The sequence below is a fragment of the Salmo salar genome, chromosome 08 (assembly GCF_965601325.2).
Source record: "Salmo salar chromosome 08, fSalSal1, whole genome shotgun sequence".
Lineage (NCBI taxonomy): Eukaryota > Metazoa > Chordata > Actinopteri > Salmoniformes > Salmonidae > Salmo > Salmo salar.
The window spans coordinates 15,724,342-15,796,430 of record NC_138298.1 but is presented as its reverse complement, the minus strand read 5'-3'; the positions used below and the strand labels follow the sequence as shown (position 1 = coordinate 15,796,430).

The following is a 72,089-nucleotide window of genomic DNA, read 5'->3' as shown; positions in this document are numbered from 1 at the left end:
TAGATAACAAACAACGAGTAGCAGCAGTGTAAAAACTGTCAGCTAAAGAATGGCTCCCAGATATCCTGTGTACATCTCAAGCCACACTGCTATGATTTCTCCACATTGTGAACACTCCTATGTCTGATGAGGTTACTCTGGAAGGAGAAGCTCTTGTAACATAGTTTGCACTTGAAGGGCCTCTCTTTGGTGTGAACGGTCTGGTGGTCATTCACATAGTTTGCTTTTGCAAAGCGCTTCCCACACGTGGGGCAGGCGTATGACTTGTCATCTTCCGGCCTAATGCTCGGCCTCCCATGTTGTGTCCCAATGACACCAGAGGAGGTAGAAGCAGAAGCCACCACCGTCAGGTGGTTAGGCTTTGAGCTCCCTCCTTGACCTCTAGCCATTGTTTGGGTGCTGTTTGGATTGTGTGTTGTGTTATAGGCTAGGTGCTTCTTGTGGTGAACGCCCATCCTGACCCTGTCTGTATTGGTGGGGTAACTATGAGGTAACTGAAGAAAGCTAGACCTAGGCCTTCTATGAACCCAGTCACCAGGCATTAGACGAGATCCTGAAGGAGAAGACAGACTTCCTGTTAGACTACCACCTGGGGGGTCTCCCACCACTCTCTGTGAAGGCTGAAGCCCAGGGTGACCTGCTCTGTTCATCATAGATACTGTGGTGTTTATATCATAGGAACAGGAGGGTCTATCTCTATCAGGCCCTGCTTCATCCCTGCACTGAGACTGTGAAGAGAAGGGTCTGGGCTGCAGACTGGATCCCTGACTGGAGCCTCTGTCTCTCTGATGACCACCAGGACTGAGGTTGCTCAGTCCACCTGTCCACTGGTTGTCTTCTGTGTGGTGGTTGTGGTGGAGTCTCTGTACCTCGTGGTTCAGTCCTGGTTCCGACTCGGGAAGGAAGAGCGACAGCTTCTGATCCAGAGTTCTGTTCCAAGGTTTGTGATCAGCCACTTCAGAGGTCCAGTCTCTCCTGCAAGCAACACCAGATATCAGCAGGTCTTCATGGACTGCAGACTGTAAACACAAATTCAACAGAAAAGCTTAAAGGTTTATACAAGAAATTATCTGCTGTAAACACAGAAACATGACATGATATTATAAAATGTGAACCACAGTTAAGCCCATGTCTAACACAAGTACCTAACAATATGCAGCCATTGGAGTTTATTATAAAAAATGGCCATGTGTGTTGATTCAAGAATGAAGTATAATGTTTTGGTTTGACTGAGATAAGGGAAACTCGGTCTCTGATTTTTATCTTTTTTGTCAGTCAGGACAGAGTCGATTTTGTATTTAATTTCAACATGGTTTCAAATGGTCATACACTTACTTACATAAGGGACTAGGGGAGAGTGGGATAAGTTGAGACAAAGGGTTAGTTGACCCACACCTTGTGTCTAGGAAACCATACACAAAATATTTAGGAAGAGGTCATCATTTCATGGTCCATGCTATCTGATATCCTTTGGAAGTCCAAACTCTGACGTTACCCCATTGAAATTGAAATGTAAGGTTAGGGTTTAGGGTAGGGAAGTCCCAAGGATTCCGGATAGCACTAACCATTATTTCATGGAGTTTGAGAAGGAAGAAACCACATGGAAAAAGTGGTAAGCAAGTTCTTAATTCTTTTTTTTCTCTCCACAAAATCAAATTAATTTATTGTTGTAGGTTACATGAAGCTTGTATCTAAATAAAAGTAGATAATTTTAATATTGTTTTATACATTAGTTGGGGTCTCTATAAGCTTCAATATGAGGTCCTAAACATAGCATGAAAGTGCATCCTTGGAGCTGTTTGGGCTAATATCGTCAAAATGTTTGCCTTGGGGTAAGTTGAGCCAATGGCCACCATACCCCATACAAATAATGATAACATTTCATCAGTTTTATGCATAGTATTTTTGAAGTGTGTCATGTATATGAACTCAAGATGGATTTTTATTGTTACAGAGCAGACATCATCATGCCCTGTTTATACAAATGTAAAACAAGCAGGGGTCTAGCCCCTTGAGGTTCTTGAGAGCTGCCAAGGACAAGAGATGAAAAAAATAGACTGAATGACACTGAAGAGGTACAATGACATAAAAAGAAAAACATGGACCTGTGTGAAAGAGGCTGTGATAAAGTAGCAGAGGCACCAATGTCTTATCTGATGACATGGGAGTCTGAGCTTGCTAAACATATCAAGAAACTTGCGGACCAGTTTCATGGGCTTTGTAGGCTCAAATGCAGAGAACTTGCCTACAAACTGGCACATCGAAACAACATCCCTGTCCCAGACAACTGGTTAGGAAATGGAAGGGTAAGTGACATTGAACAGAAAGATCTACTGCATACATTTAAGATATACAATATACCAACCACATTCCATTAATTAAACTTTGACGACCAGCACCATCACCCACTGTCACAGGAAACCGTCACCCACTTACCCCAAGGCTGCTCAACTTACCACATACCCGGGGTAAGTTGTGCCAAGAGACCACTTTCTTTTTTGGACAAGCTATGTTTTCAGAACTGTAATATTTACATGAATTCTGATTATTTCCAGGGATACACAACATCCTGAAATATATGTAGATATCTTTGTTAGAAAGAATACTATAATTCCCTTGACGTAGTAATGCTGAATGTAAGAAATGGCTCAGCATACCCCACTCTCCCCTACTTTTATTGCACAAAACAATACCTGTGACAAGTAGAATAACTTCTCACTATGGTAACACTTGACCTTTTCTGTAAATCTGGTACCCTCACTCTGATAAAATTAATGTTAGAATACTTTGGAAAAGGTTCGACATTACACACATCTTCACTACTTCATGTCAAGTAAACACAAATTAATGCACTATCATTTCCTCATTATAAAACACCAGCATCAACCAACAGGTTAGGGTTGTCACTTTTCATCAGTGAAGCATTTTTAAAGACACACCAACCATCACCATCTACTCTGCCTCATCATAATATACAACCAAAACCAACATAGTTAACTACAAACAAACTAGTACTACATGGTAAGATGTGGACTGTGGTGTGAGGGGATGACACAGGCTCGCCTCGTAGGAGACTGTTGCTGATTACTGCCCAGGTGTGGTGGCCTCCAGGCACTTATTGCTGCCGATACATCACCCAGATGGAGGCTACACATTCAGTGGTGGATGTTCCAGCCTACCTACAGAGGAGGAGGAGCTGTGAAGTGTAGAGACAGAGGTGCTTGATGAAAAGCTCCAGGCTTGTCTGACTGATGTGTCTCCCTCCCTGGCTGTACCATCGATGCCACCTCCAATCAAGCTACTCCTTTACTGAACTGCATCATCATCTAGCTGTGGAAGACCCTCTCCCATGAACTGCCAGCTCCCTTGTTTTTTTTTAAGTGAGAGATTCTGTATGAAAAGCTATATTTAAAATAAATACATTTATTATTATTACTATTACTACTATTCATGGGCCGTGTGCATTTTCTTCTGGTCTATCCTGAGGTAGCTCCTCTCTGAGAAACTCTTCCGCGCAGTGTGTACATGCGAACGGCCTTTGAGGTGTGGGGAGGTGTGGACTTTCATGTGTATTTTCAGATGGTGCTGGGGGGAGAACCTCTTCTCACACTGAGGGCAGATGTAGGATTTCTTCCGTGTGGACTCTCTGGGGCCTCTTCAGGTTGGGCAACTGGGAGAAACTGGCCCGGTATAAAGATGGCAGCCAAACTATTTATCCCGTGTGCATCCTCTGGTGGAGCTCCACTTGTTTGGGGAAACTAGAAGGTTTTCCCACAGAATGAACACAGGAAGCGCTTCTCTTTGCCACCGGATCTACTGATAGCCTTACTAGTACTGTCATTTGTCAATGGGCTTGTGTAGCCATTTAGTGTTGAGGCATTGGCATTGTCTGAGGTCTGGTTTAACATTAGGAGAGTGTGAGGAGGACGAAGGCCAAGGTGTCTGTGTAGTCGCAGGGTCCATGTTCCAGTTGATAGATCCTATAGAAGGCAGGCTGAAGGCAGCACCTGTTAGAGGGTTAACCTGAGGTGCCATCAGTCTCTCGGAATCACAACTATAGGAGCAGGACAGAGCATTGCTAGCCGCGTCTGTGTCTGTTCTCTTCCGCTGCATACCAAAACCTCCCCGTCCCCACAGACAAAGTCTATACCTTGCCCTGGTCTCAGCCAGTCTGTTGTCATGGAGACTAAGTTTGGTTATTGTTTTGGGTTCGACAGTCTGTTTCTGGTTGTGGTTAAGAGTGTTGTTCCCCAGCCCAGAGTTGAGGTCGCTGTCCCATCCACTGACCTCCACTATGTCGCCTCTGGTGCTGGCCTGCTCAGTGATGTCGTCCCCCAGGCCCTTGGCTGCACCCGTCTGGGAATCCAAGATGGCCACCCAGTCTCCTCTGTTAGATTCCACCCTATCACCTACAGAAAGAGGTAAAAAAATAGACTTTACAAACATGGCAGAGAAAACTCTGCGTGAAGTTTTTTTTTAAATTACCAGGTCAAATTCATACATTGTGTGTTTTTGTATGTAAACACAAGTTTGTTGATTTCATTTTATGAATGAAGAATAAATAGCCAGGTGCATCACTATTCCAACTGAAGATCTATTACTGTATGTAGGCTATATGTATTTATTCCTTACCTTGCTCCCCCATCTTTACTCCACTCAGCAGATCAATGCTCTTTGGTCCGTCTTCTATTGTCTCCTCTTTGACCAGCAGCAGATCAGGCTTCCCATCCTCCATGTCTACTGGCTGTAAGAGATACAGAGTGAGAGGATGTTGGATCAAGAAATCTGATATGATCATCCTGCAATTGAGCATCTTCTGATTGAGCAATGAGGGATTGCTATGAGTATAGTCTCGCATTGCCATACCTTCGAAATCACATCGTTGTCACGCCTCCCTTGAAGGTCTGGAGAATTTGATATTGCAAAATTGGTTTGAATGGGCCACTGGCTCCCAGGGGCAAGATTCTGATTGGATGTTACAGTTCAAGAACCCTCCCCCATAGCCCCGTAGAAGGGTTCTGCGTGTCACTGTTTTCTGTCCGGGTAGGACACATTTTGTAGAGAGTTGTTGCGTATGCTGGTTTCAAGTGCTACTTTTCAAGTTATGAAGTGTGGCCGACAATCTTGCGATTTATATTTATTGAAATTTAAAGTGGATTACGCTGGTAAAGTCGAACGTCACAACACATTCTAAACCGGGTAGGACACATTTTGTAGAGAGTTGTTGCGTATGCTGGTTTCAAGTGCTACTTTTCAAGTTATGAAGTGTGGCCGACAATCTTGCGATTTATATTTATTGAAATTGAAAGTGGATTACGCTGGTAAAGTCAAACGTCACAACACATTCTAAACCGCTCTGGTGACGTACATACTTTTTGCCCAGTCTCCATTCATCCACATGGCTACTGGCTGTGCTTTGCTACCACCGGACATATCTTGAAGATTGCCCATTATTTCGTTTTTGTAAGGACCCAAAAAACAGAGGCAGTGTTAGCTATTCACGTAAGTAAATACATTTTGAAAATGTAAAAAAACAACAACGATGTATTACAGTACTAGTAGTAGGCTACTTTGTAAGCTAACTCAACTAACTTTACACCAGTCGTCACCAACCTTTTCTGAGTCAAGATCACTTTGTCTAAATGCAAGCCTAGATCTACCGCAACATTAACCAATTAAGTTCTGTAGCAATGAGATTTGTGCGATAGGCCCGATACATTATCACTGCATATTGGCTATGCTTGAATTGCCCTGCCAATGTTGTTCTTCTCAGACCATTTTAGGTATATGATCACACTTGTAATAGATCATTTGTTGTATTACTTGTGAGGCACAGCTGAGTGAGCATAATAATTAGCTTCAGCCTCCTGAGGTTGAAGAGGCGCTGTTGCGCTCCAGCTGTCAGTAAAGGGAGAGTGTAGACTGGACAGGGCAGGTCATTTTGTGGGAGGACATTATGAAACGATTCTCCAGTTCCAGTCCCTAGAGGAAAACTATGAGGACAGAGAGATAATAGCTACATAATATTCAGTGATGTCTAATTTGGAGTCTAATGAAGCCTGTGTCTTTGAGATGTTTTCTGTCCTACGATATGGAAAGCTGTGAAAGCCTGTTTGCAGATAAAAAGAGAGGTCCCAAGAGACTAATGGCGCATTTCCATATCAGAGTTTTCTGTTTCCATCTACGCGGGGAAGCACCCGTGTCTCACCGGACCATGGTTCTGGCGGACCTGCTCTCACTTTGGGCCCAAGGCAAGCCACTGGTACTTTTCAACTAACTGTGAACTTTAACACCTTCTCATAAAACAACTGTGTATATTACCAGGATTTTTCCATTCAACATGTGCTAACATAGGTAGGCCTACCTACAGTGCATTCGGAAAGTATTCAGACCCCTTGACTTTTTCCACATTTTGTTACGTTACAGCCTTATTCATTTTGTCCTCATCAATCTACACACAATACCTCCTAATGACAAAGCAAAAACAGGTTTTGCAAAGTTATTCAACATAAAAAACAGAAATACCTTATTTATTTTGAAACTTTGCTATGAGACTCAAAATTGAGCTCAGGTACATCCTGTTTCCATTGATCATCCTTGAGATGTTTCTACAACTTGATTGGAGTCCACCTGTGGTAAATTCAATTGATTGGACATGGTTTGGATTGGCACACACCTGTCTATATAAGGTCCCACAGTTGACAATGCATGTCAGAGCAAAAACTAAGCCATGAGGTCGAAGGAAATGTCTGTAGAGCTTTCCACACGTGGATTGTGCAACATTTGCCCATTATTCTTTTAAAAATTCTTCATGCTCTGCCATAGGTTTTCAATTAGATTTAAGTAAACTGTAACTCGGCCACTCAGGAACCTCCACTGTCTTCTTTGTAAGCAACTCCAGTGTAGAGTAGATTTTGCCTTGTGTTTTAGGTTATTGGCCTGCTGAAAGGCAAATTCATCTCCCGGTATCTGGTGGAAAGCAGACTGATCCAGGTTTTCCTTTAGGACTTTGCCTGTGCTTAGCTCTATGCCGTTTCATTTTTATCCTAAAAAACTCCCTAGTCCTTAACGATTACAAGCATACCCATAACATGATGCAGCCAACACTATGCTTGAAAATATGGTGATACTCAGTCATTTGTTGTATTGAATTTGCCACAAACATAAGACTTTGTATTCAACACAGCGCAAACAGGATGCATGTTTTGAGAATATTCTGTACAGGCTTCCTTCTTTTCACTCTGACAATTAGGTTAGTATTGTGGACTAACTACAATCTTCTTGATTGTAATGGAATTATATGATTAAAGGTTTGACTAAATGATTTCACTCAGAAACCATATAACCTGTTGAAATGTATTCGAAATTATAAAGGCTATGGCTGTGGGTGAGTAGACTGTTTAAAACTAAGACACTGTTACCACTTCAAAATGAGCAGGGCAGAGTTGATAAGACGACCTTGGGAAAGGAACAGGAGAAGATGACTCCCTAGGTTAGGGAGAGAAACAACGGGCTGGAAACTGCTTAGTTGGCAGAAGACAGGTGGCAAGGTTTGATAAGGAATATATGTGTACTGTGGAAAAATACAGCCGCCTAAAGCGGGGTGGAGTTCTCTACTGGGGTGTGTGTGTGTGTGTGTGTGTGTGTGTTTTAATATAAAAGGCTTTGTACATTGTAAGGATTTCAGAACTCTCATAAATAAATGTTTTGACCATTGTGGGCTGGTTCTCCATGTGCGTCATTTAACCAGAATCTTACACACTCTGGGGGGGGGGGGGGAGTTTTCTCCTATCACAGCCATTAAACTCTGTAACCGTTTTAAAGTCCCCGTTGGCCTCATGCTGAAATCCCTGAGCAGTTTCCTTCGTTTCCGGCAACTGAGTTAGGAAGGACACCTGTATCTTTGTATTAACTGTGTATATTGATACACCACCCAGAGTGTAATTAATAACTTCACCATGCTCAAAGGGATATTCAATGTCTTCTTTTTTTACCAATAGTACCCTTTGTGAGGTCTTTGTGGTTGAATCTGTGTTTGAAATTCACTGCTCGACTGAGGGACCTTACAAATAATTGTATGTGTGGGATACAAAAACCATGCAACTTATTATGTGACTTTTTAAGCTTTTTTTTGGTTACTCATTAATTTATTTAGGCTTTCCAAAAAAGGGACTTATTGACTCAATACATTTCAGCTTTTCATTTTGTATTAATTTGTAAAAATTACGGAATACATCATTCCACTTTGACATTATGGGTTATTGTGTAGGCCAGTGACAACAAATCTCAATTTAATAAATGTTAAATTCGGGCTGTAACAACATTTGGAAAAAGTCAAGGGGTATGAATACTTTCTGAAGACAGTGTAGTTATGAAAATACCCTCAAATAAAAGGTAACATTCTGTACTGTCACCTCACATGAAACAGTTGACCTCAAATCCAAAATTCTGGGAATAGAGCCAAATTAAAAGTTTTAACTTCACTGTCCAAATAAATACTAGGGGAGTGTAGATCAGTATAAATACAGACAACTTTGAGTGTGTGACTTGTGTGGCTGAGTACGTAAATGATTGAGTGGCAATGTTTGCTACAGCCATGAGGGAATCATAACAATATCTAGGTTTCCATCCAATTAGCAACAGATTTTCATGCAAATAATCTAACATCTGCATAAAAACAATGTGCACATTTTCCCACGAGATGTTTCCATCAATACGACTTGTTGCGGATGAAAGGCTCTGCGTGATCACGTTGTGCACATACAAATAATTTTAGAAGTTATGTTTTCATGTACCGAATAAAAATCTACTGATTTGTCACAAAAACTGTTGTGTTAAATCGCAACTGTGCCTACTCTGGTCTTGGCACGTGCACCCTAGCCAACAGCTCGCAGATACAGTGCGGGAAGGCTGTGCGGGTAGTCTAGGCTACATGATTAAATTATTATGGATAAGAGCTAGAATATTGTCAAGCATCGATCATCAAGTCACCAGAATCAGACCCTCGATATTTATTGGAAAAAAGCATCAAGATCACCGTGCACTTTAACCACCCTGTGAAGTTCATAAATTATTTCATCTGTAGCCTAATAAACTGCATGTTTTCCCGAGTCGTAGTTGGAGGACCACACACCATCATAGCGGGACTCCAAATTTACTTCGATATGATGGTTATTATATCAATAGTTGCGCATAAAGGCGTTTCCACTGCCATTTCTCGCATAATACATTTTACAAACACAAAAAGATCCTTCCTTGTCGAAAGAACACATTACAGTCTAAGACACTGCATCTCAGTGCAAGATGCGTCAAGAGGCATTACTACCAGGCTGCATCACATCTGGCCGTGATTGGGAGTCCCATAGGGCGGCGCACAATTGGCCCAGCGCCGTCGTGGCCGGGGTAGGCCGTCATTGTAAATAATAATTTGTTCTTAACTGACTTGCCTAGTTAAACAAAGGTTAAATAACAACAACAAAAAAGATCTGTCGGCATTTATTAAACAATTCTACCAAAACGTCCTGTTACCATCACAGCTGTCGTGATTTTGTTTTATACGTTATGACTTTATCGCACATAAACTGTGGATGGGAACGTGGTTAGTAATACACATAACAAATGTAGGAGATGAAAGTTGATAGAGGAAACAAGATTTGATTATGGGCAACTCCTACCTACTAGTCGGGGCCGGCTCCAGGCATAAGTGACTTGCGGAAAAAGTTACTCCGTCAGGCTCTCAACTTACTGTTGAGGGTTGGAATAGTAGAATACAGAAGAAGGGACATGTTAAACATTTGGTTGGCATCAGCAGTTTTTCTCTTGTTTTGTCAGGCACTGACAGTCATTCAATAAGCCATGTCCGCTAACAATTTTTAGAGTTTTAGTCAGTGGTGGAAAAAGTACCCAATTTTCATACTTGTGTAAAAGTAAAGATACTTTAAAAGAACATGACTCAGAAACAGTTATTCTAGTGTCAATTGACTACAAAGTGTAAATAGGATAATTTTGTTCATTAAGTCAGTCTTGTCTAAAACGGAGTTTGGAACATAAATAAAAGTGTAAACAAAGTCGGCGTTACTTCAAGACAACTTGTCACACCTTTTTTTTACTTGAGAAATACTGCACCAAACACCTTAGTTAGATGTAAAATTGTGTAACTGAAACATCTTCGGGAAAAATTTCAAAATAAATGACAAGATTTCTTGAGTTATCTTAGATTCATTCTGAAGATTTTGAAGAAGTGAAATAGGCTTCCGCATCTACAGTGTCTAATGGGGGACAAACACCATTAATCAAACGCGGAATCGGTCAGGAAACGCCTCCAAGACTGAAATCTAGTTTTTCTAATGAGCAGCATAAAAGCACACGTGCCAATCGGAGTGTTCAGTGGCTCTTTAAACATGTAAAGTGCGTTGTACCGCATTGCAGCTCTCTTGGGCCTCTACTCTTTTCTATTTTTACTAATGACCTGTCACTGGCATTAAACAAAGCCTGTGTCTATGTACAGTGCATTCGGAAAGTATTCAGACCCTTTCACTTTTTCCACATTTTGTTACGTTACAGCCTTATTCTAAAATTGATTAAATAAACAATTTCCTCATCAATCTACACACAATACCCCATAATGACAAAGTGAAAACACCTTTTTTTGATTTTTTTCAAATATATTAAACATAAAAAACAGATACCTTATTTACATAAGTATGCACACCCTTTGCTCTGAGACTCGAAATTGAGCTCAGGAGCATCCTGCTTCCATTGATCAAATCAAATTTTATTGGTCACATACACACGGTTAGCAGATGTTAATGCGAGTGTAGCGAAATGCTTGTGCTTTTAGTTCCGACCATGCAGTAATATCTAACAAGTAATCTAACAATTTCACAACAACTACCTTAGTGTAAAGGAATTAATAAGAATATGTACATATAAATATATGGATGAGCGATGACCGAACGGCATAGGCAAGATGCAGTAGATGGTATAGAGTACAGTATATACATATGAGATGAGTAATGTAGGGTATGTAAACATTATATAAAGTGGCATTGTTTAAAGTGACTAGTGATACATTTATTACATCCAATTTGTTATTATTAAGTGGCTAGAGATTTGAGTCAGTATGTTGGCAGCAGCCACTCAATGTTAGTGATGGCTGTTTAACAGTCTGATGGCCTTGAGATAGAAGCTGTTTTTCAGTCTCTCGGTTCCAGCTTTGATGCAGCTGTACTGACCTCGCCTTCTGGATGATAGCGGGGTGAACAGGCAGTGGCTCAGGTGGTTGTTGTCCTTGATGATCTTTTTGGCCTTCCTGTGACATTGGGTGGTGTAGGTGTCCTGGAGGGCTGGTAGTTTTCCCCCGGTGATGCATTGTACAGACCTCACTACCCTCTGGAGAGCCGTACGTTTGTGGGCGGAGCAGTTGCCGTACCAGGTGGTGATACAGCCCGACGGGATGCTCTCGATTGTGCATCTAACAGTTTGTGAGTGTTTTTGGTGACAAGCCAAATTTCTTAAGCCTCCTGAGGTTGAAGAGGCGCTGTTGTGCCTTCTTCACCACGCTGTCTGTGTGGGTGGACCATTTCAGTTTGTCCATAATGTGTACGCCAAGGAACTTAAAACTTTCCACCTTCTCCACTACTGTACCGTCGATGTGGATAGGGGGCTGCTCCCTCTGCTGTTTCCTGAAGTCCACGATCATCTCCTTTGTTTTGTTGACATTGAGTGTGAGGTTATTTTCCTGACACCACACTCCAAGGGCCCTCACCTCCTCCCTGTAGGCCGTCTCGTCATTGTTGGTAATCAAGCCTACCACTGTAGTGTCGTCTGCAAACTTGATGATTGAGTTGGAGGCGTGCATTGCCACGCAGTCATGGGTGAACAGGGAGTACAGGAGAGGGCTGAGAACGCACCCTTGTGGGGCCCCAGTGTTGAGGATCAGCAGGGTGGAGATGTTGTTTCTTACCCTCACCACCTGGGGGCATCCCGTCAGAAAGTCCAGGACCCAGTTGCACAGGGCGGGGTCGAGACCCAGGGTCTCGAGCTTAATGATGCGTTTGGAGGGTACTATGGTGTTAAATGCTGAGCTGTAGTCAATGAACAGCATTATTACATAGGTATTCCTCTTGTTCAGATGGGCTAGGGCAGTGTGATTGCGTTGTCTGTGGAACTATTTGGGCGGTAAGCAAATTGGAGTGGGTCTAGGGTGTCAGGTAGGGTGGAGGTGATATGATCCTTGACTAGTCTCTCAAAGCACTTCATGATGACGGAAGTGAGTGCTACGGGGCGATAGTCGTTTAGCTCAGTTACCTTAGCTTTCTTGGGAACAGGAACAATGGTGGCCCTCTTGAAGCATGTGGGAACAGCAGACTGGGATAGGGATTGATTGAATATGTCCGTAAACACACCAGCCAGCTGGTCTGCGCATGCTCAGAGGACACGGCTAGGGATGCAGTCTGAGCTGGCAGCCTTGCGAGGGTTAACACGTTAGTCTTCCCTGTGGCTCAGTTGGTAGAGCATGGTGTTTGCAACACCAGCATGGTGGGTGCAACGCCAGGGTTGTGGGTTTGATTCCCACAGGGGGCCAGTACAAAAAAAAAAAATGTGTGAAATGAAATGTATGAAGTCGCTCTGGATAAGAGCGTCTGCTAAATGATTAAAATGTAAATGTAAATGTTTTACTCATGTTGGCTGCGGTGAAGGAGAGCCCGCAGGTTTTGGTTAGCGGGCCATGTCGGTGGTGCTATATTGCCCTCAAAGCAAGCAAAGAACTTCTTTAGTTTGTCTGGGAGCAAGACATCGGGGTCCGCGACGGGGCTGGTTTTCTTTTTGTAGTCTGTGATTGACTGTAGATCCTGCCACATACCTCTCGTGGCTGAGCCGTTGAATTGCAACTCTACTTTGTCTCTATACTGACGCTTAGCTTGTTTGATTGCCTTGCGGAGGGAATAGCTACACTGTTTGTTCGGTCATGTTTCCGGTCGCCTTGCCCTGAGTGTGGTTCACAATTTCAGTTTTGCGAGAATGCTGCCATCAATCCACGGTTTCTGGTTGGGGAAGGTTTTAAAAGTCGCCATGGGTCCAACATCACCGATGTACTTGCTAATAAACTCGCTCACCGAATCAGCGTATACATCAATGTTGTTGTTCGACGCTATCCGGAACATATCCCAGTCCACATGATCGAAGCAATCTTGAACAGTGGAATCAGATTGGTCGGACCAGCGTTGAACGGACCTGAGCATGGGCGTTTCTGTCTATAGGCTGGGAGCAACAAAATGGAGTCGTGGTCAGATTTGCCAAAAGGAGGGCGAGGGAGGGCTTTGTATGCGTCGTGGAAGTTAGAGTAACAATGATCCAGGATTTTGCCAGCCCGGGTCGCGCATTCGATATGCTGATAAAATTTAGGGAGCCTTGTTTTCAGATTAGCCTTTTAAAAATCCCCAGCTACAATAAATGCAGCCTCGGATATGTGGTTTCCAGTTTACATAGAGTCCAATTAAGTCCTTTTAGGGCCGTCGAGGTGTCTGCTTGGGGGGGATATACACGACTGTGATTATAATCGAAGAGTATTCTCTTGGTAGATAATGCGGTCGGCATTTGATTGTAAGGAATTCTAGATCAGGTGAACAAAAGGACTTGAGTTCCTGTATGTTGTTATGATCACACCACGACTCGTTAATCATAAGGCATACACCCCCGCCCTTCTTCTTACCAGAGAGATGTTTGTTTCTGTCAGCGCGATGCGTGAAGAAACCAGGTGGCTGTACCGACTCTGATAACGTATCCCGAGTGAACCATGTTTCCGTGAAGCAGAGAATGTTGCAATCTCTGATGTCTCTCTGGAAGGCAACCCTTGCTCGGATTTTGTCTACCTTGTTGTCAAGAGACTGGACATTGGCAAGTAGTATACTCGGGAGTGGTGGGCGATGTGCCCGTCTACGGAGCCTGACCAGAAGACCGCTCCATCTGCCCCTTCTGCGGAGCCGTTGTTTTGGGTCGCCTGCTGGGATCCGATCCATTGTCCTGGGTGGTGGACCAAACAGAGGATCCGCTTCAGGAAAGTCGTATTCCTGGTCATAATGTTGGTAAGTTGACGTTGCTCTTATATCCAATAGTTCCTCCCGGCTGTATGTAATAAGACTTAAGATTTCCTGGGGTAACAGTGTAAGAAATAATACATAAAAAAACAAAATACTGCATAGTTTCCTAAGAACACGAAGCGAGGCGGCCATCTCTGTCAGCGCCGAATGTTGATTCATCCTTGATGTTTCTACAACTTGATTGGAGTCCACCTGTGGTAAATTCAATTGATTGGACATGATTTGGAAAAGCACACACCTGTCTATATAAGGTCTGACAGTTGACAGTGCATGTCAGAGCAAAAACCAAGCCATGAGGTCGAAAGAATTGTCCGTAGAGCTCTGAGACAGGATTGTGTTGAGGAACAGATTTGGGGAAGGGTTCCAAAAAATGAAGGACATTGAAGAACCCCAAGAACACCGTGGACTCAATCATTCTTAAATGGAAGAAGTTTGGAACCACCAAGACTCTTCCTAGAGCTGGCCACCTGGCCATACTGAGCAATCGGGGAAGAAGGGACTTGGTCAGGGAGGTGACCAAGAACCCGATGGTCACTCTGACAGAGCTCCAGAGTTCCTCTGCAGCACTCCACCAATCATTTCTGCAGCACTCCACCAATCAGGCCTTTATGGTAGAGTGGCCAGACAGAAGCCATTCTTCAGTAAAAGGCACATGACAGCCCGCTTGGAGTTTGCCAAAAGCCACCTTGTATTTTTGTATTTTATTTATCTAACCAGAAAAATATTGTAAACTGTCATGGTCAAAACATATTAATTGAGTGGTTGTAAAGATGGAGAGAGATCTGTCCATGATAAAGATAATGCTCTGCTTTTTTTGACACCACACTCCACAAAGAAAGCTCTAGTTTTATCTTATCTTGATTATTGCCCAGTCAGGTGCTGCAAAGGACACAGAAAAACTGCAGCTGGCCCAGAACAGAGCGGCACGTCTTGCCCTTCACTGTAATCAGAGGGCTAATATCAATACTATACACACCAGTCTCTCTTGGCTAAAAGTGACTGCATCACTTTTTTTCATAAGAAACAATGTGTTGAAAATTCAAAAGTCTTTGCATTGTCCACTCACACATAGCTCTGACACACACACTTAGCCTACCCAACATGCCACTAGGGGTCCTTTCAGTCCTAAATCCAGAACAAATTAAAGAAACATACAGTATTATATACAGCCATGATTGCATGGATCTCTCTTTCATCTCAAATTGCTCAAGTGAACAGCAAACCTGTTTAAAAAAAAAAGATTAATGAACATCTCATGGCACAGCGCCTCTCCCCTATTTGACGTAGATATTTTGTGTGTATGTACTCATATGTAGTCTGTGTGACGTTTTAAATGTATGTAGTTCTGTCCATGAGCTGTTGTTCTCTATTAATGTTCTGTATTGTGTCATGTTTTGTGTGGACCCCAGGAAAAGAACCTGATGCTTTTGCAAAAGCTAATGGGGATCCTAATAAAATACCAATACCAATAAAACTCAAGCCACACTGCTACGATTTCTCCCCATTGTGGACAATCCTGTGTCTGATAAGGATACTCAAGAAGGAGAAGCTCTTGTAAGATACACTATATATACAAAGGTATGTGGACACCCCTTCAAATTAGTGGATTCGGCTTTTTCAGCCACACCCGTTGCTGACAGGTGTATAACTTCGAGCACACATCCATGCAATCTCCATTGTGGAAGGACCACCAGTGGGCAGGCTGGTCCCACAGATAGTAGCCCAGTCCGGCATGTGAGTCAAGGTGATCAGAGGCAATTAAGCACAGCTGACGGTATGAATGACCTATTCTCTTCCCCCTACAAGAGAGAGGAGGGAACCGGCAGTGGAGGAGAAAAAAAGTGACTGCATCACTTTTTTTCATAAGAAACAATGTGTTGAAAATTCAAAAGTCTTTGCATTGTCCACTCACACATAGCTCTGACACACACACTTAGCCTACCCAACATGCCACTAGGGGTCCTTTCAGTCCTAAATCCAGAACAAATTAAAGAAACATACAGTATTATATACAGCCATGATTGCATGGATCTCTCTTTCATCTCAAATTGCTCAAGTGAACAGCAAACCTGTTTAAAAAAAAAAGATTAATGAACATCTCATGGCACAGCGCCTCTCCCCTATTTGACGTAGATATTTTGTGTGTATGTACTCATATGTAGTCTGTGTGACGTTTTAAATGTATGTAGTTCTGTCCATGAGCTGTTGTTCTCTATTAATGTTCTGTATTGTGTCATGTTTTGTGTGGACCCCAGGAAAAGAACCTGATGCTTTTGCAAAAGCTAATGGGGATCCTAATAAAATACCAATACCAATAAAACTCAAGCCACACTGCTACGATTTCTCCCCATTGTGGACAATCCTGTGTCTGATAAGGATACTCAAGAAGGAGAAGCTCTTGTAAGATACACTATATATACAAAGGTATGTGGACACCCCTTCAAATTAGTGGATTCGGCTTTTTCAGCCACACCCGTTGCTGACAGGTGTATAACTTCGAGCACACATCCATGCAATCTCCATTGTGGAAGGACCACCAGTGGGCAGGCTGGTCCCACAGATAGTAGCCCAGTCCGGCATGTGAGTCAAGGTGATCAGAGGCAATTAAGCACAGCTGACGGTATGAATGACCTATTCTCTTCCCCCTACAAGAGAGAGGAGGGAACCGGCAGTGGAGGAGAAAAAAAGTGATTGCTTCTCCAAAGGAGAGGATTTACCGGACAGGAGGGAGAAGAAGAGGACAAACTACCTCTTGGGATTGGCAACCATGGATCCGCACCACCACCCGAAGGAGGAAAGTGAGGAAAACGAAAATCTACCTGTCGACACAGTGGAACCATTCAAGAAAGTTGAATAATGCTCTACTACAACAGTTGATCACGGCACAGCAGACAACCATAGAACTCATGCAACAACAGCTGAGCCGGCAAGAATAACCGAGAGTGAAGCCGAGAGTGGCTGCTCACGACATCTTACCTCGCCTCTCAAATGAGGATGATATTGAGGCTTTCATCATGATGTTCGAAAGGACGGCCACCTTGGAAGAGTGGCCCCCCACAGAATGGGCGAGCGCGTTAGCCCCTCTTTTGACTGGGACAGCCCAGGAAGCCTACTATGACCTGGACCCCCGCGAAGCTGCTGACTATGAGCGACTAACAACCGAGATTCTGTCCCGGTACCAGCTGACCGCCCGAGATAGAGCTGTAAAGTTCCATCAATGGACCTATATGGCCGACCAACCCGTGCGTGCCCAGATCTTCGCACTCATATGACTAACGAAACAGTAGCTGGAACCCGGAAAGGGAGTAGGACATGTCGTAGAGACTCTCGTAGTGGACAAGATTTTGAGGGAATTACCCATGGACTTAAAAGGGTCGTGGGGCGAACAAACCTGTTGTCAGCCGACAACATAGCCCAGGCCATGGAAACTAAAGGTCGACCGATTATGATTTTTCAATACCGATACCGATTATTGGAGGACCAAAATAAGCCGATACCGATTTAATCGGCCGGTTTTTATTTTATTTATTTGTAATAATGACAATTACAACAATACTGAATGAACACCTATTTTAACTTAATATAATACATCAATAAAATCAATTTAGCCTCAAATAAATAATGAAACATGTTCAATTTGGTTTAAATAATGCAAAAACAAAGTTTTGGAGAAGAAAGTAAAAGTGCATTATGTGCCATGTAAGAAAGCTAATGTTTAAGTTCCTTGCTCAGAACATGAGAACATATGAAAGCTGGTGGTTCCTTTTAACACGAGTCTTCAATATTCCCAGGTAAGAAGTTTTAGGTTGTAGTTATTATAGGAATTATAAGACTATTTCTCTCTATATGATTTGTATTTCATATACCTTTGACTATTGGATGTTCTTATAGGCACTTTAGTATTGCCAGTGTAACAGTATAGCTTCCGTCCCTCTCCTCGCTCCTACCTGGGCTCAAACCAGGAACACATCGACAAAAGCCACCCTTGAAGCAGCGTTACCCATGCAGAGTAAGGGAAACAACTACTCCAAGTCTCAGAGCGAGTGACGTTTGAAACGCTACTAGCGCGCACCCCGGTAACTAGCTAGCTATTTCACATCGGTTACACCAACCTCATCTTGGTAGTTGACAGGCTTGAAGTCATAAACAGCGCAATGCATTGCGAAGAGCTGCTGGCAAAACGCAGTAAAGTGCTGTTTTGAATTAATGCTTACGATCCTGCTGCTGCCTACCATCGCTCAGTCAGACTGCTCTATGAAATCATAGACTTAATTATAACATAATAACACACAGAACCACGAGCCTTAGGTCATTAATACGGTCAAATCCGGAAACTATCACGTTCATTCTTTCAGTGAAATACGGAACCGTTCCGTATTTTATCTAACGGGTGGCATCCATAAGTCTAAATATTCCTGTTACATTGAACAACCTTCAATGTTATGTCATAATTACGTAAAATTCTGGAAAATTAGTTCGCAACGAGCCAGGCAGCCCAAACTGCTGCATATACCCTGACTCTGTTGCAGAGGTGACACATTTTCCCTAGTTAAAAGAAATTCATGTTAGCAGGCAATATTAACTAAATATGCAGGTTTAAAAATATATACTTGTGTATTGATTTTAAGAAAGACATTGATGTTTATGGTTAGGTACAAGTTGGAGCAACCTTTTTCGCGAATGCGCACCGCATCGATTATATGTAACGCAGGACAGGCTAGATAAACTAGTAATATCATCAACCATGTGTAGTTAACTAGTGATTATGATTGATTGATTGTTTTTTATAAGATAAGTTAAATGCTAGCTAGCAACTTACCTTGGCTTCTTACTGCATTCGCGTAACAGGCAGGCTCCTCGTGGAGTGCAATGTAAAGCAGGTGGTTAGAGTGTTAGACTAGTTAACCGTAAGGTTGCAAGATTGAATCTCCAAGCTGACAAGGTAAAAATCTGTCGTTCTGCCCCTGAACAAGGCAGTTAACCCACTGTTCCTAGGCCGTGACTTTCCTAGTTAAAAAATATTTTTATTTTTATTTATTTTTTATCGGCAAATCGGTGGCCAAAAATACCGATTACTGATTGTTATGAAAACTTGAAATCGGCCCTAATTAATCGGCCATTCCGATTAATCGGTCGACCTCTAGTGGAAACGTAGCGATCTACATGGGAGTTGTTAAAAGGGCGGAAGGATGTTGAGAAGTGTGGTGTCCAGATACAGGAAAAACTGGGACATGCTTCTGCCCCACTTAATATTTGCCCTGCGAGAAGTACCCCAGGCATCCACAGGGTTTTCCACATTCTAATTGCTGTACGGCAGACCATGTCGATTGATCCTCGACTTAGCCAAGGAGACCTGGGAGGCCCAACCCTGCCCATTCCGGTCGACGATAGAACATGTTACCCCTGATGCGGGACCGCCTGTCGGCAGTCTGGCCCATGGTAAACGAGCATATGGAGAAGGCGCAACAGACTCAAGGCTGGGCCTACAATAAGTCAGCGGCACCCAGGGAGTTCACCGTGGGAGAGAACGTTAAGGATACTCGTGCCCACGGCCAAACACTGCTTGCTGACACAGTGGAGGGGGCCCTACGAGGTAACGGAAAGGGTCTCACTGGTCAATTACCGCTGTCGTGTCTTTGGCATCATTAAAACTGAAGACTCATTTATCAAATAACACTCTGTAATTATTATTACGTTATTAAACTGATTAATCGTGTAACTGTAATTAACTAGGAAGTCGGGGCACCAAGGAAAATATTCAGATTACAAAGTTATAATTTTCCTAATATAACTTTCTGATATTTTAATATCTGATCAATTAGTCTTCTGATTAATGACGTATTCTTTACCTCACGTCAGTCTCAAGCCAAACGTCGTAAATTGTTGGTTATCTGCACAAACCCAGTCTTCACTATGAGTCATCCATACATCAATTGTTTTAAAATCATTTATTTACTAACTAAGTAATTCACAAATGCATAACAAACAGTAGATATGGTTACACGGAAATGATAGGAGAATGTGCCCTAGTGGGCTAAACCAGCATGGCGGCTTGTTAGACAAAAGGGTAGTGGGCGGTCAACTGAGAAGGCACTACAGAGTTGATAATTATAACAATTGAAATGCTAATCCTTTGCACATGAACACTCACTCATTTGGGAACAATTCCAATCAATATATATATTTACGCTCAGTGTGTCGTCGGGATCTCTGTTGAAAAGTTTGTTTCTGTTGGAGAGTCTGTCCGCCCTCGCTCTCTCTGTCGTGGTTAGAATGGGTAGTTCAGAGTGACATTCATTAATGTCGTTATAGGACAGATGTTTCGGCGGTTGTCGGTCTTCGCGTTCAATGATACCAAATTCCTAGCTGCAGACTAGTAATTAATATCAGAGACTTGTTCTTATTCTGTCGGTATCGATAGTCTAAGAGTTTAACCACGTGGTATGGTTAAAAGTTCAGTAAGAGGAATGCATGGTCAAACCTTGGCCCTCTCGTTATCGAGGTAAGCTGGTCTCCAACCTTTAGCCATCTCGTAATTGAGGTAAGCTCGGTCTCCAACCTTTAGCCATCTCGTAATTGAGGTAAGCTCGGTCTGGTGATAGAAAATCTAGGTGGGGGTTTTATTCGGAAGAGCAGAAAAGGGCCTGTCCCATGACGCCAGACCATAACTGTGCTCATGGGCGGTCCTCTGATTTAATTAGACTCCAAAGGGAATTGGAGTTTCCTTCATTAAACAGTCCAAAATCACATTACACAATTTCACAAACAGTTCCATCCTTATTCATTCATTTTATACAACCATTTAGATGTAAGTCTCATAGCTGAGGCTATTGTATAAACATGATTATGGTAATGTGCCGTATTGTCTCTCATGAGTTTCACAAAATTGTACCAAACGGACCAGTTCATAGCTGGATTCTTCACCTATCTTTTATACCTTCTCCAGAACCTGAATATTGTTCGGTTGTCAAGTTCTGTGAGGTAGAAGAAATTCCTTTGTGTGGTCTATGAAAACTTACTCTTTCTCTATACTGTGGCCATGAGGAGAGAATCTCCTCATAGGAATTTACGACCTCTTCTTACAGAGCCTGGTGTCAGGAGTATAGAGGTCGGGGGATGGTGCATAGAAAAGGGCTGGTGCAGAGGGAGGGGGTCAACTGTGCTCGCTGTACCCAAAGAGGGCAACGTCATGACACCGCATCAAGCAACCTGACAGGAGGAAGAAGGTCCAACTCTATCATATCAACCTGCTGAAGAAGTACCATGGAAGAGAGGAGGGTGTGGCTTTGATGGCAGTGGAGGACAAGGAAAAAGAGGAGGCCCCGCTACAGGTGCGCCATGGCCAAATTCTCCTGCTGGAGCAGTCGAGATGGCTAGACAAGCTGATTATGCAATTTGGCAGGGTATTCTCTCCCTTCCCAGGACAAACAGATGTCCTGTTTCACCATATCCACACCGAATCCGGCAAGAAGGTGCATATCTGGCCTTACAGGATTCCTGAGGCACGCCGAGTCATCGCTAAGAACGAGGTAAGGGAGATACTGAGGATGAGGGTGATCGAGCCATCTACGAGCGAGTGGTCCAGTCCCATAGTTCTTGTCCCCAAACCCGATGGTAGTATGAGGCTCTGCAATGACATTAGGGGCGTAAACTCCATCTCTACGATTGACGCGTGTCCCATGCCTCGCGTGGATGAACTCTTAGAGCGCTTGGGAAAGGCCAAGTTCATCACCACCCTGGATCTGACGAAGGGATATTGGCAAGTGCCGGTGGCTCCGGAGGACCGCCCAAAGACTGCCTTCGCCACACTGGAGGGGCTTTTTCAGTATGTGAGCATGTCCTTTGGACTGCATGTGGCTGCGGCGACTTTCCAACGCCTCATGGACGCCATTCTACGGCCCCATCAAGAGTACTCAGCGGCGTACATAGACGATGTGGTCATCCACAGTGAGGACTGGGATAACCACCCCCTGCGACTGCGGTGCTTGTGAGCCTGGAGGCTACAGGACTGACAGCCAATCCAAAAAAATGCTGCCTGGGTCTGTCCGAAGCGGAATAACTGGGATACAGCGTGGGGAACGGAAAAATACGCCCACAGGCAGAAAATACCAGGGCAATTCGGGACTGGCCTCGGCCCCAGACGAAGTGGGACGTCCGAGCCTTCTTGGGGATAACGGGATATTATCGCAGTTTCATCCCAGGATATGTAACCATTGCCATCCCCCCTCATAAACCTCATTAAGGAAAACCTGCCAAACTGTGTAGCGTGGAAGGATGAGACGGAAGACGCCTTCCAGTTGCTAAAAGATAGCCTGTGCTCTGATCCCGTCCTGGAGGCTCCTGACTTCTCCCAAGAGTTCACTGTGCAGATAGACGCCTAAGATACGGGGCTCGGGACGTCCTAGCTCAGGGTGAAGGCAAAGCAGAGAGGCCTATTCTCTTCATAGGTAGAAAGCTCCGTGATCGGGAATGGAGATATGCTACTGTAGAGAAAGAGGCCCTAGCCATTAAGTGGGTCCTCGAGTATCTCCGGCACTACCTACTCGGGCGTAGGTTCACCCTCGTTACTGACCATGCTCCCCTCACGTGGATGGCCGGTAAGAGAAACAATAACAACAGAACAGCCAAATGGTTTCTTGCATTACAGCCATTCTCTTTCCATGTCATCCACAGGGCCTGATCAAGGAACGGGAATGCGGACGCGTTGTCCCGATGCAACCAAGACGGCGCGTCTGGCTAGAGCCATCCTGTCCGGTCCTGAGGGGAGAGGTATGTGGAAGGACCACCAGGGGACAGACTGGTCCCACGGATAGTAGCCCAGCCCGGCATGTGAGTCAAGGTGATCAGAGGCAATTAAGCACAGCTGACGGTACTAATGACCTATTCTCTTCCCGATATAAGAGAGAGAAGGGAACTGGCAGTGGGGGAGACTGGAGAAAAAATGTGAGGACCTACCGGACGGGAGGGAGAAGAAGAGGACGCACGACCTCTTGGGAATGGCAACCACGGATCCGCACCACCACCCGAAGGGAGCTCTCCACGAACGGATAGTTAAGGCGGTGACACACCCGTAATTATGTTATAGTTAAAAGTTGTGTTCCTTGTTCCTGTAAAGAAGAAGATTTCTGTTTTCCTTGTGAGATCATCCTTGATTGTGTGGGATTGTTTGATAAGAAAGAAAGACATCAATAGAGAACTTTGTTCAATGTAAGAAAACCTGCTCCCAACTTGTTTATTCCACCTTTCCGCATTAGAGCAGCTTCAAAGTACTTGGTCTGCTCACACCATAAACAAACATTGGTAGTGGAATGACCTTACTGAAGAGCTCAGTGACTTTCAATGTTGCACCGTCACAGGATGCCACCTTCCCAACAAGTATGTTTGTCAAATTTCTGCCATGCTATAGCTGCCCCGGTCAACTGTAAATGCTGTTATTTTGAAGTGGAAAAGTCTAGTAGGAACAATGGCTCAGCCGCGAAGTGGTAGGCCGCACAAGTTCACAGAACTGGACCGCTGAAGCGCGTAGCGTGTAAAAATCGTCGATAGCAACACTCACTACCCAGTTCCAAGCTGCCTCTGGAAGCACAAGAGCTGTTCGTCGGGAGCTTCATGAAATGGGTTTCTATGGCCGAGCAGCCGCACACAAGCCTAAGATCACCATGCGCAATGCCAAAGTCGGCTGGAATGGTGTAAAGCTGCCCGCCATTGGACTCTGGAGCAGAGGAAATGCATTCTCTGGAGTGATGAATCACGCTTCACAATCTGGCAGTCCAACTTCACCATCTGGCAGTCCGACCGACAAATCTGGGTTTGGCAGATGCCACGAGAGAACTACTTGCCCGAATACATAGTGCCAACTGTAAAGTTAGGTGGAGGAGGAATAATGGTCTGGAGCTGTTTTTCATGGTTCCCTTCACTTAGTTCCAGTGAAGGGAAATCTTAACGCTACAGCATGCAATGACATTCTAGACGATTCTGTGCGTCCAAGTTTGTGGCAACAGTTTGGGGAAGGCCCTTTCCTGTTTCAGCATGACAACGTCCCTGTGCACAAAGCGAGGTCCATAAACAAATGGTTTGTTGAGAACGGTGTGGAAGAACTTGACTGGCCTGCACAGAGCCCTGACCTCAACCCTATCTTACACCTTTGGGAGGAATTGGAACGCCGACTGCGAGCCAGGCATAATTGCCCAACATCACTAATTATTTTGTGGTTGAATGGAAGGAAGTCCCTGCAGCAATGTTCCAACATGTAGTGGAAAGCCTTCCCAGAAGAGTGGAGGCTGTTAGAGCAGCAAAGGGGACACCAATATTAATGCCCATGATTTTGGAATGAGATGTTCGACCAGCAGGTGTCCACATACTTTTGGTCATGTCAGCTAAAGAATGGTTCTCAGATATCCCCTGCATAAAACTCAAGCCACACTGCTACGATTTCTCTCCTTTGTGGACACTCCTATGTCTGGTAAGGTTAGTCAGGAAGGAGAAGCTCTTGTGACATAGTTTGCACTTGAAGGGCCTCTCCTTGGTGTGAACGGTCTGGTGCTTCTTCACATAGTTCGCCTCAGTAAAGCGCTTCCCACACGTGGGGCAGGCGTACGGCTTGTCTGCGTCTGTCCTAATGCTCAGCCTCCCACGTTGTGACCCAATGACACCAGAGGAGGTAGAAGCAGGAGCCACTGCCCTCAGGTGGTTAGTCTTTGAGCTCCCTCCTTGACCTCTTGTCGTTGTTTGGGTGTTGTTGGGATTGTGTGCTGTGTTATAAGCAAGGTACATCTCGTGGTGAACGCCCATCCTTACCCTGTCTGTATTGGTGGGGTAACCATGAGGTAACTGAGGAAGGCTAGACCCAGGTCCAGGACTTCTATGAACCCAGTCACCAGGCATTAGGCGAGACCCTGAAGAAGACAGACCTCCTGAAAGACAACCACCAGGGGGGTCGCCCACCACTCTCTGTGAAGGCTGAAGCCCAGGGTGACCTGCTTTGTTCATCATGGATACTGTGGTGTTTGTATCATAGGAACAGGAGGGTCTGTCTCTATCAGCCCCAGGTCCTGCTCCTTCCCTGCACTGAGACTGTGAAGAGAAGGGTCTGGGCTGCAGACTGGATCCCTGATTGGAGCCTCTGTCTCTCTGATGACCACCAGGACTGAGGGTGTTCAGTCCCCCTGTCCACTGGTTGTGTTCTGTGTAGTGGTGGAGTCTCTGTCCCTCACGGTTTGGTCCTGGTTCCAACTCGGGAAGGAAGAGTGATGGCTCCTGATCCAGGGTTCTGATCCGGGGCCAGGGTTTGTGTCCAGCCGCCTCAGAGGTCCAGTCTCTCCCGCCAGCAACACCTGATATCTGCAGGTCTTCATGGACTGCAGACTGTAAACACAAATTGTACAGAAGAGCATATAAAGGTTTATATAAGAAGCAATTTGCTGTACACACGTGCTCAGCTCAAATGTCATGTTTAGTAACAAAGGCCAGAACAAATGGATGCGTTTCTTTTGTCACTATGAACATTTGAGCTGAGCACACACATTTGTCTTTCTATGATTGTAAAACATTAACCATTAGAACAAGCTCCCCAAGGAGCGAAAAGATGCAGAAACGAATCTACGGACATTTGATTTCGAATGTACTACAGTCCATCAACATGAAATGATCAATGCTAGAAGTTGTGTGCAAATGGACAGTGTTTCCTCCGACACATTGGTGCGGCTGGCTTCCGGGTTAAGTGAGCAGTGTGTCAAGAAGCAGTTCGGCTTGGCAGGGTCGTGTTTCTGTGGACGCATGGCTCTCGACCTTCGCCTCTCCCGAGTCTGTAGGAGAGTTGCAGCGATGGGACAAGACTATCTACCAATTGGATATCACAAAATTGGGGAGAATAAGCAGTAAATGAAAAACAAAAATATGTGCACAAATATCTCAGCGACCTAGCAGCCAGTCTGGAATTCAGCCAGCTCCAAATAAAATACCTGATCAAAGACAACCTACAGCTCAAAGGTAATGTCAAAACATTCACAACTATTGTTAATTCATTATTGAAGTGACAAAATGCTAAAATAAATATTATTTCTCTAGAGTTTAAGACTTGGGGGTTATTATTGTTCTAAGATGGTCATACTGTGGATTATTTAACTATTTGATTTTGAATTTGTAGGTCTAAAAATAGATACACAGTACTAGTCAAAAGTTTGGACACGCCTACTCATTCAAAGGTTTTTATTTACATTTTTTACTATTTTCTACATTGTAAAATAATAGTGAAGACATCAAAACTATGAAATAACACATATGGAATCATGTAGTAACCAAAAAAGTGTTAAACTAATCAAAATATATTTTTGATTCTTCAAAGTAGCCACCCTTTGCCTTGATGACAGCTTTACAGACTCTTGGCATTCTCTCAACCAGCTTAACCTGGAATGCTTTTCATATACTGAGCACTTGTTGGCTGCTTTTCTTTCACTCTGAGGTCCAACTCATCCAATACCATCTCAATTGGGTTGAGGTCGGGTGATTATGGAGGCTAGGTAATCTGATGCAGCACTCCATCACTCTACTTCTTGGTCAAATAGCCCTTACACAACCTGGAGGTGTGTTGGATCATTATCCTGTTGAAAAACAAAAGATAGTCCCACGAAGTGCAAACCAGATGGGATGGTGTGTCGCTGCAGAATGCTGTGGTAGCCATGCTGGTTAAGTTTGCCTTGAATTCTAAACAAATCACACACAGTGTCACCAGCAAAGCACCCCCACACCATCACACCTTCACCGCTTCACGGTGGGAACCACACATGCGGAGATCATCCGTTCACCTACTCTGCATCTCACAAAGACACGGCGGTTGGAACCAAAAATCTCGAATTTGGACTCATCAGACCAAAGGACAGATTTCCACCGGTCTAATTTCCATTGATCGTGTTTCTTGGCCCAAGCAAGTCTCTTCTTCTTATTGGTGTCCTTTAGTAGTGGTTTCTTTGCAGCAATTTGACCATGAAGGCCTGATTCATGCAGTCTCCTCTGAACAGTTGATGTTGAGATGTTACTTGAACTCTGTGAAGCATTTATTTGGGCTGCAATTTCTGAGGCTGGTAACTCTAATGAACTTGTCCTCTGCAGCAGAGATAACTCTGGGTCTTCCATTCCTGTGGCGGTCCTCATGAACCAGTTTCATCATAGAGCTTGATGGTTTTTGCGACTGTACTTGGAAGAAACTTTCAAAGTTCTCAATTCTCCAGATTGACTGACCTTCATGTCCTAAAGTAATGATGGAATGTCGTTTCTCTTTGCTTATTTGAGCTGTTCTTGCCATAATATGGACGTGGTCTTTTACCAAATAGGGCTATCTTCTGTATACCACCCCTAACTTGTCACAACACAACTGATTGGCTCAAACGCATGAAAAAGGAAATTAATTCCACAAATTAACTTTTAACAAGGCACACCTGTTAATTGAAATGCATTCCAGGTGACTACCTCATGAAGCTGGTTGAGAGAATGCCAAGAGTGTGCAAAGCTGTCATCAACTAAAAGGGTGGCAACTTTGAAGAATCTCAAATATAAAATATATTTTGATTTGTTTAACACTTTTTTTCATTACTACATGATTCCATATGTGTTATTGCATAGTTTTGATGTCTTCACTATTATTCCACAATGTAGAAAATAGTCAAAATAAAGAAAAACCCTTGAATGAGTAGGTGTGTCAACTTTTGACTGGTACTGTATATATTTGATCAAATATAGACTTTGGCCTTTAGTACCAAATCCCATGAAAACGCATTGAATAACACATTTCTAAATGGAAAAAATAAATAAAAAGGAATAAGGTTTTGAAGTGTCTGTCCTATATCTAGGAGATATAAGAAAGCTCAGGAAATATTTGTGCTTTTCTTTTACACATATTTAACCCCTTTTTTGTGGTAGACACAAAACTACCTCCATACTTCCGTTCATTTTTTTAAACTGGTACCGGTTACATTCAGACGAGTCCCGTGACATTTGTGGGGATCGTAGAGCAAAACGAATCGTTTTCGTAATAGTCTCACCTTTCCATATTCGTTTTGTAGGCCAAACCGTTCAGACGCTACAGCCGTTTTCATGAGAAGATGAATTTTCGGGATGTCTCATGGTCTGACAAACACCACTGTAGCTTGGCCACTTTCCACCACAGATGCGGATTTGATGGATTGAGACGCAGCCTATGCCAAAAAACATATCTCTAGCTTAAACTGAAAGATTTTGATGGGATTTTTTTAAAGTGCTCCTTATATTGACGCACTGGTGTATCAATAGACTCTAGGGGGATTTATTAGACCTACAGTCCCATTCAATGAGAGAGAACCTGGTTTTCACAGGTCTTTCTTAGAATAATAATGGAAATTCTTAGGAAAATACGTTATACAAACAAAACTATATATCCTAGCAGAAGAGGTATTGAAAATTGCCCAATCATGGCCAAATTCGGTCATTGGAGAAAAAGAAAAAGTACCAGTTAAATCCAAGGGTAGACTATTAAGTACAAACTTTGGGCTTAATGACCAGTTTCCTAAAGAAAGAAATAACAGGTGGAAAATATCCTACCCAATGCTTAAATATGCACTATGAAGCACTGGTTGCTAAAATTCTAATAGTTTGCCTCATTTCAGTTTATGTGACAAAACAAGAAATCAGTGTAGAGAATCATTGTACTATCTAAACCAATGTGAAATACTTATTTTCAATTACCCAAAATATTGTATTTTCAACTGTTTGAAGCTGTTGCACAAAACCGAAAGTAAAAGATGCAAAAACTAAACTTAAGACATTTGCACATAGAGCAGATCTACCGCTTCTTAGACTTGCTTTCAATGAGAATGACAGATCTATAATGCACATTTCTTTATGAATTTGATTGGGTCGCCCAAAATGTTACATATTGCAGCTTTAAGGAAGATAGACTTGGCTCGGTGCTTATATTGTTGCTGACAAGCTCTATATTAACGGCAAGCTATACCGAGATGAAAAGGATACACCTTGGCTTTCTATGTGAATTTGGTCAGGTCACCCAAAAAGATACATATTGCAGCTTAACAGAAATACAAATAGCATCCTGTGAGGGGTTGATCGCTGACGATGAACTAGTAATGGCAATTAACTCATTCCAAACGGGTAAATCTCCTGGCTTTGACGGTATACCAATTGAGGTGTACAGGGTATTGTTACAGAAAACTAAGAACCTTTACTCACCTGCTTACATTTTTCATTTGAACAGGGGGAATGATCAACATCCCAGGAGAGGGACTGATTACATTACTATTGAAGCAGGAAGCAAATTGCCATTATATAAGCCCTGTGCACCTCAAACTGAAGACCCCTCACTTTGTGCTGTGACACCCATATTGTATCAATGTTTAGCACTTAGAATGAAGAAAGTAATAAGAGAAGTGAGCAATCTGGCTTTATTTAGGGTTGCTACATAGGTGACAATATTGGTTATTTTTTGTAAACTATTGAACATTGTGAAATAGAAGAAAAGGCAGGTGCAGATTTTGAGGAGGCTTTTGATTGTCGTTTATTCAATGATTTAGAGTCTTATATCAGAAACCGGTGAGTAAAGTAGTGAATATTGGGTGTTTATTTATTTAGAGGGGTCCGACAAGGGGATCCAGTTTTGCCTTATTTATTCTTATTGGCTATCGAGATGCTGGCCATCCCAATCAGGAACAATTCCAATATATACTGTCATGGGTGTCGTAGGGTTTAGACCAAGACGCAACGGGAAAATGTATACTCATCTTCTTTTATTAATGGACAAAGAAGGAAAACCAAAATAAACACGTATACAAAAAAAACACGACGACAAAGAACAGGCCGGTAAGGCACAAAGCTATACACAGCAACAATCTCCCACAAAATCCCATGACAAAACACATATCTATTTATAGGACCTTCAATCAGAGGCAACGATAGACAGCTGCCTCCAACTGAAGGCCCCAACACCAATTAACTAAACATAGAAATACAAACGACTAGACTGAACATAGAACTAAACTAACATAGAACAATAACCAAAACCCTGGACTAATAAATCAAATACCCCTCTACATAAACAACCACCCCGAACCATATAAACCAAATACCCCCTCTACATGAACACATACACAAACACACCCTGAACCACATAAAACAAATACCCCCTGCCACGTCCTGACCAAACTACAATAACAAATAACCCCTATTACTGGTGACAGTACCCCCCCCCCCCCCAAAGGTGCAGACCCCGGATGCACCTCACACAAATAACCAAAAATAACCCCCAAAAACAAAATAAATCCCAAAACTACATGGGAGGGAAGGGAGGGTGGCCACCATCACCGACGGTGCTCCTGCAACACCCCCCCTTTCCCCAATACTCCCCCCTCAGGAGGTGGCTCAAGAGCTGGACGCAGACCCCGCTCCACCCCTGGCTCACTCCACTCACATAACGTCTCTACAGCGATGTCCCTCTCCGTCGACCCCGGACTGTAGGGCGACTCTGGGAGCTCCGGGCTGTGGGACGACTCTGGGAGCTCCGGGCTGTGGGACGACTCTGGGAGCTCCGGGCTGTGGGACGACTCTGGGAGCTCCGGGCTGTGGGACGACTCTGGGAGCTCCGGGCTGTGGGACGACTCTGGGAGCTCCGGGCTGTGGGACGACTCTGGGAGCTCCGGGCTGTGGGACGACTCTGGGAGCTCCGGGCTGTGGGACGACTCTGGGAGCTCCGGGCTGTGGGACGACTCTGGGAGCTCCGGGCTGTGGGACGACTCTGGGAGCTCCGGGCTGTGGGCCGCCTCTCCTGGTTCCGGACAGTGGGCCGCCTCTCCTGGTTCCGGACAGTGGGCCGTCTCTCTTGGTTCCGGACACTCTGGACGAGGCACTGTTGCCGGACACTCTGGACGAGGCACTGTCGTCGGAAGCTCGGGACTGGGCTGACGCACTGAAAGCCTGATGCGTGGGGCTGGTAGTGGAGGTACCAGACTGGGGACACGCACCTCAGGGTCAGCACGAGAAGCAGAAACTGGATACACCGGGACATGGGTAAGCACTGGAGGTCTGGAGCGCACCTCTTGCACAACCTGTCCTGGCTGGATGGAAATAGCAGCCCTGCACAAGCGGAGTGCTGGTACAGGGCGAACTGGGCTGTGCAGAGGCCTGATGTTTGCCGTGCGTAGAGCAGGCGTAGGGTAGCCTGGGCCTAGGAGGCGCACTGGTGGCCAGATGCGCTGTGCAGGCATCCTCCTTCCAGGCTGGATGCCTACTCTAGCACGGCACTTGCGAGGGGCTGGGATCGCTCGCACCGGACTGTGCGTGCGCACAGCGAGATTGTGCGCACTACCGCATACTCCGGCGCTCTCCACTCCAAATGCTTCCCATAATAAGCACGGGGAGCTGGCTTAGGGCTCACCCTTGGCCCAGCCAAACTACTCGTGTGCCCCCCCCAAAAAAATTATTGGGGGTGCCTCTTGTGCTTCCCCATCGGCGCGCACAAAGCTTCATACCGGCGCCGCTCCGCCTTGGCTGCCTCTATCTCCTCCGGTGGGCGACGATATTCCCCAGCCTGGTGCCAAGGTCCAGCCGCGTCCAGAATTTCCTCCCATGTCCATGATTCCACTGGGCTCTGTTGATGCTCCCTCCTCCGCTGCTTGGTCCGTGTTTGGTGGGAGATTCTGTCACGGGTGTCGTAGGGTTTAGACCAAGACGCAGCGGGAAAATGTATACTCATCTTCTTTTATTAACGGACAAAGAAGGAAAACCAAAATAAACATGTATACAAAAAAAACACGACGACAAAGAACAGGCCGGTAAGGCACAAAGCTATACACAGCAACAATCTCCCACAAAATCCCATGACAAAACGCATACCTATTTATAGGACCTTCAATCAGAGGCAACGATAGACAGCTGCCTCCAACTGAAGGCCCCAACACCAATTAACTAAACATAGAAATACAAACGACTAGACTGAACATAGAACTAAACTAACATAGAACAATAACCAAAACCCTGGACTAATAAATAAAATACCCCTCTACATAAACAACCACCCCGAACCATATAAACCAAATACCCCCTCTACATGAACACATACACAAACACACCCTGAACCACATAAAACAAATACCCCCTGCCACGTCCTGACCAAACTACATTAACAAATAACCCCTATTACTGGTCAGGACGTGACATATACTGAACAAAAATATAAACACAACATGTAAAGTGTTGGACCCATGTTGAGCTGAAATAAAAGATCACAGAAATGTTCCATACACAAGAAAATATTATTTCTCTCTAGTGAGTATTTCTCCTTTGCCAAGATAATCCATCCACATGACAGGTGTGGCATATCAAGAAGCTGATTAAACAGCATGATCATTACACAGGTGCACCTTGTGCTGGGGGCAATAAAAGGCCACTCTAAAATGTGTAGTTTTGTCACATTACAATGCCACAGGTTTCTCAAGTTTTGAAGGAGTGTGCAATTGGCATGCTGAAAGCAGGAATGTCCACCAGAGCTGTTTCCAGAGAATCTAATGTTCATTTCTCTACCATAAGCCACCTCCAATGTCTGTTTAGAAAATTTGACAGTACAGGATCTCCACATCTGTCTTCTTTACCTGCGGGATCACCTGAGACCAGCCACCCAGACAGCTGATGAAACTGAGGAGTATTTCTGTCTGTAATAAAGCCCTTTTGTGGGGAAAAACTCATTCTGATTGGCTGCGCCTGGCTCCCCAGTAGGTGGGCCTATGCCCACCCATGGCTGTGCCCCTGCCCAGTCATGTGAAATTCATAGATTAGGGCCTAATGAATTTATTTCAATTGACTGATGTCCTTATATGAACTGTAACTAAGTAAAATCATTAAGTTGTTGCGTTTATTTTTGTTCAGTATAGTAGGTCTGTGCATCAGTGGTATTACAACCTAAATGTCCTTATGCAGATGATACAGCATTTGCCTTTCAGCCTCAACAATCATCACTAGATGCTCTTATTGAAGATTTGAATGACTTTTGTAATTTATCAAGTCTGAAACCAAATTATGAAAAATACACCTTTTTGAGAGTGGGTTCCTTAAAAGAAAGTCCAACTATCTTTTGCCCTGTTGTGTACCAATGAAGTGGAGCAATGGCCCTGTGGACATGCTTGGCATCCACATTCCAAAAGAATGAAGGATCTTGTAAAGGAGAACTTAGATGTGAAACTAGCCAAGATTGACAAAATACTATTGCTGTGGAAAGGTAAAGCTTTGTCTTTATATGGCAGAGTGACCTTGAAAAACACCTTCATTGCCTCTGTTTATCTACAGTGCCTTCAGAAAGTATTCACACCCCTTTACAGCCTGAATTTTGTGTCACTGGACTACACACATTGCCCTATAATGTCAAAGTGGAATTATGTTTTTAGAAATGTTTACAAATTAATAAAAAATAAAATCCTGAAATGCCTTGAGTCAATACAGTGGCAAGAAATAGTATGTGAACCCTTTGGAATTACCTGGATTTCTGCATAAATTGGTTATCAAATTTGATCTGATCTTCATCTAAGTCACAACATCAAACAAATATAGTGTGCTTAAACTAATAACACACAAATTATTGTATTTTTCTTGTCTATATTGAATACATCATTTAAACATTCACAGTGTAGGTTGGAAAAAGTATGTGAATAGGCTAATGACTTCTCCAAAAGCTAATTTAAGTCAGGAGTCAGCTAACCTGGAGTCCAATCAGTGAGATGAGATTGGAGATGTTGGTTAGAGCTGCCTTGCCCTATAAAATAATCTATACACCCAGTCACTACAAAGATACAGGTGTTCTTCCTAACTCAGTTGCCGGAGAAGAAGGAAACTGCTCAGGATGTTTCAGGATAAAAAAATAAATGTTTGTAGCTAATCACAGGCAAAATCCTAGGGGAAAACCTGGTTCAGTCTGCTTTTCACCAGACACTGGGAGATTACTTCACCTTTCAGCAGGACAATAACCTAAAACACAAGGCCAAATATACACTGGAGTTGCTTATCAAAGAAGATAGTGAATGTTCAGTGTGCAATAATAGTGTTTAACATACTTTTTGAATGACTACCTCATCTCTGTACCCCACACATACAATTATATGTAAGGTCCCTCAGTTGAGCTGTAAATTTCAAACTAACACTGATTTAACCACAAAGACCACGGAGGTTTTACAATACCTCGCAAAGATGGGCACCTATTTGTAGATGGGTAAAAAAAAAAAAAAAAGCAGACATTGAATATCCCTTTGGACATGGTGAAGTTATTAATTCAACTTTGGATGGTGTATCAATACACCCAGTCACTACAAAGACACAGGCATCCTTCCTAACTCAGTTGCCGGAGAGGAAGGAAACCGCTCCATGAGGCCAATGGTGGCCAATTTCACCATGAGGCAAATAGTGACATTAAAACAATTACAAAGTTTAATGGCTGTGATAGGAGAAAACTGAGGATGGATCAACAACATTGTAGTTTCTCCACAATACTAACCTAAATGCCAGAGTGAAAAGAATGAAGCCTGTACAGAATAAATATATTCCAAAACATGCAGCCTGTTTGCAATAAGGCACTAAAGTAAAACAGCAAAACATGTGGCAAAGAAATTAACTTTATATACTGAATACTAAGTGTTATGTTTGAGGCAAATCCAACACAACACATCACTGAGTACCAGTCTTCATATTTTAAAACATGGTGGTGGCTGCATCATGTTATGGGTATGCTGGTCATCGGCAAGGGATTTGTTTGGGGGGATAAAAAGAAACGGAATAAAGCTAAGCACAGGAAAATCCTAGAGGAAAACCTGGTTCAGTCTGCATTCCAACACACTGGGAGACAAATTTAGCTTTCAGCAGGACAATAACCTAAAACACAGGGCCAATACACACTGGAGTTGCTTACCAAGATGACATTGAATGTTCCTGGGTGGCCTAGTTACAGTTTTGACTTAAATCAGCTTGAAAATATATAGCAAGACTTCATAATGGCTGTCTAGCTATGATCAACAACCAACTTGAATAATTTTTTTAAACAATGTGCAAATATTGTACAATTTAGGTGTGCAAAACTCTTAAAGACTTATCCAGAAAGACTAACAGCTGTAATCGCTGCCTAAGGTGATTCTAACATGTATTGCCTTGTGGGTGTGAATATTTATGTAAATTATATATTTCTGTATTTAATTTTCAATAAATTTGCTAACATTTCTAAAAACACTTTGCATTAAGTCAAGAGATATTCATATTTTATGAAGGCACTGTATACCCATTCTTTAAATAATCAATAAAAGCTTTCTTGCATTTTAAATATTATCCCCAGGAGAATTCAGAGCCATTATCCCCAGGAAAATTCAGAGGCAGATCATATGGTTGAATTCAAATATACTGATAAATTAAAAAATTGGGAATGTGTTTCTGGAAAATATATATTTTTTAAATTATATCATTGATAGTAATGGGAATTTTACACTGTGCACAATTGTATGGGAAAATATTTACTATCAGGTACTGGCAGCAATTCCAACAGAATGGAAGAAAAAGTTAAGGGAAAGAAAAGAGAAACTATTTGTAGATCTCATATTAAATCTCACAGATGGTTAACTAGAGATACTATCAATAAAGACAAGTACCATTTTCATTTGGGAAAACTAGACTAAAAATTAGATGCCTTCCCACACAATTTCAACTCTTACTGGGGGAAGCATTTATAGAACATTAGACTCCACAATCTGAATGTTTCAGTTGAAGATATTGTAAATATTTTTGGCTACTAATAAGATGACCAAGTCAGTCAGCACAGAGTCAATTTTGAATATATTTTCAACAAAATGGTCATACACTCACATAACATGAAGTACAGTACAGTACTTTTATTGCACAAAACGATACGTGACAAGTAGAATAACTTTTCTAACTATGGTAACATTACATTTTCTGTAAATCTAGTACCCTCACTTTGATAAAATTAATTTGAGAAAACTTTGGAAAAGGTTCAACATTACCTTTCACATATTTTCAATACTTTATACCAGTGAGGAGTTTTTACAGACACCTTCACACCAACCATCACCATATCATCTACTCTGCCTCATCATACTCATTCTTTCCTTGGTTCACTTCATCCAGTTCACTACTACATCCAAAACCAACAGAATTAATTACAAACTAACTAGTACTACATTACATGTCACTACACACTATACATGGGCCGTGTGCATTTTCTGCTGGTGTATCCTTAGGTAGCTCCTCTCTGAGAACCTCTTCCCACAATGCGTACAGGCAAACGGCCTCTCTCCCGTGTGGACTTTCAGGTGCATCTTCAGCTGGTGCTGGTGGGAGAACCTCTTCTCACACTGGGGGCAGCTGTAGGGTTTCTCACCTGTGTGGACCCTCTGGTGTCTCTTTAGGTGACCAGCCTGGGCGAAGCGCATTTGACAATGGGTACAGCTGTAGGGTTTCTCCCCCGTGTGCATCCTCTGATGGATCTCCACCTGTTTGGGGAAACTGAAGGCTTTCCCACAGAACAAACACGGGAAGCGCTTCTCTTTGCCACCGGATCTGCACACAGAGTTACTACTACTGTCATTTGTCAATGGGCTTGTGTAGCCATTTGGTGTTGAGGCACTGGCATTGTCTGAAGTCTGGTTTAACATTAGGAGAGTGTGAGGAGGATGAAGGCCAGGGAGTGTCTGTGTTGTTGCAGGGTCCATGGTCCAGTTTATAGATCCTATAGAAGGCAGGCTGAAGGAAGCACCTGTTAGGGGGTTAACCTGAGGCGCCCCCAATGTCTCTGAATCACAACTATAGGAGCAGGATGGAGCATCGCTAGACCAGTCTGTGTCTGTTGTTCTCTCCCCTCGCATACGGACACCACCCTGTCCCCGCATACCAAATCTACGCCTTGCCCTGGTCTCAGCCAGTCTGTTGTCATGGAGACTAAGTTTGGTTGTTTTGTGTTCGACTGTCTGTTTCTGGTTGTGGTTAACAGTGTTGTTCCCCAGCCCAGAGTTGAGGACGCTGTCCCATCCACTGACCTCCACTATGTCGCGTCTGGTCCTGGCCTTCTCAGTGATGTTGTCCCCTGGGCCCTTGGTTGCACCCGTCTGGTTCTGGGAATCCAAGATGGCCACCCAGTCTCCCCTGTTAGCCTCCAGCCAACCACCTGCAAGAAGAGGTTAGAATATAGACTTATTTAGAGTTTTTTTTTGTCAGTTACCAGGTCAAGTTCATACATTTATGCAAACATATGTTGTATTGATTTAATTTTATGAATGAAAAAAAAATAATAGCCAGGTGCATCACTATTCCAATGGAATATCTATTACTATATGTATGCTGTATGTACACTGAGTATACAAAACATGCTCTTTCCTTGACATAGAGATGACATAGACTTTCCTTGACATAGAGGAGACAGGAAAAAGGAAGGATTTTTAAGCCTTGAGACAATTGAGCCATGGTTTGTGTATGTATGTGTGCCATTTAGATGGTGAATGGGCAAGACAAAAGATTTAAGTGCCTTTGAACGGGGTATGGTAGTAGGTGCCAGGCATAGGGCTGTTGAGGTGACTGTATTACCACCACACCGGCGGTCACAAGTCATGAAGGCAGTCAAATTCGACGTGACCGTTTAGTCATAGTAATTAGGCTTCTCCAAGCTCTGATGCTGCTGCTGGTCATTAGTGACCTACCAAACTTGCTAACTGCCTGGAACTCAGCACTCTATTGTCCTTCTAATCACTCTGACAATGCAAATGTATTCGAAAATCTAATCAAACACTTAATAAGAGCCCATGAGCTCATGTTGTGCAACATTTCAATAGGCTATGCAATTGCGTGATGGCCTCTTAAAAAGAGGAGGAACCCATCAGCTTTCTATAGGCTAGGCCACTATATTTATTTCTCAACTTTCCTAATATTAAGCACATTGCTTATATTTACAACAGGAGTATGGCCTACCTGGCTGGCATGAAAATAAATCACGGGGAAAAACGTCCTCCATTTGCTACTTAGATGACATGTATTTTTTCCCGCTGACCCTGTTTCGAAACAGGTGCATGATAATGGTCCATTCTAAATCAATGCAAATTTCACACATATATTATTTAGTATATGTAAAGACAAGATTAAATCAGGAATAGTCTGATGGGTGACAATATTAGCCTGTCACTTGTGAATGATATATTATCACTTGTGAATGATGCCCAGCATAAGAACTACTTTTTTTTGCAACTTTTTCAAAATCATAGTCGCACACCTCATGTGGCCTAGCCCATGGGCCTATATGTTTTAATAAGGTTTGTATCACAACTAAAGTGGCCAAATAACTTCTTAAAATTAAGCACATTAATCCGCTTTATAAGGGGTGTACAGCCTAACTGGCATATACAAGCAGCGTGTGAGTTTCAAGTTTGGGTTAGATAATTTTCACCATAAAAATGCAGCTTTATAATAACAGTATTACATGCATAATTGCATTTGCGGTCACTTATGATAATGGTGTTTTCCGCTAATGGAACATTTGCGCTTATAGCCTACTACCATGTGCGCATTGCTGCGCTTATAATGTGAAAAAATAGCCTAACATTTTAAGCTAAACGTTCTGATTTGTTGCGTCAGCCACATTGCGTAAAAAAGGTTTTTTGATGCTAGTGGTTGTATTAATTTGGGATCTATCGCATCCCACAACTGTCCCAGACTATGTTTGGAATATTTATTTCTCGCACAGAATAGGTCGACTTTTGTACTATGGAGGATAGTAGATTGACAAAGGCTAGTGCTTTTGCTGTTCGTTAGGCCTACTCATCTTGTTGGCTGACGAAAAGTCAATGTGGACAGTTCTTCAAATATGTTCAATATGCACCTCGGATTTGGATAAGGACACGCGCAGTTGCGTCCCCGATGTGTCTATCTTCACTTGTAGCCTGTGAGAAAGACCCTATCATGTGAAGGAGCACGCAGCACTCAGGGAGAAGGGCACAATGGCCACTGGCCGCAAAGGCATGTATTTTTTTAGGATGCATTACAGCCACAGAAAGGGGTTACCGCAGTAAAATTCTAGGCATTATCAAGTGCTTGTCAAATTGTGAATGAGTGACTGATATAGTGTGTACAGCCAGCGCAAAAAACTAAGCAGAGCTCATGCCTTTCAAACTTTTTTCAAATAATCATTAGAGTCGCATCATAAAGCCTTACAATGTATTAAACATCTAAATATATAGCCCAACGTTTGTAGAACAAATAAAGTTACATTAATAACTATAAATTAAGCATATAGGAGAACCTATTTCTTTGTTAACCGCTCAACACAGAATAGCCGCATGTGCGCACTCCCTCAAAAATATACTTTCTATTTTATTCAGCTATGTTCAATTGTATTCTTCATACTATAAAATAATGCCATGTAATTCTAAGCAAATCTTGTCTGCTAAATGAACTAGTGTAGCCCACAGCCATTTAGCATAGCCAGATCAGCACTTAACATAAGGACATGCTGTTCTGTTCTTCTGAAATAGACTACATTTTCTTCATATCATGTTTCTTTAGACCTGTCTAAAATAAATAATGGATTTATAGTGAAGGTGTAGGCTATATTAAATGGATTTATTATACTTTTTAAAATTCAGATGTTCCAAAGGTCAACATCAGTGACTTGTAGGCAATGTGCCGTAGCCAGGAGATGCTAAATATGTTTATGTTAATTAACGGTCAATTACCGTGAGACAGACAGTTATTTGCTTGGCAATCACCAGCTGACAAAATTTCGCGACCACCACAGCCTTAGCCAGGCACACCGGTTTGTGTCAAGAACTGCAACGCTGCTAGGTTTTTCACGCTCAACAGTTTCCCGTGTATATCAAGAATGGTCCACCACACAAAGGACATCCAACCAACTTGACACAACTGTGAGAAGCATTGGAGTCAACATGGGCCAGCATCTCTGTGGAATGCTTTCGATACCTTGTAGAGTCCATGCCCCGACGAATTGAGGCTGTTCTTTGTGGGGAGGGTGCAACTCAATATTAGGAGGTGTTCTTAATGTTTGGTACACTCAGTGTATTTCTCCCTTACCTTGCTCCCCCATCTTTTCTCCACTCAGCAGATCAATGCTCTCTAGTCTGTCTTCTAAGGTCTCCTCTTTGACTAGCAGCAGATCAGGCTTCCCATCCTCCATGTCTACTGACTGTCAGAGATACAGAGTGAGAGGATGTTGGATCAAGAAATCTGATTGGGCAATGAGGGACTGCTATTAATACTATGCAAACGTGTTAGTTGATATGATTACTTGACAGTCTTTAATGGTTTGATAATTTAAAGGCATGGTACCACAATTAAGACACAATTAATTAATCAAGACCTGGGCCCGTATCCACAAAGAGTCTGAGTAAGAGTGCTGATCTAGGATCTTTCCATATAATCTTATTCATTATGATCTAAAATGCTAAACTGATCCTAGATCAACACTCCTACTCTGAGAGGCTTTGTGGATACAGGCCCTGACCTAATACCATTCAGACAGTAGTTTACAGTGGGTTTACCTCAGTGAGACTGTGTTTGGTCCTGTGCTGCTCAGCTGGTTCCTCTGTGGGTTCAGGAGGAGGTGTAGTCTGGTTGTCCTCCATGACCATGGTCCCCTCAGGGTTCCCCAGACCCTCCTCACACCCCTCATCCTTCACCAGCAGCACCTCTGGACCCTCCTCCTAGAAGAGAGGTGATACAGACATACACTCCCTCAGGTACATACACACACAAGATAATAAACACACTCAACATGGAGGGGCCAAACTTGCAAACATAAGCAAGCATTTAAAGTTAAACAGGTTATCACGCACAAAATGCACATAAGCCAATTAAAATGTTTGTTTTACTTGCAAGTGACAGAAAGCTAAATTGTAACTGGTCCCATCAGATAACACAGATAACACACATTAGCCCTTTGCTAACCTCACCAGGTGGCAGTGATTACATCTTGGCACAACTTCTGCAGCCAATTAAAGTCGTAGATGTAGTTGGACGTGTTCATGGAAGCATCCTTAACGCACGTCAGTCCAAAAGCACGTTCTGATCAGCAAAGCAACAAGGCTATCGTGTGTATTTCATTGACTGGTCAAATTGCTCTCTGTCTAAAGTGCCTAGTCCATGTAATTATCGCAGATTGTGGCAAGGGTTCGAATCTCACGAGTACCCCCACCCCCGCACACAAACAAACTGCTATTGCCAAATAATCATATTGCATAGGCTATATTACATGGATGTGTACAACTAAACATAGGCCGACGTTTTATATGCATTTTTATAATCTGCTTTGTCATGCGTATTATTTCACTCGAGGAAGATGATCCAAAGTGTACAGTAGAAATAGTTTGCACTCTCGTTCTCGTCCTACAGGTGGCAGTGTTGCAGCTTGAATCAACAGTCTTAATGGGACATTTCAAAATGTTTTTTTTAATTTTATTTAACCAGGCAAGTTAGTTAAGAACAAATTCTTATTTACAATGACAGCATAGGAACAGTGGGTTAGCTGCCTTGTTCAGGGACAGAACTACAGATTTGTACCTTGTCAGCTCGGGGATTCGATCTAGCAACTCTAACCACGAGGCTACCTGCCGCCCGCTTCTACTTCATATTCATCTCCAGCAGCACCCCAACATCAACAAATGTCAAAATGGCGCTTTTCTATGTTTTGTAGTAAAAAAAGATAGAGGAAGATAAGTGTTTCCATTGACATCGTCAACCAATTAGTTAACAATTAGTAGGCAATGCCTATTTATAATTTGTTAATAATCACGCGATGCACACCGATGATGTCATTGGAAACACTTATCTTCCTCTATCTTTTTTACTACAAAACACAGAAATGCACAATTTTCACATTATGTTGATGTTGGGGTGGTGAATATGAAGGTGAACATTTTTTAAATGTCCCTTTAATGTAGGAAGAGTATATTTTTATGTAGGCTACACTTACAGTACCAGTCAAAAGTTTGGACACACCTACTCATTCCAGGGTTTTTCTTTATTTTTACTATTTTCTACATTGTAGAATAATAGTGAAGACATCAAAACTATGAAATAACACATATGGAATCATGTAGTATCCAAACAAGTGTTAAACAAATCAAAATATATTTGATATTCTTCAAAGTAGCCACCCTTTGCCTTGATGACAGCTTTGCACATTCTTGGCATTCTCTCAACTGAAAATGTTAGAAATGTCACTTTAATGTTGGAAGATACTTGGCTGTCATCAGTATATTTTATGTAGGCTACACTACAATGTTTTATAGTTTATGCATTATTATAGTATTCCACTTCGTCACGTGTGCTTTGAATCAAGTATCAAGGACTGACATTGAACAGTTTATTCCTCAACAAAAAAGCTTGATGTGAGGTTACAAGTCAACTTCTTTAGCAGCCACCTAGAAGTGATGAGGATGGCAATAGCCTTCATGACTGCTATTTGACAAATCCATAAGGCTCTTGCTTTTTTTTTACGATAAACTTTCTTGTAAGGACCTCTTAACTTTTTTCATAAAAGCACATGGATGTGTGTGAAACAGATAAACCAAAAATGTGGATTTTGTCATAATATGGAAAACGTGAAAATGTTGTCAAACGTTAACAAGTCTAAGATGTCTAGCAAGTCTAATAAGCAGTAGATCTGTTCTATGTGCGCTATTTCTATGCTTCCGTTCTTAAGTTTAGTTTTTGGGTGTCTTACTTTCGGTTTTGTACACCAGCTTCAAACAGCTGAAAATACAATATTTTTCGGTTATGAAAAATATATTTCACAGTGGTTTAGATGGTACAATGACTCTCTACACTATACTTGCTTGTTTTGTCACAAACTGAAATTAGGTAAACTATTAGAATTTTAGCAACCAGGAAATGGCAGAGCGATTTCTGCATAGTGCATATTTAAGAAATGCCATTGGATGGTGGGTAGAAAAATCTAAGACCTTTGATAGGCTGAAGCAGAAGTTGTGCCAGGATGTAATCGGTGCCACCTGGTGAGGTCAGCATACTGTAGGGCTAACTTCTACCATGTTATCTGATGGGACCAGTAACAATTTTGCGTTCGGTCACATGGAAGTAAATCAACTACTTTAATTGGTGCTGAAACGTTACTGGGAATTTATATATACTGCTCAAAAAAATTAAGGGAACACTAAAATAACACATCCTAGATCTGAATGAATGAAATAATCTTATTAAATACTTTTTTCTTTACATAGTTGAATGTGCTGACAACAAAATCACACTAAAATAATCAATGGAAATCCAATTTATCAACCCATGGAGGTCTGGATTTGGAGTCACACTCAAAATTAAAGTGGAAAACCACACTACAGGCTGTTCCAACTTTGATGTAATGCCCTTAAAACAAGTCAAAATTAGGCTTAGTGTGTGTGGCCTCCACGTGCCTGTATGACCTCCCTATAACGCCTGGGCATGCTCCTGATGAGGTGGCGGATGGTCTCCTGAGGGATCTCCTCCCAGACCTGGACTAAAGTATCCGCCAACTCCTGGACAGTCTGTGGGGCAACGTGGCGTTGGTGGATGGAGCGAGACATGATGTCCCAGATGTGCTCAATTGGATTCAGGTCTGGGGAACGGGCGGGCCAGTCCATAGCATCAATGCCTTCCTCTTGCAGGAACTGCTGACACACTCCAGCCACATGAGGTCTAGCATTGTCTTGCATTAGGAGGAACCCAGGGCCAACCGCACCAGCATATGGTCTCACAAGGGGTCTGAGGATCTCATCTCGGTACCTAATGGCAGTCAGGCTACCTCTGGAGAGCACATGGAGGGCTATGCGGCCCCCCAAAGAAATGCCACCCCACACCATGACTGACCCACCGCCAAACCGGTCATGCTGGAGGATGTTGCAGGCAGCAGAACGTTCTCCACGGCGTCTCCAGACTCTGTCACGTCTGTCACATGTGCTCAGTGTGAACCTGCTTCATCTGTGAAGAGCACAGGGCGCCAGTGGCGAATTTGCCAATCTTGGTGTTCTCTGGCAAATGCCAAACGTCCTGCACGGTGTTGGGCTGTAAGCACAACCCCCACCTGTGGACGTCGGGCCCACATACCACCCTCATGGAGTCTGTTTCTGACCTTTTGAGCAGACACATGCACATTTGTGGCCTGCTGGAGGTCATTTTGCAGGGCTCTGGCAGTGCTCCTCCTGCTCCTCCTTGCACAAAGGCGGAGGTAGCGGTCCTGCTGCTGGGTTGTTGCCCTCCTAATCAGCAGACAAATGTGACTAAACTATGACGTGTACAGTAGGTGTTTGTTAGTGTGTGGGTATGTGTAGGTATATTTAGTGTAGTGTATATTGGTTATAAAGTGCTGTCGGGTGTATGCAGAATAGGGTGAGATCAGATGTGATGTACACTGAGTATACCAAAGTATACCAAACATTAGGAACACCTTCCTAATATTTAGTTACACCCCCCCCCCCTCCCTCTTTTGTGCCATCAGAACAACTTCAATTCGTCGGGGCATGGACTCTGCAAGGTGTTGAAAGCGTTCCACAGGGATGCTGGCCCATGTTGACTCCAATGCTTCCCAGAGTTGTGTCAAGTTAACTGGATGTCCTTTGGGTGATGGACCTTTCTTGATACACACAGGAAACTGTTGAGCGTGAAAAACCCAGCACCGTTGCAGTTCTTGACACAAACCGGTGCACCTGGCACCTACTACCATACCCTGTTCAAAGTCACTTAAATATTGTCTTTCCCCTTCACCCTCAATGGCACACAAACACAATCCATGTCTGAATTGTCTCAAGGCGTAAAAGTCCTTTACCTTGTCTCCTCCTCTTCATCTACACTGATTGAAGTGGATTTAACAAGTGACATCAATAAGGGATCATAGCTTTCACCTGGTCAGTCTATGTCATGGAAAGAGCAGGTGTTATTCATGTTTTGTATACTCAGTGTATATTAAAAGGGAGTCTCAATGAAAGTCAGAATAAAAAGTCCCATTTTGTGTTTATTAAACATAAACAAGGGTTAAATACACCATATGAAAACCAGACATACACGTCTAAACTAAAACTGCATTCACTTTCTTACTAAAAAAGTGTCTTGGGAAAAAATGTATTGTTGAATGGAAGTAATGAAATAGACATTTGTAAACATTACAGTACAAACACTATGTAAAAGACTTTTCAGGCTTATATATGCCTTACATATCATGTCTGGATGCAATATTCTACCCAGGAATATTCAACACTGAAATCTGTGACTCGTTATTCCAAATGCATCTGTGGATCTTTTCAGCTGACATTTTTTTTATGCAGGGTTTGATATAAACATCAGAAGCTATCGAGTGGAATGGTTACTTTCTATGTTATAGAGTGGAATGTTTTTTCTGCTGGTGTAGCCTAAGGTAGCTTCTCTCTGAGAACCTCTTCCCACAGTGTATACAGGCAAATGGTCTTTCTCCCGTGTGGACCTTCAAGTGCATCTTCAGTTGACCAGCCTGTGCGAAGCGCATGTGACACTGTGAACAGCTGTAAGATTTCTCCCCTGTGTGGATCCTCTGGTGCCTCTTCAGGGTGTCCTGGCGAGAGAACCTCTTCTCACACTGGGTACAGCTGAATGGTTTCTCTCCTGTGTGGACCCTCTGGTGCCTCTCCACCTTCTGGGAGCTGCTGAATCCTTTGTTACAGAACATGCAGAGGAACCGTTTCTCTTTATTATTGCCTGATGTGGCTCCCCCTCCCTGAGCCTGGGCTCTAGTCCTGTCGTTTGAGTTCAATACCTGATCGAAAAGGACACAGCCGTGTGAATCGGAAGGTGCCATCAACGTGGACACTGGGTCGCGATCCTTGAACACGTGTAAAGGGGAGTGGGTGGCGACATTTGTATTTGTCTCCAAGCTTTCCCTGTAATCTAAGAAATCTCTGCCCTGTGAGTGTCCATCTCCAAGGTGACTATCTGCATTCCACGTGGGAGGAACGTCGCCCTCCACTTTTACAGTCCCCTCATCTGCCAATATAACCTCCTCTTTCTTATCTAGGCACCCTTCAGAGTATACACTACTACTGCGCCGGTTCCAGTCCTCTCTAGACTGATCAGTCTGTGTCTCTAAACCCAAGGATATGTTGCCAGGGTCCATCTCTGTAGCGTAAGAACAAGACGGATCATCACCACCAGTGTCTAACGCGTCACCATCACCATCCCCACGGGAATTAACCGTCCTCTGGCTCTGGTGAAATACTGGTAAATACTCAGACGCAGGAGAAAGAGGACTGCCCAGTCTACCCAGCCCCAGTCTCTCTGGGTCTGATCTGTTGTCAGATCCTGTGTGTAAGAGCCTGTGTGTTACAGTTAAAGTCTTGGTGTCTGTCTCTGACTTGAGGACGGCGTTCGGTGTTCCACTGACCTCCGTGATGCTGCGTCGGGTCCTGGGCTGTGCTGGGGTGGTGGGGTCCTCCGTGGCTACAGAGGGCGCTCCAGACCGAATGTCTCTGATGTTCCGTGGGTCCTCCTCACCTTCAGACCTCTCCAGTTTGACCCCAGGACCTGCAGCCTCTGCATCTGTAGACTGACACGAGAAAATAACAATGTCGTAAGGAAGTCTCACATGTTCCCCTATGGCAGATAACTTCTTTTTTTTCTTTCCTTTATTTAACTGAGGAAATGAGGACGTTACATGTAAGCAAGTGAATAGCTGAGGGGAGATTTTCTGAAATAAATGGGACACATTTGATTTACAAAGTAAGTCATTGTTTTTAAAGCAACACTATTACACTAACCTCTATCATGATAATGTGCTGGGTTGAGGTTCCACTCCCCTCATCAACAGTGATTGGTTGGTCATCTCTCCATGTATTGTGTTCCGCTGGCTTCACAAAGCTTCTGTGGCCTCCAGTGAGATGTCCTTCACCTGAGAGAGTGATTGGGGGAAATGAGGTCGTTAGGTTAGCGACTGTCAATGCTATATTGTACACTTTGACACTGTCTACAATTGGTAAGGATGTAAGGTAACACTTCTCATAACTTCTTGAAAAACGATTTATTGAATATGGATTATGTTCCATGCATCTAATTGTTTAACTTAGTAAATAATATTAAATGCAGTAAATCAATAATCTGGTTAGAATATGATAGTGTCTCTCACAAGATAGCTAAGTAATCGGGGGATTTATTGCATAAGATCCAAAAACTGATCAAGACCCAATTCTGGGTAATATCTGAACACATGTGCAGAGGGGAACGGTTCGACATGCACTGAACTATGTATGAACGGCAACAGGTAGCACAGCCTCTGCCTTCTGCAAAATGTACCTCTTGCCATTCCTCTGTATCGGTCGAGGATCTTGACACTACTGGGACGACTGGCGAGGACGCGCTCTCGTATTGTCCTCTCTGCGCGCTCCCGTGCCACCTTCAGTTCCAGTAGTTTCCTCCGCAATGCCCTGTTTTCTTTCTGGCTTTGAGTTATTTCCACACGAAACACTGCATAGTCGTCGTCTACCAGTTTACAGATCTCTGCCACGGCTGCATTCGCTAGCACCTCCATGATGGAGGCTATTTGAGTGTGAAAAACCATACAGTTAGCCATTTTTGCTAACGTTAGCAGTTAGCTAGCTAGCGTTTCCTAGATAACAGCTATCAACCAAGTCCTGTCTCCAACGTGAATTAAACACGACATGGGGTATGATGCTATACAGTTAAAGTAGTCATATTTTGAGTTCCAGTATGTCAATACACGTCTAAATAAAAACGATAACGTCGAAATTAATTTGTAATAACTGTTCACTTCCGTTTACTTCTTCGTGTGAGTTTCCGGCAGACTAGACGTTGTTTTGCGTATTTCCGCCTTTCACAGGGGTTCCACTAGTTACCACAGCCACAAAGTCAAAATTGTCTATATCGTAAAAGTTCATGTAAATAAGAACATATTTTTTGGTCTGAATTTAAGGTTAGGTTTAAAATCAGATTCTAAGAAGACAATTTGTAGAAATAGGCGAGGTTTTGACTTTGTTACTGTGGTAAATAGTGACGACCATTTTACACGTCGGAAGAGTCCTGGGTAACTGCATACATGGAGTGTGTCTATAAGTGTGCGTGTCAACATACAGTATGTATAGGGATAAGGTGACTAGGCATCAGGATAAATGATAAACAGAGTAGAAGGAGCATTATTTTATTTAACTTTTACTTTAACAGGGAAGAAATATTGTGCCTTGTATAATATAATATACACATTATACACACAATTATTATATATATATATCACACATTTAAATACAAAACCACAGGCATGGGAAGCACAAATAAAACATCATAAATCACCCTAAAAAACAGTTACATTCCTCCACAAAATCCCCAATCAATACTTCAAATGGCCCGAATGGCACCAGAACATCAGATTAAATGTGTTTTGAATTTTGTTCCAGCAATACGGTGCATTAAAACTAAAAGCAGATTTACCTAGCTCTGAGGAGACCCTAGTAACCTCAAGAGTTAACCAATCCTGTGAATGGGTTAGGAAACTCAGGTGCCTATAATTCAACAACAAAGTTAGATAAAACTGACATTTATGTGGGGCCTTGTAAACAAAAAGGGAGTAATGTAGAAATCTACGGGTCTTTAGCTAAGAACAGCAAACTTTTGATACAGGATGCAGTGATGAGTATCAAAACTATAACCTGTAACAAAATGAAGGGCGCTATGGTAGATTACATCCAAGGGTATAAGAGTCGTAACAGCTGCACTTTGATAAATAATATCACATTAATCAAGAACAGATTCAAAGGTTGACTGAATAACCCGCTTCCTACTGCTTAGAGAAAGGCACGATTTGTTTCTGGACTTTTTCCACATTTTGTTACATTACAGCCTTATTCTAAAATTGTTTTTCCCCCTTCATAAATCTACACAATACCCCATAATGCAAAGCAAAAACAGGTTATTCAGACCCTTTACTCAGTACGTTGTTGAAGCACCATTGGCAGTGATTACAGACTCGAGTCTTCTTAGGTATGACGCTACAAGCTTGGCACGTTTGGGGAGTTTCTCCCATTCTTCTCTGCAGATCCTCTCAAGCTCTATCAGGTTGGATGGGGAGCATTGCTGCCCAGCTAATTTCAGGTCTCTCCAGAGATGTTCGATCAGGTTCAAGTCTGGGCTCTAGCTGGGCCACTCAAGGATATTCAGGGACTTGTCCCAAAGCCACTCCTGCGTTGTTTTGGCTGTGTGCTTCGGGTCGTTGTCCTGTTGGAAGGTGAACCTTCGCCCTAGTCTGAGGTTCTGAGCGCTTTGGAGCAGGGTTTGATCAAGGATCTCTCTGTACTTTGCTCCGTTCATCTTTCCCTCAATCCTGACTAGTCTCCCAGTCCAGGCCCCTGAAAAAGATCCCCACAGCATGATGCTGCCACCACCATGCTTCACCGTAAGGATGGTGGCAGGTTTCCTCCAGACGTGACTCTTGGTATTCAGGATAAAGAGTTCAATCTTGGTTTCATCAGAGCAGAGAATCTTGTTTCTCATGGTCTGAGAGTCCTTTAGGTGCCATTTGGCAAACTCCAAGTGGGCTGTCATGTGCCTTTTACTGAGGTGTGGCTTCCATCTGGCCACTCTACCATAAAGGCCTGATTGGTGGAGTGCTGCAGAGATGGTTGTCCTTCTGGAAGGTTCTCCCATCTCCACAGAGGAACTCTGGAGCTGTGTTCGCGTGACCATTGGGTTCTTGGTCACCTCCCTGACCAAGGCCCTTCGCCGCCGATTGCTCAGTTTGGCCAGGTGGCCAGCTCTAGGAAAAGTATTGGTGGTTATTTTGTAAATGACATCGCCAAAGTCAAGGATTGGCAGAATAGTCAGTTTTACGAGGGTATGTTTGGCAGCATGAGTTGAAGGAGGCTTTGTTGCGAAATAGGAAGCCAATTCTAGATTTAATTTTGGATTGGAGATGCTTGATATGAATCTGGACGGAGAGTTTACAGTCTAGCCAGACACCTAGGTATTTGTAGTTGTCCACATATTCTAAGTCAGAACCGTCCAGAGTAGTGATGCTAGGCGGGCAGGCAGGTGCGGGCAGCGATCGGTTGAAGAGCATGCATTTAGTTTTACTAGCGTTTAAGAGCAGTTGGAGGCCACGGAAGGAGTGTTGTATGGCATTGAAGCTCGTTTGGAGGTTTGTTAACACAGTGTCCAAAGAAGGGCCAGAAGTATACAGAATCGTATCGTCTGCGTAGAGGTGGATCAGAGAATCACCAGCAGCAAGAGCGACATCATTGATGTATACAGAGAAAAGAGTCGCCCCGAGAATTGAACCCTGTGGCACCCCCATAGAGACTGCCAGAGGTCCGGACAGTCCCTCTGATTTGAAACACTGAACTCTATCTGAGAAGTAGTTGGTGAACCAAGCGAGGCAGTCATTTGAGAAACCAAGGCTGTTAAGTCTGCCGATAAGAATAATGTGATTGACAGAGTCAAAAGCCTTGGCCAGGTCGATGAAGTATTGTCTTAGTATTGTCTTTTATCGATGGCGGTTATGATATTGTTTAGGACTTTGAGCGTGGCTGAGGTGCACCCATGACCAGCTCGGAAACCACATTGCATAGTGGAGAAGGTATGGTGGGATTCGAAATGGTCGGTGATCTGTTTGTTAACTTGGCTTTTGAAGACTTTAGAAAGGCAGGGTAGGATAGATATAGGTCTGTAACAGTTTGGGTCTTGAGTGTCTCCCCCTTTGAAGAGGGGGATGACCGCGGCAGCTTTCCAATCTTTATGGATCTCAGATGATACGAAAGAGAGGCTAGTAATAGAGGTTGCAACAATTGCGGTGGATAATTTTAGAAAGAGAGGGTCCAGATTTTACAGCCCTTTCAGAACATTAGCTATCTGGATTTGGGTGAAGGAGAAATGGGGGAGGCTTGGGCAAGTTGCTGTGGGGGGTGCAGAGCTGTTGACCGAGGTGGGGTGGCCAGGTGGAAAGCATGGCCAGCCATAGAAAAATGCTTATTGAAATTCTAAATTTATCAGTGGTGACAGTGTTTCGTGTGGCTCAGTTGGTAGAGCATGGTGTTTGCAACGCCAGGGTTGTGGGTTCAATTCCCACGGGGGACCAGTACCGAGAAAAAATGTATGAAATGTATGCATTCACTACTGTAAGTCGCTCTGGATAAGAGTGTCTGCTAAATGACTAAAATGTAAATGTAAAATGTTTCCTAGCCTCAGTGCAGTGGGCAGCTGGGAGGAGGTGCTCTTATTCTCCATGGACTTTACAGTGTCCCAGAACTTTTTGGAGTTTGTGCTACAGGATGCAAATTTCTGTTTGAAAAAGCTAGCCTTTGCTTTCCTAACTGCCTGTGTATATTGGTTCCTAACTTCCCTGAAAAGATGCATATCGAGGGGGCTATTCGATGCTAATGCAGTAGGCCACAGGATGTTTTTGTGCTGGTCAAGGGCAGTCAAGTCTGGAGTGAACCAAGGGCTATATCTGTTCTTAGTTCAACATTTTTTGAATGGCATGCTTATTTAAGATGGTGAGGAAAGCACTTTTAAAGAATAACTAGGCATCCTTTACTGACGGAATGAGGTCAATATCCTTCCAGGATACCCGGGCCAGGTCGATTGGAAAGGTCTGGTCGCTGAAGTGTTTTAGGGAGCGTTTGACAGTGATGAGGGGTGGCCGTTTGACCGCGGACCCATTACGGACGCAGGCAATGAGGCAGTGATTGCTGAGATCCTGGTTGAAGACAGCATAGATGTATTTAGAGGGCAGGTTGGTCAGGATAATCTATGAGGGTGCCCATGTTTACGGATTTAGGGTTGTACCTGGTAGGTTCCTTGATAATTTGTGTGAGATTGAGGGCATCTATCTTAGATTGTAGGATGGCCGGTATGTTAAGAATATCCCAGTTTAGGTCACCTAACAGCTAGACAAGGAAGCTTGAAATGAGGTGATAATTATTAAGATCACTATTATCCCGACCTTTATGGAGTGGCAGCACAAGAGCTGATTTCTATACTATTTGAATATTTCCTGATAACAGTGTTAAATAAAACATGTGGGTTATTGAGCCAACAATGATGGGCGCTGCACACTTATGCAGACCAGGATCCAATTGGTCAGCCTCTGTGGATTTATTGTTGTCTATTGCTTCCAAAGCATCCAGGACTTACTGTAAATAGCCTAAAAGAAAAGCTTTGACTGTCATTTTTCTGATCATTCAGCAAGTATCGCCTATCAGCATCCAGTCCAATATCATTGTGAATAGGCTTCAAAGTTATTTTCAAGAGATAGCCCACTAAAATAAAATGGTGATTAAATGCATCAATGATGGAATTTTTTTCCCATAATGAGGCCAGTGTCTGAATTATTTTGTTCTGGCAGAGAGAAGGAAGTAGAATCTTTCAGGGATTTGACAGTTTTCCAGAATTTAGCCAGGTTCCCATTACAATCCAAATGAGCGTTTACATAATAATCAGATTTAGCCTTTTTGATTTGTCTTACACAATGATTCCTCATTCCTCAAATGATGATTGTATGTGATTGTGTGTGCGTGTGTGTAGAGTCAGCCCATACGGAAAAATAATATATTCAAATATATTAAAATTAAATAAAAATATATGTAAATATATTTGGAAAATGTATTTATCAAATATATACATAAAGAAAATATATCTACATATACAGTTCATTCAGAAAGTATTCACACCCCTTGTTCCACATTTTGTTGTTACAAAAAGGTATAAAAATGGATTTAATTGTAATTTTTTGTCAACGATCTACACAAAATACTTTAATGTCAAGGTGGAAGAAAAATGGGTAACACTTAGTTTAAGGGGTCCTTATTACAGTGTAGTTACATATTACAGTGTAATTACATATGTAACTCCACTGTAACAAGTATTGTAATTAATTGTTATATTTTATAGTTACACTGTAATAACAACATTTAACTGGTGGTAATTGCAGTCTGTAATTACAGGGGTGTAACAATGAATGCTTGTTACCATGGTTGTTACAAATGTAACGTTTCTGATAGCATCCTAATGCACCATACACCAGGCTGCAAAATCCATGTGTTATCCAATTGAAAACCGACCACCTCATTGCCACAACTCTGATGCCCAGGCCCAATGGCAAAAACAGGTTCACAAATGGTTCACATGAAAAAAAATATTTAAATTGTTAAATCATTTAATGGTGCTTTTGACAGTGGGTCCATTATTTTAACCATCAATTAAACATTTTTAGACACATTAATAAAAAGTGATGGTTAAAATTGTGAGAGTCATATGTGCTTGTAAAATTCTAAGCCTATTTAGCTTGGTTGAATAATTGTTTATAAATGCACTTAAAATGGTCATAAGACAAACTCTTATTCCATCATGCAACCTTGCAAGGTTTTCACTGTTGAAGAATATTCTCACTTTTGGATGGGATGCATTGATGCAATTATTTAAACCCAGGAATAAGGCATCATATCAAGATCTGCCCATCTGCACAACACGCTTGAAATAACGCCAACATTGAACTTGCCCACATGTGTTGACACTGACATCATGTAACAATGCGCAAAGAATGGGGTCGAAAAGAAGGTAAGTGTGCAAAATCCAGACCTGAAAAATTGCTGCGAAAGAAACAAAAGTGTGGTAGATCAAAAATGTCAACACAGGAGATAGAAAGTACGTTTTCTATGCAATTTGTTTAGTTTTTTTGGATACATGAATTCAGCTGGACGATTTAGCATAGGTAGTTAGCTGGAATTTGCTCGCCAGCTAGCCTAGTGCTGTTAGCTAGCTAACTGTAGCTAACTAGATAGAAAACGTTTCCTGGAGTTTTTGTTGGGCCTACCAACTAGGCTAGCTAGTTAGCATCTACATCTAGACTTTCTGTTCAATCTCTTGAGTTTTTGGGGATTAGCTAGCACGTTAGCTAGCTAGTTTTCTAACCTTGACTAAAGCTGGCAAATATGCTATGATCGCTGCTAGCTAACGTTACCTGGGCTCGATAGTCTTCCCTGAACCTTTATCTCTGTAACGGCCGTCGTTAAAGGTAGACCAAGGCGCAGCGTGTTGAGTGCTCATATTTGTATTTATTATACTGACACACTATAAACAAAACAAGAAAACGACAGCCAGCAGTTCTGTCAGGTTAACATGAACTTAACAGAAAATAACCACCCACAAAACACAATGAGAAAACCCCTACATAAATATGGCCTCTAATCAGAGGCAATGAGAGTCAGCTGCCTCCAATTAGAGGCCAACCCCAAACAGTGCCAACATAGAAACAGAAAAACTAGATATTTAAACATAGAAATAGAATAACATAGATCAACCCCCCCCCCCCCCCCAAAAAAAACACCCCCTGCCACGCTCTGACCAAACTATCATAACAAAATGACCCCTTACTGGTCAGGACGTGACAGTACTCTTCCCCCCCCCCCCAAAGGTGCAGACACTGAAATGCACCTCAAACAAAAAAAAAACACAAAAACAGCCACAAACCTAAAGGGAGGGAAGGGAGGGTGGCCACCGTCAACGACGGTTCTTGTGCTACACCCCCCCTTCCCAATCCTCCCCCCTACGGAGGTGGCTCAGGAGCGGGATGCAGACCCCACTCCACCACTGGCTCACCCCACTTTGGTGGCGCCTCTAGAGCGGGGTCCCTCGCCGCCGACCCCGGACTGGGGACCCTCGCCGGGAGCTCCGGACTGGAGGGCGACTCTGGCGGCGCCGGACTAGCGGGCGGCTCTGGCGTTGCCGGACTGGCGGGTGGCTCTGGCGGCACCGGACATGCGGGAGGCTCTGGCGGCGGCGGACTGGCGGGCGGCTCTGGCGGCTCTGGCGGTTCCGGACAGGCGGGCGGCTCTGGCGGCTCCAGACAGGCGGGTGGCTCTGGCGGCTCCGGACTGGCGGGCGGCTCTGGCGGCTCCGGACTGGCGGGACTTTCAGTTGGCCTGGCTCTGGGCGCAGGCACAGGACTCACCAGGCTGGGGAGACATGCAGGAGGCCTGGCTCTAGGCGCAGGCACAGGACTCACCAGGCTGGGGAGACATGCAGGAGGCCTGGCTCTGGGAGCAGGCACAGGATAGACCGGGTCTTGAAGACACACTGGAGGTCTGGAGCGCACGGCCTGCACAACCCCTCCTGGCTGAGTTGTTAAAGTAGCCCGGCACGGGCGGAGTGCTGGCACAGGGCGGACTGGGCTGTGCTGAGGACTGATGGCTGCCATGCGTAGAGCAGGCGCAGGGTAGCCTGGGCCTAGGAGACGCACTGGTGGCCAGATGTGCTGAGCAGGCATACTCCTTCCTGGCTGGATGCCCACTCTAGCACGGCACTTGCGGGGGGCTGGTATCGACTGCACCAGATTGTGCGTGCGGATGGGCGAGACCGTGCGCAATTCCGCATAGCACGGTGCTCTCCACGCCAAATGCTCCCCATAATAAGCACGAGGAGTTGGCTCAGGTCTATTGCCTGACTTACCCCAACTTCCCGTGTGCCCCCCCCCAAAAAAATTCTGGGGCTGCCTCTCAGGCTCCCGTAGATGACCTGCCTGTTCCTCCCAGTATCGCCGTTCCGCTTTAGCTGCCTCGATCTCCCACTGCGGACGGCGATACTCCCCAAGCGTTGTCCAGGGTCTTGCCCCATCCAGGATCATCTCCCAAATCCAGGAGTCCATCACCCTCTGTTCCCCCATACCACGCTGCTTGGTCTTCTTGTGGTGGGTGGTTCTGTAACAGGCGTCATTGTGAAGAGACCAAGGCGCAGCGTGTTGAGTGCTCATATTTGTATTTATTATACTGACACACTATAAACAAAACAAGAAAACGACAGCCAGCAGTTCTGTCAGGTTAACATGAACTTAACAGAAAATAACCACCCACAAAACACAATGAGAAAACCCCTACATAAATATGGTCTCTAATCAGAGGCAATGAGAGTCAGCTGCCTCCAATTAGAGACCAACCCCAAACAATGCCAACATAGAAACAGAAAAAGTAGATATTTAAACATAGAAATAGAATAACATAGATCAACCCAAAAACCCCAAAACACACAAAACAAACAGCCCCTGCCACGCCCTGACCAAACTATCATAACAAAATGACCCCTTACTGGTCAGGACGTGACAATCTCACAGTATCTGTTACCCAAGAGTATTATGTGAGTAGGCCTATATATTTGTTTAATCTAATAATTAATTATTAATCTAACAATAAAATCCTTCTTATTTTGTGAGAAATGTAATGTCTTTTTACATATTGCAAAAAGGTTTACTAAAGTAGAAGCTCATCTTTTGTTTGTAGGTATTTTCACTTGATAATGAGTAATAAGTAATTAATTAATAAGGCACTAAAGTAATACTGCAAGAAATGTGGCAAAGAAAATAACTTTTTGGCCTGAATACAAAACATAATGTTTGGGGCAAATCCAACATAATACATCACAGATTACCACTCTTCATATTTTCAAGCATGGTAGTGGCTGCATCATGTTATGGGTATACTTGTCATCGGCAAGGACTAGGGAGTTTTTTTTAGGATAAAAATAAAGGTAATAGAGCTAGGCACAGGCAAAATCCTAGAGGAAAACATGGTTTGGTCTGCTTTCCAACAGACATTGGGAATTCACCTTTCAGCAGGACAACTACCTAAATCACAAGGCCACATATACACTGGAGTTGCTTACCAAGATGACATTGAATGTTCCTGAGTGGCCTAGTTACAGTTTTAACTTAAATCGGCTTGAAAATCTATGGCAAGACTTAAAAAGGATCAATGACAACAAACTTGAGCTTGAATAATAAAAAAAGAATTATGGACAAATATTGTACAATCCAGGTGTGCAAAGCTCTTAAAGCCAAGCAAGTTCTTGTTGAGAAGCTAAATGTAATTATGTGTGTGCAATAAGTGTGACATACTAACTCTTCCACCTTTCCTGTCACAGGATGAGATTATAGTTGTGTATAGTAATGTCAATGTTGGAGAAAGCTGGTGATAACAATGTAAATAATACCACTACCTTTTTGTACTTTATACCATCGATGACTCCTCTGTTGCTGCTCTATACCTCCTATCTGATTATGTTTAGCTAACACCCTGTTACTTTCACTATAATCTGTTTACCTCTCACAAGAACACATTACAGGCTTCAAATCAAATCAAACCAAATTGTATTTGTCACAGGCGCCAAATACAACAGGTGTAGACCTTGCCGTGAAATGCTTACTTACAAGCCCTTAATCAACAATGCAGTTCAAGAAATTGAGTTAAGAAAATATTTACTAAATAAACTATTTATTTATTTATTAGTGAAAATAAAGAAATACAATCAAAAGGTAACACAAAAAATTGTGTGTGGGGGGGGGGGGGGGGGGAGTCAATGTAAATAGTCTGGGTGGATTAATTGTCCAGCAGAATTATGGCTTGTGGGTAGAAGCTGTTAATGAGCCTTTTGGTCCTAGACTTGACGCTCAGGTACCGCTTGCCGTGCGGTAGCAGAGAGAACGGTCTATGACTTGGGTGACTGGAGTCTTTGACCATTTTTTGGGCCTTCCTCTGACACCACTTAGAATATAGGTCCTGGATGTCAGGAAGCTTGGCCCCAGTGATGTACTGGGCCGTACTCACTACCCTCTGTAGTGCCTTACGGTCAGATGCCGAGCAGTTGCCAGACCAGGCGGTGATGCAACCGGTCAGGATGCTCTCAATGGTGCAGCTGTATAACTTTTTGAAGATCTGGGGACCCATGCCAAATCTTTTCAGTTTCCTGAGGGGGAAAAGGTGTTGTCGTGCCCTCTTCACAACTGTCTTGGTGTGTTTGGACCATGATAGTTCGTTGGTGATGTGGACATCAAAGAACTTGAAACCCTCGACCCACTCTACTACAGCCCCGTCGATGTTAATGGGGGCCTGTCCGGCCTTCCTTTTCCTATAGTCCACGATCAGCTCCTTTGTCTTGCTCACATTGAGGGAGAGGTTGTTGTCCTGGCACCACACTTCCAGGCCTCTGACCTCCTCCCTATAGGCTGTCTCATCGTTGTCGGTAATCAGGCCTACCAGTGTTGTGTCATCAGCAAACTTAGTGATGGTGTTGGAGTCGTGCTTGGCTACGCAGTCGTGGGTGAACAGGGAGTACAGGAGGGGACTAAGCACGCACCCCCGAGGGACCTCAGTGTTGAGGATTAGCATGACAGATGTGTTGTTGCCTATCCTTACCACCTAGGGGCGGCCTGTCAGGAAGTCCAAGATCCAGTTGCAGAGGGAGGTGTTTAGTCCCAGGGTCCTTAGCTTAGTGATGAGCTTCGTGGGCACTATGGTGTTGAACGCTGAGCTGTAGTCAATGAACAGCATTCTCACATATGTATTCCTTTTGTCCAGGTGGGAAAGGGTAGTGTGGAGTGCGATTGAGTCATCTGTGGATCTGTTGGGGCGGTATGCAAATTGGAGTGGGTCTCGGGTCTCCGGCATGATGGTGTTGTGAGTCATGACCAGCCTTTCAAAGCACTTCATGGCTCACCGACGTGAGTGCTACGGGGCGGTAATCATTTAGGCAGGTTACCTTCGCTTTCTTGGGCCCAGGGACAATGGTGGTCTGTTTGAAACATGTAGGTATTACAGTCAGTCAGGGAGAGATTGGAAATGTCAGTGAAGACACTTGCCAGTCGGTCCGCACATGCTTTTGAGTACACGTCCTGGTAATCCGTCTGGCTTGAGCACATAACATGAAAAGACAATTACATGCCATGATTTAGACTTTCATTATAACCGTGTTTACGCTCTGTTTATTATGTTATGTCAATAACTGAAAGGATCATTTATGAAGAATGACAACAATCCTTCATTGCAATCTGGATCTTTATTTACTTTCAACAGCAAAACATTCCAAAATGTGTATTCATTCAAAAAATATAAATCAGTTATCATCTCCAGTATCATCACAAAGTCTATTTCATAAAATGTTGTCAACATTCACATAGCGGTTGTTTTGGTGGTGTCTGAGGTGGAACTGTGTTAGATCTGTCAAATCCACAAGGGGCTCCTAGCATTATAACTAAAGTGGACATTGCCATTGGCTGCACGGAGTCGCATTAACAGAAATAACATGCAGCCTTGTTTACAAGTTTGAACACTGGAATGTAAAATGTAATCTACACCTCGATTAGGATGATAGAGATCCTCATTATTTAGTTGAATGATTTTTCAATTTGAATGTAATCATTTCTACATAGCCTACACTTCCTTGTTTTGAACTAACGCGAGGGGGCGGGTGTGGCTTCGTGACCATAATCACAAGAGCATCTGCTCACCGATTTGACAGCTGCAGCGCAGTTCCACCTCCGACACCACAAAAACATCCGGTATCGCCAGTTAACGCTTGATCTGATTGATTCTATGCTTTATTGATGATACTGAAGATTATACCATATAGTCTGCCCTGTAGATAATCATTGCATTCGGCAATGAATTGTTTTATTTATTATGGATCCCCATTAGCTGCTGCCTGGGGTTCATCAAAATTAAGGCAGTTTATCCAATAAAAACTTTACAACACATTCACAGATTTCAGAACACACTGTGTGCCCTCAGGCCCCTACTCCACGACTACCACATATCTACAGTACACGGCAGACAGGGTATAGACCAGGATGGTCCACCACGCAAAAACTCTGTTCTGGTCCTGCATCTTTTGGTGACCTATTGGAAAACGTACAACAATGATATTAAGATTACTTTTGTTTTGATGACAAGACAAAGTAGCCTACACACTTGTGGAAGTTATCTAGACCCCTCCTATCAGACAATCAGGGCTGTGTATGTAAATATATCATTTCATATTCAAATTTGATTCCTAACGTCCACACGATCAGACTGAGCATTTCAGTGGAGTCTCAGGGAAATAAATTATAAAAAAATATATTTTGGCATTCTATTAAAAAACACACAGTGAATTATTAGACAAAGCGATGATTAAAAAAATGTAATTAAAAAGACTGCTTTAAAATGAGTAATTAAAAAGAGTTTGATTTGATGAACATTGAAATCAAGGGTTTTTGTATGGTAACACTTGACCTTTTCTGTAAATCTGGTACCCTCACTTTGATCAAATTCATTTTAGAATACTTCGGAAAAGGTTTAAACATTATATTACACACAGCTTCATGACAAGTAAACATTTACTAATTATAAAACACCAAAATTCAAACAACAGGACAAGGTTGTCCCTTTTCATCAGTGAAGCATTTTTACAGACACCTTCACACCAACCATATCATCTACTAATTCTTTCCTCAGTTCACCTCATCCAGCTCCTTCTACATCCAACACCAACAGAATTAACAAACTTACTAATACTACATTACATGTCACTATACTCTATACATGGGCCATGTGCATTTTCTGCTGGTGTATTCTGAGGTAGCTCCTCTCTGAGAACCTCTTCCCACAGTGCGTACAGGCGAACGGCCTCTCTCCCGTGTGGACCTTCAGGTGCATCTTCAGCTGGTCCTGGCGGGAGAACCTCTTCTCACACTGGGGGCAGCTGTGGGGTTTCTCCCCTGTGTGGACCCTCTGGTGCCTCTTCAGGTTGGACGAGTCGGAGAAACTGGCCCGGCACAGTTGGCAGCCGAACGGTTTCTCCCCCGTGTGCATCCTCTGGTGGATCTCCACCTGTTTGGGGAAACTGAAGGCTTTCCCACAGAACGAACACGGGAAGCGCTTCTCCTTGGCACTGCCACCTTTACTGATTCCATCTCTATTACTCTCATTTGTCAATGGGCTTGTGTAGCCATTTGGTGTTGAGGCACTGGCATTGTCTGAGGTCTGGTTTAACATTAGGAGAGTGTGAGGAGGACGAAGGCCAGGGAGTGTCTGTGTTGTCGCAGGGTCCATGTTCCAGTTGATAGATCCTATAGAAGGCAGGCTGAAGGTAGCACCTGTTAGGGGGTCAACCTGAAGCGCCATCAGTCTCTCTGAATCACAACGATAGGAGCAGGACGGCGCATCGCTAGCCGAGTCTGTGTCTGTTCTCGCCAGCCGAATAGGGGCACCTCCAAATCTACGCCTCGCCCTGGCCTCAGCCAGTCTGTTGTCATGGACACTAAGTTCGGACGTTGTTTTGTGTCCGACTGTCTGTTTCTGGTTGTGGTTGTGGCTAACAGCGTTGTTCCCCTGCCCAGAGTTGAGGACGCTGTCCCATTCACTGACTTCCACTATGTCGCCTCTGGTCCTCGCCTGCTCAGTGATGTTGTCCCCAGGCCCCTTGGCTGCACCTTCCTGGTAGGGGGAATCCAAGATGGCTACCCAGTCTCCTCTGTTATCCTCCAGCCAACCACCTGCAGGAAGAGGTTAGAAAATAGACTTTACAAACATGGCAGAGAACTCTACATATGGACTTTTTTTAAATGAATTATCTGGTCAAGTTTATACATTATGTGTGTTTTTGTATGTAAACAAGTTGAATTTATTTAATTTGATGAATGAAGAAAATGAAGAAAAAAATAATAGCCAGGCGGTATTCTCATTGAAGATCTATTACTGTATGTAGGCTATATGTACACTGCTCAAAAAAATAAAGGGAACACTTAAACAACACAATGTAACACCAAGTCAATCACACTTCTGTCAAATCAAACTGTCCACTTAGGAAGCAACACTGATTGACAAAAAATGTCACATGCTGTTGTGCAAATGGAATAGACAACAGATGGAAATTATAGGCAATTAGCAAGACACCCCCAATAAAGGAGTGGTTCTGCAGGTGGTGACCACAGACCACTTCTCAGTTCCTATGCTTCCTGGCTGATGTTTTGGTCACTTTTGAATGCTGGCGGTGCTTTCACTCTAGTGGTAGCATGAGACGGAGTCTACAACCCACACAAGTGGCTCAGGTAGTGCAGCTCATCCAGGATGGCACATCAATGTGAGCTGTGGCAAGAAGGTTTGCTGTGTCTGTCAGCGTAGTGTCCAGAGCATGGAGGCGCTACCAGGAGACAGGCCAGTACATCAGGAGACGTGGAGGAGGCCGTAGGAGGGCAACAACCCAGCAGCAGGACCGCTACCTCCGCCTTTGTGCAAGGAGGAGCAGGAGGAGCACTGCCAGAGCCCTGCAAAATGACCTCCAGCAGGCCACAAATGTGCATGTGTCTGCTCAAACGGTCAGAAACAGACTCCATGAGGGTGGTATGAGGGCCCGACGTCCACAGATGGGGGTTGTGCTTACACCCCAACACCGTGCAGGACGTTTGGCATTTGCCAGAAAACACCAAGATTGGCAAATTGGCCACTGGCGCCCTGTGCTCTTCACAGATGAAAGCAGGTTCACACTGAGCACATGTGACAGAGTCTGGAGACGCCGTGGAGAACGTTCTGCTGCCTGCAACTTCCTCCAGCATGACCGGTTTGGCGGTGGGTCAGTCATGGTGTGGGGTGGCATTTCTTTGGGGGGCCGCACAGCCCTCCATGTGCTCGCCAGAGGTAGCCTGACTGCCATTAGGTACCGAGATGAGATCCTCAGACCCCTTGTGAGACCATATGCTGGTGCAGTTGGCCCTGGGTTCCTCCTAATGCAAGACAATGCTAGACCTCATGTGGCTGGAGTGTGTCAGCAGTTCCTGCAAGAGGAAGGCATTGATGCTATGGACTGGCCCGCCCGTTCCCCAGACCTGAATCCAATTGAGCACATCTGGGACATCATGTCTTGCTCCATCCACCAACGCCACGTTGCACCACAGACTGTCCAGGAGTTGGCGGATGCTTTAGTCCAGGTCTGGGAGGAGATCCCTCAGGAGACCATCCGCCACCTCATCAGGAGCATGCCCAGGCGTTGTAGGGAGGTCATACAGGCACGTGGAGGCCACACACACTACTGAGCCTCATTTCGACTTGTTTTAAGGACATTACATCAAAGTTGGATCAGCCTGTAGTGTGGTTTTCCACTTTAATTTTGAGTGTGACTCCAAATCCAGACCTCCATGGGTTGATAAATTGGATTTCCATTGATTATTTTTGTGTGATTTTGTTGTCAGCACATTCAACTATGTAAAGAAAAAAGTATTTAATAAGATTATTTCATTCATTCAGATCTAGGATGTGTTATTTTAGTGTTCCCTTTATTTTTTTGAGCAGTGTATTTCTCCCTTACCTTGCTCCCCCATCTTTAGTCCACTCAGCAAATCAATGCTCTCTGGTCCGTCTTCTATTGTCTCCTCTTTCACCAGCAGCAGATCAGGCTTCCCATCCTCCATGTCTACTGACTATAAGAGATACAGTGAGAAGATATTATATCAAGAAATCTGATATGAGCACCCTGCTATGAAGCATCTTCTGATTGGGCAATGAGGGATTTCTATGAGTACTATGCAAATGTGTTTGTTGAATTGATTACTTGACACTCTAATGGCTTGATAATTCAAAGGCATGGTCCCACAATTCATACAAAATGAATCAAGACCTGGGCCCGTATCCACAAAGAGTCTCAGAGTAGAAATACTGATCAAGGATCAGCTCCCCACCTACATAGTCTCATTCATTATGATCTATGATCAGCTGTGAGACACTTTGTGGATACGGGTCCTGACCTAATACCATTCAGACAGTAGTTCACAGTGGGCTCACCTCAGTGAGACTGTATGTGGTCCTGTGCTGCTCAGCTGGTTCCTCTGTGGGTTCAGGTGTAGTCTGGTTGTCCTCCATGATCATGGTCCCCTCAAGGTTCCCCAGACCCTCCTCACACCCCTCATCCTTCACCAAAAGCACCCCTGGACCCTCCTCCTGGAAGAGAAAGGTGATACAGATTACACAGACATACACTCCCTCAGGTACATACACACAGATAATAAACACACTTTCAACATGGAGTGTTTACCCATCCCCACCAAGTTTGAGTCCTATACTGTAGTTACAGAATGACTTAATTGTCCCCCACGATGAAATCAGAGACACTTCTTGCCATAGAGATCTGGGCCCAGTTTCCCAAAAGCATCTTAAGGCTAAGTTCATCACTAGCACCATTTTGGAAACCGGGCCCTGGCATTTACAAAATGACACTGATTGGCCCAAGAGGGCGCTATAGCAATCAACTGAAATTCCAAACTTTGAACAAGCAGATCTCCTGTCTTGACATGTTTACTGTTGCTTTGTTGTTGTTAAAACCATCAAGGTGGACATAAACTGAGTGTACAATACATTAGGAACACCTGCTCTTTCCATGACATAGACTGACCAGGTGAAAGCTATGATCCCTTCTTGATGTCACTTGTTAAATCCACTTCAATCAGTGTAGCGGAGGAGACCGGTTAAAGAAATTATTTTCAAGCCTTGAGATAATTGAGACATGGATTGTGTATGTGTGCCAATCAGAGGGTGAATGGGCAAGACAAAAGATGTAAGTGCCTTTGAAAGGGGTATGGTACTAGGTGCCAGGCACACCAGTTTGAGTGTGTCAAGAACCGCAATGCTGCTGGGTTTTTCACGCTCAACAGAATGGTCCACCACCCAAAGGACATCCAGCCAACTTGACACAACTGTGGGAAGCATTGGAGTCAACATGGGCCAGCATCCCTGTGGAATGCTTGTAGATGCCTTGTGGAGTCCATGCCCCTACAAATTGAGGTTTTTCCATCACTTTACTTAGATTTGTGTGTATTATGTAATTGTTGGGGATTTGTTATATTACCTGTTAGATATTACTGCACTGTCAGAACTAGAAACACAAGCATTTCGCTACATTCGCAATAACATCTGCTAACCATATGTATGTGACCAATAAAAATTGATTTGATTTGTTCTTAAGGGCAAAGGGGGTTAAACTCATTATTAGGAAGGTGTTCCTAATTCTTTGTGCACTCAGTGTAAATATGATGTTGTGGGTAAATAAGTCAGCTATGATAAGTCAAAAGTCATCAGACAAACCTGACTAAACTATTTTGAGGTGTACAGTAGGTGTTTGTTAGTGTTTGGGTATGTGTAGGTATATTTAGTAAGTGTATATTGATTATAAAGGTAAAACTACTGTTGGGTGTATGCAGAATAGGGTGAGATCAGATGTGATGTATACTAAAGAGACTGTCAATGGAAGTCTTAGAATGAAAAGTCCCATTTTGTGTTTATTAAACATAAACAAGTTTTGAATACACCATCTGAAAACCACATACATGTCTCAACTACAATTCTGCATGAACTTGATAAACTACATTCATTTTCTCATTAAAAGCATCTTGGGAAAAACATGAAGTAGTTGAATGGATGTAATGAAATAGGCATTTGTGATCATTCTATAACTTACACAGTACAAACACAATATGTTAGATTTTTTTTGGCTTATATATGCCTTATATATCACACGTCTGAGCTTCAACGCTCTTAGTTGTTGCAGAAAAGGACACACTACTGCGGTTTACTTTTTTATTTCGTATTTTATTAGGATCCCCAATGAGCTGCTGTCAAGGCAGCGGTGACTCTTCCTGGGGTCCAAGCAGGAAACGCGACAACTAAAATACATAATATAGATAAATATATACTGAACAAAATTATAAACGCAACATGCAAGAATTTCATAGATTTTACTGAGTTACAGTTCATATAAGGAAATCAGTGAGTTGAAATACATTCATTAGGCCCTAATCTATGGATTTCACAACTGGTCACAGATACCTTCATAAAATGGACCTCAAGAGCACGTTACGGTATTTTTGTGCATTCAAATTGCTATTGATAAAATGCAATTGTGTTCGTTGTCCATAGTTGATGCCTGCTCATACCATAACCCCACCGCCACCATGGGGAACTCTAATCACAACAGCAAACCACTTGCACACACAATGTGGTCTGCGTTTGTGAGGCCGGTTGGACGTACAGCCAAATTCTCTAAAACAACGTTGGATGTGGCTTATGGTAGAGAATTGAACATTCAATTCTATGGCAACAGCTCTGGTGGACACTCCTGCCGTCAACATGCAAATTGCACGCTCCCTTGAGACATCTGTGGCATTGTGTTGTGTGGCAAAACTGCACATTTTAGTGGCCTTTTATTGTCTCCAGTACAAGGGGCACCTGTGTAATGATCATGCTGTTTAATCAGATTCTTGATATACCACACCTGTCAGATGGATAGATTATCTTGGCAAAGGAGAAATGCTCACTAACAGGGATGTAAACAAATTTGTGCAGAAAATTTGAGAGAAATAAGCTTTTTGTGCGTATGGAACATGTTATATTTTATTTCAGCTCATGAAACATGGGACCAACACTTTACATGTTGTGTTTATATTTTTGTTCAGTGTACATACATACCACTACATTTACATTACAATTGAGTCATTCAGCAGATGCACCCATCCAGAGTGACCCACAGCTAGTGCATTCATCTTAAGATAGTCAGGCGAGACCACATATCACAGTCGTATCCCAACCACGTATCACATACATAATACAATACGTAATACAATACAAAATGCATAAAATTGCCTGTGTGTCTCTTCACAATCACTGTTGTACTTTTATCATTTTTTATTTTTTTATTATCTTGAGTTACCTGGGTTGGCAGAGAGTTCAATTTAGTCACGGCTCTATTTAAGACTGTGTGTTTCCCAGCCTCTGTTCTAGACCTGGAGACTGTGAAAAGACCTCCGGTTGCATGTCTTGTGTGATACCGATAAGTGTCCGCACTGTGTGCCAACTGCTTGAACAGATAGTTCGGTACCTTCAACGCATCAACACCTCGCACAAAGACCAACAGTGATGCAGTCAATCTCTCCTCAACTTTGACATTCGCCCTCTGTGTAGATCTAAGTGCAATACCTGCTGCTCTGTTTTGGACCAACTGCAATTTGCCTATGTTCTTCTTTGGCGCACCTGACCACACAACAGGAAAGTAGTCTAGGTGCGACAAAACATGGACCTGTAGGACCTGTCTGGTTGACTGAGATATCAAGAAAGCAGAGTAACGCCTTCCCATTTGAGTAACTATTGAGTCTATATGTTTCAACCATGATAGCTTGCTATCTAGAGTGACACCCAGCAGTTTAGTCTCTTCAACTTGCTCAATAGCCACATTATTCAATAATAGATCCAGATGAGGTTTAGAGTTGAGCCAGTGATGTTTACCAGAAATGATGCTTTTAGTTTTTGAGATATTTAGCACCCATTCTAAAACTGACTGGAGCTCAATGTTAAGGGTGTCAGTTATTTATTTTACACCCGCAGTGTATACTATTGAGTCATCATTGTACATGGACAAACAGGCTTTAATCTACGACCAGACCCTCCCCTTTCTTATCTTGGCACCCTTCAGAGTATACACTACTACTGTACTGGTTCCAGTCCCCTCTAGACAGATCAGTCTGTATCTCTAAACCCAATGGCATGTTTCCAGGGTACTTCTCTGTGGCATAAGAACAAGACGGATCATCACCACCAGTATCTAACGTGTCACCATCCCCATGGGAATGAACCGTCCTCTGGCTCTGGTGATATACCAGGAGAACAGCCCAGTCTCCCCAGACCCAGTCTTTCTGAGTCTGATCTGTGGTCAAATCCTGTGTGTAAGAGCCTGTGTGTTACAGTTAAAGCCTTGGGTATCTGTTTCTGACTTGAGGACGGCGTTCTGCATTCCACTGACCTCCGTCATGCTGCGTCGGGTCCTGGGCTGCACTGTGGCGGTGGTGGGATCCTCTGTGGCTACAAGGGTCGCTCCAGCCACTCCAGTTTGGATGTCTCTGCTGTGCAGTGGAGCCTCCTCTCCTTCAGACCTTTCCAGCTTGACCCCAGGACCTGCAGTCTCTGCATCTGCAGACTGACACAAGAAGAGAGGTTATTACCGGTACATGAGTACAATTGGTTAACAATGTCCTAGGGAAGTCTCACAAGCTCCCCTATGGCAGATGTACATGTAAGCAAGTGAATAGCTGAGTGGAGCCTTTCTGAAATAAATCAGCCACATTTGATTTACAAAGTACTTGTAATTATTAATGCAACAATGTTACCCTAACCTCTATCACGTGCTGGGTTAAGGTTCCACTCCCATCATCAACAGTGATTGGTTGGTCATCTCTCCATGTATTGTGTCCCGCTGGCTTCTCAAAGCGCCTGTCGCCTCCAGTGAGATGTCCTTCACCTGAGAAAGTGATTGGTGGAAAATAGGTTGTTAGGTTAGCTATTGTCTATGCAAAGGTATAGACCCCTTTCTGTGTTTGCAAACATTGCTGCACGAGGGCGATATGCGCAATTTGGTTGCAGAACACGGCGGAGTTGTCATAGAACGCAGCCCCCCCAAAAAATCTATTTACATGTTTCTTAGGAATGCATTTCAAACTACTTTTGGATTATAAGGCTCATATGAATGTCCTGCTTAATATAATGTTTGTGTCATCAACGCAAATCAACTGCATTATACTTTAAAAAAAAGACTTCAACTTGGCCCAGTAAAATGGCTCTTTGGCTAACTTTGCTACAGCCTATGTGAACGAGCGTCAGCATTCTAGCTAACAACTGCTACATCCAAAGTAGATATTGTACAAAGATCACAACCAAATATAATGTTGGTGACTGTTCAAGCAATAATCAAAATAACACTAAGTGTACGACAACCCAAAAAGATATTGCTGTGGTTACAACAACCAATGAATGTTTCTTCGTGGCGCTGACTGATGACTGGGTGACCTGCTTTTAATCTGCATCCAAAAGTGGCGCGCATCTGGTTAGAATATTCAGGGTGGGGTAGGTTACTTTCTAAATGTAATCGGGAACGAGTTACCTGTCCAAAATTATAATCAGTAATGAACTTTTGGAATACCCAAACTCAGTAACGTAATCGGATTACTTTCAACTACTTTTAGATTACTTTCCCCTTAAGAGGCATTAGAAGAAGACAAAAATGAATATTACCAATTGAATGACATCTATTGCAGGATAAATCAATGCTAGAGTTTACATTGCTGGCCATAAATGGATGTTGTATTTTACTTTATGGGTTGGTTATGTAGGCTTCTGCTAACCCATTGCTTTCTCCTACATAATAATACGATTAGGCTATATGTTTACATTCAAAACCAAATTCTGTCAGATTTCCAGTCATTACAATTAATTCAATACCCCTTCATCTTTAAGAATAGGACTTGGAAATATAGATTAGCCAAATTGTTTTACCTGAGTATAACCCAAAAACAAAAAGGACTTAATAGCCTACTCTGTTGTTTATGATTTTATTGTCATGGAGGACTGATTGGGCTCATAGTTGCTTGGAGATGAAAAATAAATACTGCTCTTAGAATGGCATGCTTTGAGCACAACCGAAAAGTGCTATTTGCATGTGAAAAATGTAAGCCATATGCTGCATTTGCTATTGGCCTATTGTTTACGTTTTTTGTTGGTGACACTTTGATATTTTGCAGCTGTCTATCAAAAGTGTGCGAGTTTGAGCATACTGTATTTGCGAGCTGTTGGCTGGAGCGCACGTGTCAAGACCAGAGTGGGCACATTTGCTATTATTAAACGCAACAGTTTGTGTGACAAAACTATCGGTTGAGTTTAAAATGCGATGTAAACACATCGAACGTTCAATTTTTATTCGGTGTATTGAAATTTAAGCCAAAAATGCGTCATCATGCACTGATTTTTATGTGAAACGAGTCTGTTTGGTGGAAACACATCCCTGGTGGTAAAATGACCATACATTCTTAATGCAGATTTCAGAATATTCACATGAAAATCTGTCACCAATTGGATGGAAACATATCTATTGAGAAAACAGAAAGGTCTCAAATCATTTTTACGCAAAACATATTTTCTGAATTTTTAAGTAATCCTCGAAGTAATCTAATTTTTCAAAAGGAATCTGTAATTGGATTACAATATTTTAGCTGGTAATGTAATGGATTAGGCTTCAATTAGTATTTTTGTAATCCGTTACATGTAATGGTTTACATGTAATCCGTTACTCCTCAACCTTGAATATTATATTGTCTTTGTGCAAGATACACTACATGACTAAGAGTATGTGGCCACCTGCTCGTCAAACATCTTATTTCAAAATCATGGGCAAACTATATAGTACCAGTCAAACGTTTGGACACACCTACTCATTCAAGATTTTTTCTTTATTTTTACTATTTTCTACATTGTTGAATAACAGTGAAGACATCAAAACTATGAAATAACACATATGGAATCATGTAGTAACCAACATTTTTTTGAACTATTCAAAATATAGTTTATATTTGAGACTCTTCAAATAGCCACCCTTTGCATTCATGACAGCTTTGCACAATCTTGGCATTCTCTCAGTAAGCTTCATGAGGTAGTCACCTGGAAGCATTTCAATTAACAGGTGTGCCTTGTTAAAAGTTAATTTGTGGAATTTATTTCCTTCTTAATGTGTTTGAGCCAATCAGTTGTGTTGTGACAAGGCAGGGGTGGTATACAGAAGACAGCCCTATTTGGTAAATGACCAAATCTATATTATCGCAAGAACAGCTCAAATAAGCAATGAGAAACGACAGTCCATCATTACCTTAAGACGCAAAAGTCAGTCAAGTGCAGTCGCAAAAACCATCAAGGGCTATGATGAAACTGGCTCTCACGAGGACCGCCACAGGAAAGGAAGACCCAGGAGGTACCTCTGCTGCAGAGGAGAAGTTCATTAGAGTTACCAGCCTCAGAAATTGCAGCCCCCGGGCCTCCCAAGAGGCGCAGTGGTCGCAGTGCCACTTGAGATCCTGGTTCGTGTCCAGGCTCTGTCGCAGCCAACCGCGACCGGGAGACCCATGGGGCGGCAAACAATTGGCCCAGCGTTGTCCGGGTTAGGGGAAGGTTTGGCCGGCAGGGATGTCCTTGTCCCATCGCGCTCTAGCAACCCCTATGGCGGGCCGGGCGCATGCACGCTGACACGGTCGCCAGTGGTACGGTGTTTCCTCCGACACATTGGTGTGGCTAGCTTCCGGATTAAGCGGGCATTGTGTCAAGAAGCAGTGTGGCTTGGTTGGGTTGTGTTTCGGAGGACGCATGGCTCTCGACCTTCGCCTCTCCCAAGTCTGTACGGGAGTTGCAGCGATGAGACAAGACTGTAACTACCAATTGGATACCACGAAATTGGGAAGAAAATGGGGTAAAAAATTAATAAATACGTCTTTGCAGCCAAATAAATGCTTCACAGAGTTCTAGTAACAGACACATCTCAATATCAACTGTTCAGAGGAGACTGTGAATCAGGCCTTCATGGTCAAATTGCTGCAAAGAAACCACTACTAAAGGACACCAATAAGAAGAAGAGACTTGTTTGGGCCAAGAAACACGGGCAAAGGACATTAGACCGGTGGAAATCTGTTCTTTGGTCTGATGAGTCCAAATTTGACCGCTGTGGCTTTGTGAGATGCAGAGTAGGTGAACGGATGTCTCCACATGTGATGGTGTGGGGGTGCTTTGCTGGTGACACTGTCAGTTATTTATTTAGAATTCAAGGCACACTTAACCAGCATGGCTACCACAGCATTCTGCAGCGATACGCCATCCCATCTGGTTTGTGCTTAGCGGGACAATAATTTGTTTCTCAACAGAACAATGACCCAACACACCTCCAGGCTGTGGAAGGGCTATTTGATCATGAAGGAGATTGATGGAGTGCTGCATCAGATGACCTGGTCTCCACAATCACCCAACCTCAACCCAAATGAGATCATTTGGGATGAGTTCGACCGCAGAGTGAAGGAAAAGCAGCCAACAAGTGCTCAGCATATGTGGGAACACCTTCAAGATGGTTGGAAAATCATTGCAGGTGAAGCTGGTTGAGAGAATACCAAGAGTATGCAAAGCCAAAGGGTGGCTACTTTGAAGAATCTAAAATATTTTTTGATTTGTTTAACATTTCTTTGGTTACTACATGATTCATATGTGTTATTTCATCGTTTTGATGTCTTCACTATTATTTTACAATGTTGAAAATAGTATAAATAAAATAAAAACCCTTGAATGAGTAGGTGTGTCCAAACTTTTGACT

General features: G+C 43.3%; 2 protein-coding genes across 2 annotated transcripts in view; both read right to left on the bottom strand.

Annotated features, from left to right (window-relative positions):
• Positions 1-20,035: 20,035 nt before the first annotated feature.
• LOC145850231 (uncharacterized) lies at positions 20,036-47,999 on the bottom strand. The gene is made up of 7 exons (XM_045723120.2): positions 47,427-47,999; positions 46,895-47,025; positions 46,522-46,683; positions 40,664-40,825; positions 40,197-40,308; positions 37,160-37,287; positions 20,036-25,466 (listed from the first exon to the last, which is right to left on the bottom strand). Exons 1-7 carry the CDS (start codon positions 47,701-47,703, stop codon positions 24,528-24,530), a joined length of 1,911 nt encoding a protein of 636 aa, XP_045579076.2. The 5' UTR covers positions 47,704-47,999; the 3' UTR covers positions 20,036-24,527.
• A 10,940-nt stretch (positions 48,000-58,939) lies between these two features.
• Positions 58,940-72,089, bottom strand: part of LOC145850204 (uncharacterized) — a 16,101-nt gene continuing 2,951 nt past the window's right edge. The window contains exons 2-6 of the mRNA XM_014209242.3: positions 68,089-68,213; positions 67,719-67,892; positions 63,716-63,871; positions 63,243-63,354; positions 58,940-61,434 (exon numbers count right to left, since the gene is read on the bottom strand). Of these exons, the coding sequence (XP_014064717.2) occupies positions 60,476-61,434; positions 63,243-63,354; positions 63,716-63,871; positions 67,719-67,892; positions 68,089-68,213 (1,526 nt within the window). The 3' untranslated portion in view covers positions 58,940-60,475. The remainder of the gene's footprint in view (positions 61,435-63,242; positions 63,355-63,715; positions 63,872-67,718; positions 67,893-68,088; positions 68,214-72,089) is intronic.

What these genes read in the sequence shown, in the direction of transcription:
- LOC145850231 (XM_045723120.2), bottom strand. Translation starts at nt 47,703, where the DNA reads ATGGCTAACTGTATGGTTTTTCACACTCAAATAGCCTCCATCATGGAG. An exon ending in ATACAGAGGAATGGCAAGAG is followed by an intron (nt 47,026 to 47,426) that starts GTACATTTTGCA and finishes TCACTCTCTCAG; the next exon opens with GTGAAGGACATCTCACTGGA. An exon ending in CCCGACGCAGCATCACGGAG is followed by an intron (nt 40,826 to 46,521) that starts GTCAGTGGAACA and finishes CCTCTCTTCTAG; the next exon opens with GAGGAGGGTCCAGAGGTGCT.